General features: G+C 39.7%; 12 protein-coding genes across 12 annotated transcripts; 5 read left to right on the top strand and 7 right to left on the bottom strand.

The window, feature by feature from the left end:
* Nucleotides 1-15587: 15587 nt before the first annotated feature.
* K441DRAFT_550970 (HET-domain-containing protein) lies at nucleotides 15588-15836 on the bottom strand (the record flags this gene model as incomplete). Its single annotated transcript, XM_067643073.1, has 1 exon — nucleotides 15588-15836. A coding segment is annotated over one exon (249 nt), but the record flags the coding sequence as incomplete, so codon positions are not given.
* Nucleotides 15837-16638: 802 nt separating this feature from the next.
* Nucleotides 16639-17496, bottom strand: K441DRAFT_656732 (60S ribosomal protein eL36). Its single transcript, XM_067648048.1, has 4 exons — nucleotides 17407-17496; nucleotides 17187-17287; nucleotides 16929-17010; nucleotides 16639-16832 (listed from the first exon to the last, which is right to left on the bottom strand). Exons 1-4 carry the CDS (start codon nucleotides 17461-17463, stop codon nucleotides 16752-16754), a joined length of 321 nt encoding a protein of 106 aa, XP_067506236.1. The 5' UTR covers nucleotides 17464-17496; the 3' UTR covers nucleotides 16639-16751.
* A 163-nt stretch (nucleotides 17497-17659) lies between these two features.
* K441DRAFT_656733 (uncharacterized protein) lies at nucleotides 17660-19084 on the bottom strand (the record flags this gene model as incomplete). Its single annotated transcript, XM_067648049.1, has 5 exons — nucleotides 17660-18380; nucleotides 18437-18576; nucleotides 18627-18885; nucleotides 18936-18946; nucleotides 19002-19084. 5 exons carry the CDS (start codon nucleotides 19079-19081, stop codon nucleotides 18025-18027), a joined length of 846 nt encoding a protein of 281 aa, XP_067506237.1. The 3' UTR covers nucleotides 17660-18024.
* Nucleotides 19085-19520: 436 nt separating this feature from the next.
* On the top strand, nucleotides 19521-20120 carry K441DRAFT_656735 (uncharacterized protein). The gene has a single exon (XM_067648050.1). It carries the CDS (start codon nucleotides 19607-19609, stop codon nucleotides 19925-19927), a length of 321 nt encoding a protein of 106 aa, XP_067506238.1. The 5' UTR covers nucleotides 19521-19606; the 3' UTR covers nucleotides 19928-20120.
* Nucleotides 20121-20168: 48 nt separating this feature from the next.
* K441DRAFT_39435 (uncharacterized protein) lies at nucleotides 20169-20886 on the bottom strand. The gene is made up of 3 exons (XM_067641492.1): nucleotides 20583-20886; nucleotides 20357-20526; nucleotides 20169-20312 (listed from the first exon to the last, which is right to left on the bottom strand). The coding sequence occupies exons 1-2, from the start codon at nucleotides 20822-20824 to the stop codon at nucleotides 20454-20456; spliced, it is 315 nt and encodes a 104-aa protein (XP_067506239.1). The 5' UTR covers nucleotides 20825-20886; the 3' UTR covers nucleotides 20169-20312; nucleotides 20357-20453.
* Nucleotides 20887-21021: 135 nt separating this feature from the next.
* Nucleotides 21022-22852, top strand: K441DRAFT_39499 (uncharacterized protein). The gene has a single exon (XM_067641493.1). The coding sequence runs from the start codon at nucleotides 21088-21090 to the stop codon at nucleotides 22411-22413; it is 1326 nt and encodes a 441-aa protein (XP_067506240.1). The 5' UTR covers nucleotides 21022-21087; the 3' UTR covers nucleotides 22414-22852.
* A 742-nt stretch (nucleotides 22853-23594) lies between these two features.
* On the top strand, nucleotides 23595-25407 carry K441DRAFT_713474 (ankyrin; the record flags this gene model as incomplete). Its single annotated transcript, XM_067653942.1, has 5 exons — nucleotides 23595-24038; nucleotides 24102-24202; nucleotides 24251-24293; nucleotides 24348-24849; nucleotides 25238-25407. Exons 1-5 carry the CDS (start codon nucleotides 23844-23846, stop codon nucleotides 25405-25407), a joined length of 1011 nt encoding a protein of 336 aa, XP_067506241.1. The 5' UTR covers nucleotides 23595-23843.
* Nucleotides 25408-25655: 248 nt separating this feature from the next.
* K441DRAFT_550792 (cytochrome P450 monooxygenase-like protein) lies at nucleotides 25656-27595 on the bottom strand (the record flags this gene model as incomplete). The annotated part of the gene is made up of 8 exons (XM_067643063.1): nucleotides 25656-25743; nucleotides 25797-25871; nucleotides 25925-26079; nucleotides 26135-26572; nucleotides 26647-26946; nucleotides 27000-27209; nucleotides 27261-27289; nucleotides 27370-27595. 8 exons carry the CDS (start codon nucleotides 27593-27595, stop codon nucleotides 25656-25658), a joined length of 1521 nt encoding a protein of 506 aa, XP_067506242.1.
* Nucleotides 27596-29228: 1633 nt separating this feature from the next.
* K441DRAFT_656739 (uncharacterized protein) lies at nucleotides 29229-30962 on the bottom strand. Its single transcript, XM_067648051.1, has one exon. The coding sequence runs from the start codon at nucleotides 30521-30523 to the stop codon at nucleotides 29597-29599; it is 927 nt and encodes a 308-aa protein (XP_067506243.1). The 5' UTR covers nucleotides 30524-30962; the 3' UTR covers nucleotides 29229-29596.
* Nucleotides 30963-31213: 251 nt separating this feature from the next.
* K441DRAFT_685815 (4-coumarate-CoA ligase-like protein) lies at nucleotides 31214-32983 on the top strand (the record flags this gene model as incomplete). The annotated part of the gene is made up of 3 exons (XM_067651927.1): nucleotides 31214-31313; nucleotides 31369-32004; nucleotides 32058-32983. 3 exons carry the CDS (start codon nucleotides 31214-31216, stop codon nucleotides 32981-32983), a joined length of 1662 nt encoding a protein of 553 aa, XP_067506244.1.
* A 25844-nt stretch (nucleotides 32984-58827) lies between these two features.
* On the bottom strand, nucleotides 58828-59082 carry K441DRAFT_713492 (uncharacterized protein). Its single transcript, XM_067653943.1, has one exon. It carries the CDS (start codon nucleotides 59005-59007, stop codon nucleotides 58852-58854), a length of 156 nt encoding a protein of 51 aa, XP_067506245.1. The 5' UTR covers nucleotides 59008-59082; the 3' UTR covers nucleotides 58828-58851.
* Nucleotides 59083-63895: 4813 nt separating this feature from the next.
* Nucleotides 63896-65688, top strand: K441DRAFT_675683 (uncharacterized protein; the record flags this gene model as incomplete). The annotated part of the gene is made up of 7 exons (XM_067650875.1): nucleotides 63896-63908; nucleotides 64001-64165; nucleotides 64429-64751; nucleotides 64983-65145; nucleotides 65245-65449; nucleotides 65583-65628; nucleotides 65677-65688. The coding sequence occupies 7 exons, from the start codon at nucleotides 63896-63898 to the stop codon at nucleotides 65686-65688; spliced, it is 927 nt and encodes a 308-aa protein (XP_067506246.1).
* Nucleotides 65689-70274: the final 4586 nt, after the last annotated feature.

The following is a 70274-nucleotide window of genomic DNA, read 5'->3' on the forward strand; positions in this document are numbered from 1 at the left end:
GCCCTAGCATTTAAAGCATTACGTTACTAGAAATGTCGTCTCGTGCCTTATAACTAGGTAGTAGTCTCCTCCTAGAAAGAGGCCCCAATTAAATAGCGTATTTGCTATTTCTTCTAACTATACGCCTATAATAAGTAACAATTAAACTTTTCCTCCCGTTTAGACTCTTTCTAATCTTTTCCACGCCAGCCTTTTTACTATAAGTCCCGCTATAGTGCAGTTCTGCTTTATTATGTCCTCTATTGTCTACTTAGCCTCTAGGCCCTAGATGGCAAGGCTTATAGGCACCGCGTAAACCTCTACTAGTATTAGTGGTACGGTTAGTATAGCAAAGCGTCCTAGGACCTTTATTTACTCCGTTTCTTATAATAATCTATCTTTCGTGTCTTTATCTATAACGTACACCCTAATGTCGCTACTCTGTAGCTTCTTTACGGCTTATATTTTATAGGTATCTAGGGGTCCTACGGCCTAGAGCTTATGTACTAGGGCTTAGCTATTCTATTTTAAGGTTTCCTTACAGTCGGCAGCGTTACCTATGCGGATTATAATCTCGTTTACTTTTGTAGGTTTATAGGCAGCTTATCTTATAGCTTGGGGCATTATAGGTATAGTGGTAGCGGCGTATGCGTACGATAGCGGGCCTATAAACACCGGTCCGCTCTTTATAGCCATTGTTGCGGCCCTCTAAAGGGCACCAATATCTGTCCGGATTGCTTTTATATCTTAGGTATACTATTCCTAGATTCCTTAGGTCTAGATAAGCTCCGCTAATATAGCGAAGGCTACCCAAAGGGTTGTGATCGCGGTAGTAAGGAAGGAGAGCATAGTAGTACGCTCCTTATCTGCATTAAGAGATCATTCCTGTAGCGCCTGCTAGGTTTATTCTACGGCTTATATAGTCTATAGGACGCGTTCTTAAAGGGCGCGTTATTTAATTGGGGTCGTTAAGGTTAGGGGTAGGGGCTTATTTATTTATTATGATCCGGCTTCAGGGGCTATATACTAGAAAACACCACGTATACCTCCACTAACGCCGAATTGGGGTGTGTGATATTGATAGGAAGGGTTTTTATAGTCTTCTAAAGCTTGTGGAAGCTCTATTGGGCTTATTTTAAGGGTTTCTTTAGCAGGCAATTGCATCGTAACGTGACCTATTTATAACCTTAAATATTTTATAACCTTCTAGGTTAGAATACTCTTTTATAGCAATAGTAAGGAAATTTACCCTATACTAGTGTCTTATAAGCCCCTTCTAGTTCTTAGGCAGAGGTGGTAACTTATCGCGATAAATTTTCCTATAATATTTTAGGCCTATATAGAAGGCTACCTAAAGTGCTTTAAAGCTGTCTACCTCCTTAAGGTAAGTTAAATGAGCTATATATTGTTTAGGTAGCTTCCTTAATTATTTACCTTTTATAATATTGTCTTTCTTAATAGCTACGCCGTCTTTATCCTATAAGTTATCCTCTATAGGTATATATTCGTAATACGGTTATTAACGGGTTAAGGAAGCTAAGAAACTTAAGGATCCTTTAGTAGGAATTAATTAAGGTTCTAGCGTCTTATTTAGGGTAGGAAGGGTAGGTAGGAAATTGTCCTTTAAGGTTTATAAGCTTGCTACGTTATCGTCTTAATTGGTTGCTTAGTCTTAATTTCCACTAGAATCTACCTGTCGATTTCTACCGTTTTCCACTTAAATCTTATTTAAAGTCTCGTCGTCCTTATCTAACGTTTTATTAAGCTCTTCCTAAAGCGTCCTATTAATATATAATATATTAATTACCTCCAAAATTTAATTAGCGTGTTTTTGGAGCAGATTTGTAAGATTTAGCTAACTGTTATTATAGAGCAATTGCTTATTAAACGTTACGTCTCTTATTTAAATTACCTTTTTTTTACTAGGTATATAGACCCTAAAGATATTTATTAACTGGTACCTAACTAGGTATCTAATATAAGCTCTTAGCTTAAGCTTTTAAGTATATAGGAGGTTATATTTAAGCGGGTAAGCTCTATAGCCGTATATATATAGATAGGCTATATTTAGCTTTAATGGCGAGAGCCCTAGTGCTAACTAAAGCTTCTTAAAAGGTGTTATTTAGCTAAGCTGGGCGTTTAGTATCCGATTAATTAAATATACTATAGCTCTAACGATCTCTAGCTAGAGCTCTTCTGGTAATTAAGCTTCGATTTATATATAACAAGACTTAATAATAATTACCCCCCTAAAACGTTTAGTAGAATTGTTCTAAGACTTTATATATAGGGCCGATTACTCTACCATAATTCCTTCTTGGTTTATCTAACTATAGAAGTCGCTACTAAGGGAGGTCTCGCCATTAACTTAGATAACCGCAATCTTCTAATTATATTAACGCTTCACCCTATTTAAATATTATATAATTGCTTACGTTAACAACGACTTTTAGGCAAAGGTCTCCACCTTATTTATCTGTAAGAATTCGTTATAAAAATATATCGTCTAGTTGTAACTATTATACGCCACGATTATTACGGACGCTTTAAGTACGATATTACGACTACTTAGAGAGGAGTTGGAAGAAGCTAGTTGGTTAATAAGAGCACGGTCTAGGATAGAGCCGGTAGAACTATGTAATGAGAAATAGTAACTAAGGTTATATAATAAGCTCTGTAAGCTCTATAGGATCTATAAGGAACGTCTTACGTACCTTACGTACCTCACGTACCTTACGTACAAGAAGGATTTCATAGGAGTACAGTTGTGTATTTAAGGACCCTTAGTCCTACCTAGATAGTTCCTTTCTTATAGTAATTCTTAAAATATAATTAGAGTTAATCTATTAGGCAACCACTCTACCAGTTATTATTACGTTATTAACTTCCTATATTACCTACACACCTAGCCCATTAATAAGTCTACCGTAGTTCTTACTATAAGGCTCCGTTATACAATTACTACCTAGTTATAGTATTAGAAGTTAAATAACATGCTACTAAAAGCAGCTGTAACGACGCCATTAACGGCAGTAACGACCTTAGGGTTAGGTAACGATACCAGCATAATAGATACTAACTTACAACTAGTTATAGTCGGATAGTTATAGGTAATAATTAATTAATTAACAGATAATAATACAGCACTTAAAAATAGGGTTAACGGAATAGGAGTAGCTAAAGTTAAGTTACCTTTAATTAAACAATTCTTAGGAAAGAGATTAAAGCTTAAAGGATTTCTTACGTAAATACACTTTAAAGTTATATAGGAAGGAGTAAAATTAGCAATACCTATAGATTAAGTAGCGTACGCAGGATTATTCCTAACAGAAAGGGCGCTTAAATAGTTTAAACCCTATCTTACAGAAATATAGGACAATAGTATAATAACCACTAATTAGGAGGTATGGTATATATTTACAAGCTAGGCAGGATTTACGGAATAATTAATATAAATATTTAGGGACCTAGAAGTAACAACTATAGTAAAAAAAAAGCTTTAGGACCTAATATAGCGAACCTTAACAATTAAGTATATAGCGCAATTTTAAATATTAGCTACGTAGGTTAAATAGAATAATAAGGCGCTTATAGCATAGTACAAACAGGGACTTAAGGCAAAAGTCTAGGACGTAATTATTCTAATAAAAGATGCGGATATCCTTAGGAAATTAATAGATTAAGTAATTAAGATTAATAATAGGATCTTCTAAAGGGAACAGGCTAAGAGAAGCTAGGATAGAGTTTTATAGTTATATAAGACGTAGAGTACGTAATAACTAAAGCTAAATTAGAAACTATAGTATAGCGCAGAGCTAATAGACCTAAGCGGTACTAAAGAAACCTATAGAAAATAGAGAAAATAACTATAGAAACCTAAAAGTTAAGGATTAAGTAATTATAGGACTAGGGAGTATAGGCTAAACCAAGGATCTTATTAGCAGAAGACGTTTAAGCGGACTCTATAATAAAAGCAATAGTTTAAAAATAAAGCTTATATAAATTGTAAAAAACAAGGTTATTTTACTAGAGACTATAGAAGTAGTTAGAGTTACTATACAGTAAAGGGAACTAGACTAATAGTATATAATATATACGTATAGAGGGACAATAATATACTACAAGGGATAAAAGAATATTTAATTAGAAGTTTTATATTTTGTTATAATAACGCATGCCAAATTTATAAAGACGCTAAGTATAGTGCAAGCTATTAGCCATAAGAGCTAAAGTTAAGAGGACTTAAAGAAACTAAAGAGTTAAACAAAGAATAAAATTAACTCTATAAGCTAGATTAAGATATTATAATAATATACGGATAAAGATTAATAATAATAATAATAGAGTTGGAGTACTTATTAATTAATAGTAATAAGGTAAATAAAGGAACTAACTAGGGGTATCTAAGCCTTAATAACGTAATAGAAGTAAAGACCGAAACCACTATAAAGCAAGGTTTAGTAACAGGTATTATAACACCATTAAATATAATATCCATTGCTTTATAAGATGGAAGAAGTAATATCTAAAGGCGATTAAGTAAGCAGACGACTGCTAGTGCTAGCTTATTACTTAATAAAGGCAAAAGGCTAAAGGCTTAAGATTTTTAAGATAAGATAAGAGATAACTAAGATTCTTAAGACGAGATAAGGTATACTTAAGGACCTATAATAGACAATAACCAATAGAGTAGAGTAACGGCTTAGTTTAGCGACATATAAATAAGCTTAGGACGAAGTTTCCTAAAAGCATAAGACTCTTAAAACGAGATAAGAACACTAGTTAAGCCTAGTTAAACTAAGGCTAGGGTACAGCTTAAGAAAGAAGCAAGCTTAGGATTAAAGAATCTAAGGGATTAAGAATTCGGAGTATAAATAAGGACACCTATAAGTAAGAGGTAAGAGGCTTCGCTACAGATTAGGGAATCTATAGTATAAATAGTAGTTAGACTAGGAGACAGATATATAGACCTAGAAGACTTACTAGGGGAACGAAGTGTTCAGCCTAAAGATTAAAAAGTTAATACTACGATTAAAAAGTAAAAGAACTTTAAGAATCTAATTATAAGACGCAAATAATAAGAAACCATAGACAAATTTAGAGCAAAAATCCTTATATGGCAAGAACAGAAACTAGACTAGAGTTCTAGTATAATAGGTCGTATATAAGACAGGGCACTAGTATAAAGAATTACTAATAGGCTAAGAGTAGGTACGCTAAGAGCTAAGTAGCTTACTAAACTAGAAAATATAGAGGATTTAGGGATTCTAACTAGGTTTAAGGAACGGCATATAAAAGGCTATTACGACGTAGTAAGGAGAAGATACTTCCTTACGGATAAGCCGTATACACTCTAATAACTATACTAAAGGTGGTATAGGCAAAGACATAATAATAAGTAGGAAGATTTCTATATATAGTTAAATAAGAGAGTTATCTAGGACTACCTAATTACGGAAAAAGTAATAAATTATATTAAGGGAGCCTTAATTATAATATTAAAAGATTTAGAGGAACAATTAAAAGACTAAAGAAGTAAAAAATATATCTTAGTACCTGCGAATAAAGTCGCAACGTTTAGATTAATATAATAGAGGTTTAAACTTAAGGATAAAAACGAGTTAAGAGTTAACCTAAAGCACCTAGCGCATTATATATTGGCATAGATTGTATATATAAATAATATATACAATATATACAAAAATCCAAAAGAAAAAAACCGGAAATACCCTATAAGGATATATTGGGCGCTAAATAAGCGATAGTATAGAAATACTAAGTATATACACAGCTAGCATCTAGTAAAAGTTTAAGAGTTAAAAGACTTAATACTTTAACCAAGAAGATTCCTTATAGAAGAATGCTTAGACGGATAATAGTGGTAGGAATATCTAGAGAATACGTGTCTATAGTATATTAAGGATAAAAAACGAATAAAGTATTAGCTAAAGAGTAAGTTAAGTATATAAGGATCTAGCAGCTAACAGTTAGGAAAAGTAGAGGCCTATAGGACTAAAGGGAGCCAGTAATAGAGCCTTAGACCCTTAAAGGAATTTAAGAACAACACCTAAATTTATAAGTTAAATGGCAAGATTAATAGTTTAAAGCATTAATAGATAGTAAAGCAATAAGGAACTATATCTTACTAGCAGTAGTTAAAAGGATAGGGCTACTATATAGACAGAAAAAACACCCTTATCCGTTAGTTACGATTTCAGGAGATCTAATAGCCTATAGAGAAGGCATTATTAATCTTAAAATAGGACCTATTTAGATAACTATTAAAGAAAGACAAATCAAGATGTCTTTTAATATATTACTATTGGGAAAGGATAAGGTAGTACTAGAAATGCCTTAGTTATAGGAATACAATTTAAAGATTAATTGGGTTATAGGTTAGGTTAATATTAAAGATACCTAACGCCGTAAGATGTAATAATAAGCCAAGATAGTATAGTACTAAGTAGGGGCGACCTACAAAGAAATAGGTAAGGGACTAAGTTATGTACTAAAGAGATACTATAAGTACGGTAAGAAACTATAGTTACTAAAAAGTAAAAAGCTGTTAGAGTATATAGGTTAAGAAATAGTTAAACAATAATTGTCGGTATTACCTGGGGGTACTGCAATTGCAATATAAGGTAACTGGTTCTTGGTTTCATTCGTGTCTTTTTTGTCTACCAAAAGAGGAAGAAAGGGGTAGTAAAGGTCGGGCTATCTATCGGGCCGTAGGTGGTCAGGTGATCTATACTACGCCATACGGGCCCTGCCGCATACGCTCCACGCTATTCATCTGGTGACGATATTTACAACCCCTACTCGTACAGACAATAATATAATTAGTAGAGTAGGTTACCTAATAAATTAACTCTAATTATATTCTGAGATTTACTATAAAGAAGAGGACTATCTAAGGTAGGGACTGTAGTCCTTTAAGTACATAATCCAACTCCTAGAAAATGTACTAAGTATGTTAATACGTTAGTACGTTAGTATATTACGTTTCTACGTTTCTATATTCTTATATTCCAAACTTATAATATAACTAGCCACGTAACTCGGCTACCCCTTATCCTATAGCTCGATCGATTCCAGCGCCTCCTATACTGTCTTAACTAACCCGTGCATATCTCTTCTTAGTAGTTGTACTACTGCCGATATAAGGTCCGTAATAAAGCTATAGGATTTTTAACAGTAATATAGTTGTATAAATGGTAGAGCCTTTATAAGGCCTCTTAAAGTTTAAAGTTCTACTAGGCTTTTATTAATCCGCTACGCTAAACTTAATTAGGTATAGGCTTACCTAATTTAAATTAGATTTTTATAACTAGAACTTAATATAGGTATATAAGATCTTAGCTTAGATTTTACTAAAATTTAACTCTAAATTTAATATATAGCTACTTTTACCCTTATAACACCTCTCTTAAGCTTTTAAATACTCGCAAATATTAGGTATACCTATTAAATAAATATTTACTATCTAATTACCCCAAAAACAGCTTAATTAATTAGTTAGCAATACTGAGATAATATAGTAGCTGCCTATTAGTAATAGGCCTGCCTTTATTAATTTTTAAAAAGATTTAAAGCTTTAGTATTTAGTAACTAGCCTAAAGCTATATTTAACTGCTATATAAAGCGCTGCCATTTCTCTATTAAATACTTTCTATTTTAGATCTCTTATTATATAATTAACTAGCTTACCTTTAAAGGCGCCTATTATACCCCAGCCGTTAATATATATAGAGTTGCCATATAAGTAAAGTAGATCCTTAGTAGGTAACTCGCCTATAAGCTTAACTAACTTATTACTAAGGCTTAAGTCGGCTACTATCCTTATATTACTAGTAGAGCCAGAAAATAGCCCAGTTAGCAATTAAATTATTCTATTAGGTATGTTAGAAACATAGGGCAAATTACTAATACTACTCGAGTAGATACAGTGATGGAAAAGGTTATTATTCTGGATAGGGGAGGGTAAGAAATTTAAGGTTTCTTACTACGCTAGTGCCGCGACGGCACGTGACGGTAAGTTACCTCACGTAATAGTAATATGCCGCACGTAAGGGCAAATTGCCTTATTTCTGATACTAACAACTTTTCTTTTTATGGTTGCTATCTATATGTAAATAGACAGTATATAATAATATAACTATGGGCAGACTATAGCAGAATTTGGTAGGTAATACGCCTTATTCTGCTAACCCGGACTTTTACTAACTAATTATAATTTTTTATCCCCGGGATAGAAAATTGTTATTAGCTTACTTACTATTAGCGCCTTAGCGGCCCTCGCCGTATTTTCTACTCCCTCTTAACCTAACCTTTAACTTGTATATATAGAGTATTTATATTAACAAACGTCTCTAGTGCCTTATTTAGGTTTGCCTTTGTTATTATATTTGCTAGGTTATCTTGGCTATTAATCTATTAAATCTTAAAGAGTTCTTAATACTTATAAGATTGCTATAGTGCTATAATATTAATTATAAGGCGCTTCTCCTTTGTGGTACTAAGCTTAACTAAACACTTATAGAGGGAATATAAGTTGGTGTATATAATTGTAGGGATAACGGGGAGTTTAAGTTAATCTGTAATTATTTTTAAGGTAGTTCTAATTGCAATTGCTATATTAACTCCACTAACTATTCTATATATCTCTAACACTAGAACGCTTTAAGTAACGCGTTTACTCTTAGTTAAGCTCTAATAAATAAGATTACCGTAGATTATAAAGTTACTCTCTCCAGTAGATTTATTCGCGATAATAATCTTATATCCTAGCTAAGAGCTAAAATCTTTATTATTTATAAACAATCTATTAATAAATATAAAAAGCTTGGCGGTAGGAAAATTAATAGGCACGTAGAGTAGTCCTTAATTGAGATGGCTCCTTTGCTAGAAAAGACGCTTATTTAGGGCAAGAATATCCTCCTTAGTTAGTTTTTGGTGTTAAGCGGCAACAGAGAGATTAAAGGAAGCTTTAGGTTAATAGATAGAAGCTATATAAGCTCCGTAAGCGCGTTGCTCCATATATCTTTACTTTAGAGAATTAACGTTAATAATGTTAATCTTCTTACCTTAACCTTTCTGGCGTAGGGCAATAGAATCCTTGTTTAGGGAAATAATGCATCTATTAAAGAGTAATAGTATTATTAAATTAAGTCTTTCCTTTAGCTTTGCTATAAGATTTGCCTTTACTAGCTTATCTTCTTTAAGAGCTAAGAATTGGTTGTCTCCTAAGATAATTATATCGTCCGTTTATATGCTAACGATTCTAAATGGAGTTCTTATGGCTGTAATAAGGAAGCAGGGATTAAATGTAGAAGTAGTTATTAAAAGCTTCTCTTTATAGTGCTTGCTGTAAGTAGCCCACTAATAAGTTCCTGCCTCTGTAATTCCATATAGTAGCTTAAGCACAGCCATAATCGTATCTTTGGGATATTAGTGGCGAATTTACTCTAGAAGGTATGCTAGTATTAAGCGCTAAAGGCATATCTCTGATTGGGTATAGGCTTAGGTAATATCTCGCAAATAAACCGCCATTCTATTCTTTATTAAGGAGGGAGCTAGCGTAATAATAACTNGCTAACTAGCTNNTTAAATTATAGGGGATTNCNTAAGAATTANTTCCTTNCCGTNNTNGTTATAACCTTAAATAACTAGCCTTAACTTCTTAAATAGGGTATTAGTAGCTTTGCCTTTAATCTCGTTAACTATTTTTAACCTAAATATGCGAACCCCATTAAACTTAGCAGGGTTATACTTCTTAAACTTAAAGACTTCTTTTATAATAAAACCGTTAATCTCCTGCTTATTAGATGCTTGGAAAGGAGCTCCTAGAGTTATAATACGGCCTTCCTTTCGGAGCTATTTTGTGAGCTTAAAGTTAGCCTTCTCTTTAGCTGTTATAAAGGCCATTAACAGCTTAACTCTATTCTTAATGGTGGTAATAAGTTGCTCTTTAAAATTAATAAGGTATTGGCGGTTTTGTAATCCTTTTAGGCGACCTCTACCGCGTTATAGTTGCGGTGTATCTACTACAGTTATATTGGGGTTGTAGTCGCCTTCTAGGGCACGTTAATTGTGGTTCTCCTCTAGGGCATCTCCTGGGGTATCTTCTAGGGTATTTTATAAAGGCTTAAAACTGTTATTTTTATAATAAGGCTTAATAATAGTTAAATGGAATTAAGTAGGTCTATAGGGCATCTAAAGAGTATAAGTCTAACTATTAATTATAATAAGTTTATATAGGCCTAACTATCCTCCCTTTTTACGCCATATGCGTACCTTAGATTAGAGTGGCAGATTAAGTATAGTTAAGGTATTTGGGCCATTTCTTATTTCTAGTACATTGTTGACCTAGCGCGTAGCGTAGAGACGTTATACCTTCTTTATTGCCTTGTAAATTGCCTTAGCTCATTATATAATAGAGGGAGATAGTAGAGAATTGTTAGTTATTTAAGGGTAGGCGCTAAAGACTAGCAATGTAGGTACGAGCCTATCTAGGCTAGCGGTATTATTAACAGCCTTAACAGCCATCTATAGGATAAGCTCTTTGCTAGCACCCTCTAGTTCTAAAGAAATAATCTTATATACGCGGTATAATGGCGTATAGTATTGTTCTACCTTTTTAATACTATTATATACCTTAACGGGGACTTCCTTAACCTTAATTATTATTGCCTTTACCTATTATTAAAACTCTATAGATAAGAAGTTCTTTCCTGCGTTATAAACGATTTAATTAAGGGGTCCTAGGTAGATATTAATCTAGTATAATTAAAGAGTATCCTATGCGTTTCTAGCTAATATATCTTTTAAAAAGCGTGCGGCTTAGAAGGAGGTTAAGAAGTTAATAACTTGGAGTACTAGCTTACCGCTAAGATATATAACATCTATAATAATATAGAAGTTAAAGTCGTAGTTGTTTTTAAGGGTAAACTTAAATCGGCTAGGGGACTTCTGGTTTATTTGGTAGTAATAGTAGTACTTTATAAGATATTTAATTGCCTTAACCTTAACTTTATAACCTGCTTATTAAAGAACCCTAAGCAGTTAGTGAACGGATGGGTGGCTAAAACAACAATATAGTTAACGTAGCTTTAACTTGGTTAAGTAACTCTAAGCAACGCTTCTTTTTAGCTATTAAAGGAGCAACTAAGGGTAACCCTACTTGCGTACAACGGGCACCTAATTATCTCCCTAAACAAGTATATTCTTAAGGTTATTAAGCTTAATGCCTAATTTATCTATATCTTGGATGTAGAATAGAAACGGGGTATTTGCGGGAATAATATAGAAAGTAATATATCCTAATGGGGTTTAGACCTTAATTATGCTGAGAGAGATTATAGTACCCTTACTAAAGCGAATTATATATTAGCCTGCCGTTAATTAGTTAATCTAAATAGAACTATTAAGCTGCTAAAGAGCTTAGACTTAAGATTCTCCTACTATAGATACTCTTGCGGCTCTAGTATCTGGTATAATACCATAAAAGACGTTCACTGAGTATCTGTTATTAAAGGAGAACGCGGAACTTTTCTTTAGCTTATTAAAGATATCTAACCTTGTAACAGAATGGAGCGTAGATTGGTTATTAAGGACAGCAACGGTTTATATGCTATTTACCTTATTATACTTGGTAAAGTATTAGTTAGGAGAGTAGTCCTCAATTTCTATATCTATAAGGAGCTATTTAGCCTCGTTAATCTCACCCTTAAGATCTTCTTCGCCTTTATATTAAACCAGGAAGCTTTAAAAGTAGGCTATAGTAACTTCTTAGTTTCCGACATTTCGTGCGCTTTAGCGAAACTTATTATATACCTCCTTTTATCTATTAAGGGGGTGTCTAGTTAACTAGCAATTTGGCTTCTTATAAATGTAGCATTTCTTCTGCTAATTGTTATAAAATAAACCTCCACAAGGACCTCTACAATTACTTTATAGTCGACGTTAATTATACCCTCTACCGTATCCCCTACCACAACCACTATATGTTTAATTAGTCTAGTTATAATCATATTAGTCAGCCGGGTTAATTAAAGTAGGTTAGAGTTAGGCGTTAAATTACTATACTTCTTAAGAGCGTAGGGCGGTGCCAATAAAGGATCTTAATTAAGTATATACTTCTTTATAAGTACTTATAGGGTTAAAGAGAGTAAGGTTATATTATTTAACACCTTAGCATACGCTAATAACTTAATCGCGTAGGCTAAAGTCCTCTTAATATAATTCGGATAAACTACGCTAAATTGTCTGGAGTTAATTAAAGAGCTTTTAAAGATAATTAAGTTAAGAGGCACCTAGGTTTATAGCAATAATTTTTAGGAAGGTAGTCTCTCTCTACTTTAATATATACTACTGCTTATTCTCCTCTATTTTAAAGTAGTATCTTATTTTATATATTATTCGGTTAAAATCATATCCTTTTTCTACCAAATGATTATAATAGAAGGTACTAGCTTGGCCCTTAAGCATAACTAAATAAGTAATATAGTATTAATTAGGTTCTAGTCTAACCTTCTAGTAATAGTTATAGAAGATACGTAACTTTAAATTAAGGATATTATACAGTTCTCCGCTAAACTTCTTCTCTTATTCCAAATAAAGCTTTATAAGCTCTATAAGCATTTTTAAGGTACCTCTAATTAGTATTTAGCTGCATTACATTATAGGCTGCAATAGTGATATAGATCTAGTCGGTGGAGTTTAAAGGTTATTAGACCGCGAAGTAAGGGGATCTTGCGCTTATTGGGGGTTATTAATCGAGGCTGTAGGTTAAGCTGGTTAATATAGGGGAGTTAAAGACAGAGGTGGAGGCGATGGATATAGAATGTTAAAACTCGTGCCTGGAGTAATAGAGTTAGAACGCGTCTCTAATGGTGTATTACTTAGGTTCCATCGTAATTTAAGCTTCTTTATAGTGCGTAATTGGTGCTTAATCTCTTATAGAGTCCATTTATGCTCTTCCTTTGTATTAATAACGTGTTCCTAAATATTGTCCCTAATACTACCCCTATCTATAGGGACAAATACTCTATACTCCTAAAGGAAGTTACGGAAGTCCCGTATAATATCTTTATTTATAGGAACCTATGTTTCCTTTATCTATCTAATAAAGTCCTCCTTTATATAATACTATAGCGCGGTATTATCGTATTTGCTATCTTTATAGTGTTCTATACGGTATACTAAGAATCCATTTAGGTCCTGTTGCTTAGTGGTTACAAAGTTAGTTACGGCTCTGTCCCATATCTCTAGGTTAATATCTTTCTCATACTTCTTCAGATAGGTTAACGCTATGGTAGGTAGAATCGACGAGGTGTTATACGTTAAAGGTAGGCAGGATTTTCGGTTTTATAGTATCTCGTAGGTTTACTGTCTAAAGGTGGGCAATTTAAGATATTGTTCGACGCGTTTCGGACGTTAACTTGGGACCTTAAATTCAGTAACACTTCTAACCTAAAGTACTTAACCAAATCTTCGTAAACGTGATTATTCTACATAATAGACGTAACTTAGTATCTCCTAGTACTTAATAACACTTCTATTACTAGTTTTCCGCAAGTTTAAGGTAGCACAGTATCGCCGGGATCCATTCCATATAAGCGCATATAGCACCCCTATATAAGACTGTCTCTTCTATCAATAACCTAGCTGCTCTATAGTTAACTATATATTTAACCACTGATTAGTGTTGGAAACACAAGGCAAATCACTAATACTACTCGAGTAGATACAGTGATAGAAAAGGTTGTTGTTCTGAATAGGGGAGGGTAAGGAATTTAAGGTTCCTCACCACGCTAGTGCCGCGACGGCACGTGACGGCAAGTTGCCTCACGTGACGGCAATATGCCGCACGTAAGGGCAAATTGCCTCATTCCCGACAAGGTATAACTACCGCTTATAATTTAATATAGCAATACTTAGTATAGCCAGAGTAGAGGATATTTTATAGACGACTATTTACTAGCCAAGTAATTAGGTAATAAGTTCCGTTAATAAATTTCTATACTTTACTTATATTAAAATGCTCCTTAGTAGCATTAGCGTACTCTTAAAGCCTCTTTAAAGTTAACTACTTTAAGTTCTAAAAAGGCCGCTCCTTTTACTAAGCAGTTAGAAATAGAATAGTGATTTTAAAGATATTGCTAAGCCACCTAGGGCTTTAACCAAATACGTGTATTATATTACTAAGTTAATAGGGTATTACTAGCCGCTAAAGGACTATATAGAGGGTAGTAATTAGAGGCGCAAATTAGCAATTGCTAAAGGTAACATCCTTAAGCTTTAGCAACTCCGCGAGCTAAACAATCTTAGCCTTACTAAATTATATATAGGATTAATACCTAACTTTAGTAAGCTCCTTATAAAAGAATAGTAGGAAGTTGTATTAATTATAAGGTAGAGCTAGGTATAGGTGCGGTATAAAATAATAAGGTAAATTATTATCCTTAAAATCCTTATCTTTATTTTTTAAACTCGGCGTCGTTAAAATCGCTTAGTAGAAGTGCGGTTAAAGTAGTAATAGAGGAGGCAGCTATAGCGACAGTAGTAGCGCTAATTAATAGAGCTATAAGAGCTTTATAAGATAACTTAGTAGCTATAGCTAATTAGTATAAGGAATAGGTGGATAATAAGGTTAAGAAGCTAAGCAGCCCTTAAATCCGAGTTCAGCTTATAAGGAAGCTTTAATTTAATTAATAGGAGGCTTAGCTAAGATTACCAAATTGCGTAACATCACGATCGTCGTTTTATTACCACAAGAAGCTTAATATAAGATAGGCTTATTATACGATTTTAAAACTTCAAAAAATACAAGACTTAACGCCAGCTCGTGAGGAAACTAAGCATGGCTCCCTTGCAGAGTCTCTCGCCTAAATCAGCATCCTCTAAGCCGTATTCGAACTCCCTACAGGCCTCCTAAATTAGCTCCAACTAGTATAAGGAAATTCGCGAAATCCGTCTATTTTGGTGAGTATAACTCCCTTAGCACCCCTACGGTTATCGATAAGAGCTAGCCAATAGAGTCAATAGGATTAAGGGTCCGTGACCATACGCGTACTTTTGATTCCGATGTTCGCGCACAGACCACCTTCTCGTAGGGTCTTATCGTGCTAAGGGATATTAGCTCTCCAGCCCAAATGAGGAACAGTGCTTGTATAATGTCACGGTAGGGTAAATCACAGGACAGAGAAGGGTTGCCGAGCATAGGTTGGCTGCATTTAAGCTATATAAGCACGTAGAAACTAAAGGTTCCTAGGTGCGCGAGAACTATACTGTACATAAGTCAGTAGCCAAGGCGCGCTAGCCTAATTAAGCTAGACAGCTTGCTATCGTTTCTCCTTAACCCCAGCTACTGCAATTCTAGTGTCGCGACCCAGAGCCAGAGCCTCATGTTTGCACTATTTAACTGCTAGTCATCTACCCGCGTTTATATCCTCCTCACGTTACGCCCCGTACATAGAGCCATAGACCCATGTTCAAAGTTAGAAAATGGGGCTGTATTAGTTGTAAATAATTAAATACAGAAATACAAGAAGTTAAAAGTTTAATAGCACTTCGTTTAGGTCGTAGCCTAACACGGCGGGTAAACCACCCTAAAATGTATGCTCGGACGCGGTTGCCGATAAATTGATGGAAGAATTGGTACATACCCGCCCCATTAGACTAGCTTCTCGTAGCCAGTCTTCTTTAGAATCTTGAATAATGTCAATCCAGAGGTATCGGATGCCGAGTTTCCTGGCAGCAAGAATAGCCTCTTGAAAAGTTTTTGACATCATTTCCCACGGTACTTGTGACCTGAAGAGCTTGATGTTATTTTTCAACAGCTTTATTGGACAATTTTTCACCCCAGCAATTGTTGAGTTACGTAACAAGACCCTTGTGGAGGAAGTGAACTCCGACAGGAGTCGTACCTAAGTTTTGAGAAGGTACACCCACGTCTAATAGCCTGGTGGGAAGGCTTTCGGCGACTCTGTTCATGTCAAGCCACCGATTGCAGTTGTTGTTATTGGTGCATTCCAGAAGCCAGCTCCTTATCTTTTTAAGAGCGAGTAGTGTTAAGAACATTATCTAAACCACCACTGTTCCAACTCCAACGGGAAAGCGTGTTGGAGTGCCGGGTTATCATTGAGGAATTTCATTCCACGAGGCTAAGCAACCTCTGGATATTTCTTCTGGGGTACCACTAACTCGAGCTAGGCCTTAGCCTAAGAACAGCGATTTCACAGATTGCTTCAACCCACTGCAGTTCCTGAACAGTTTACTAGAAAGGGAAAAGCAATCGTATTAAAAATTTTATCTTTTAAAACAAAAGTATGATTGGGTGGTAGATCAGGATTTATATCTTTGTTGGTCTTGATAGCTATTCAGTGTGCATTTGCTCTAGCGCTGGGAACTTGCGGTAGGTATTAGAGGCAGCCTAAATAGGCAAGCAAACGGAAGGAAATTAATAGTGTAACGGCATTAGAGCAAGTAAATCTAGCATAGGCGTGGATTGGTGTGCGAGATATAAGTGTGTCGTGAATGTAGTAATCGAGAGTTTCAAAGAACATACTGTGGCTTGAGTTCCACCACAACACCATCAAAGCTAAGTGTTTAGTGAAATGCATTTTTTGATTCCGAATCTGCAGAGAGCAAGACTACAATTGACTCCATCCCGCATGAAACCGTCTTTCCATCGTTCCCTTCCTTGAAAGAGTAGAATCTGTAACAAATCATCCGAAGCCAAGAGAAACCGTCACCTTCATTCGTCCGCCCGCTTAGTGACCCGCCCGCCTTGATTCGGCAATGATCTTGGTCATCTCGTCGACCTTCCTCTTCGCACGGCCGAAAGTTCCGAGCTGGTGATTGTTAGTGTTCATGTTCGATTATGAGGATAGGCAGATGTGGGATGGGTGACAGTAGTGCTAACGAGCATGGGAAGTTAAATTACGCACCCTCTTCTTAGCCAGCTTGCGGGCACGCTTGTCCTTGCTGTTTCGGAGAAGTTCGATAACACGGCGCTCATATGGTGCGAGACTGTTCAAATGTCCAAAGTCAGTCATGGTCCCTCAATATTGCCTCTGCCTCTAATGTCCGCTAGTGTCGACGTGGTTTCCAGCCATAGCATGCTCGCACACGATTGTAATTATCATGGTGATTGTGGTAGACTTTTCCGCAAGAAGTGTGTCGCTCGGATTGAATTTTCGACGTACCCAGAAACCTCACGGACGACCTCTCTCACAAACGCGGTGCGGCGGCTCAAGTGTCCCTTTCTCCTCGAGATCTTCGTCTTGGGTTGGTAAGGCGTGACTTTCTGCAGTATCCCAATTGTATTAGCTGAAGTTCGTCTCAACTTGTTCCTCCCGCTGCTCGAGAGCAATTTCGAATTGCTGTTACGAGGGTTAGGAATGCGAGAGATGGATAATAACGTACGTGACCGGCATTCAAGCCGATAGCGAGGCCCGACTTTTGCTTGACTTCCTTCGGCATCGTGGATGGTGTTGTCGATTGTCGACCGTCGCTGGGAGAGATAGGTTTGAAAAGTCGGCGGAATGATGTTGTGCGGCTTGAAGAGGCGATTTGTCCTGATTGGTTAGTTAGCGAGAAGTATAAGTGCCAAGACAGACATATGCTAGGATCTTGCCGAACTGCGAGCTGATAACTACAACTTCTTTAATGCCCATCCCGGCAATCGCATATATTTAATGGTACTTGAATATCAATCTTGATTAATTGGATAAAATTCTATCTGAGTTCATATCTGCATCTAGCCAGTTCAACGTTAACATCATACTTCCGCCGGACTTTAGCTCATCACACAACGCTCAATCTCTAAATAGCTAAAATCACCAAATGCTCACGAAACGTGCTTGAGTGCGGCTCAAATATGCAGCCCAAACGCCATGTTAATGCTAAAACGGAATGAAAGTATGCTCCGCGCCCTGAACTCGCTAATGTTGATGATCTAGACGAAAGATCATTCCAATTCGAACATTAGAATACTAGAAAAAGATATATACAAATGTAATTACAAGGAGAAGATCCAAGGCCCTAGAAATTCTGTGATGTTGGGACTAGTTCACTCGGTTTTACGACGTCGTTCTGGGAATGGCCGTTTGTGTAGCCATTAGCATGTCCATTCGTGTATCCATTCGTGTAGCCATTTATATGCTCGTTTGTATATCCGTTGGCGGCCCCGTTATGAAGAAATCCACTGCTCGATGTAGCGTTTCCTTGTTCCATCGCCACGTCAATTTCTGTTGCACGGCTCTGGTGATGCTTCGTACGGACAGCAGGCATGAAGTCGATAAAGAAACTTAAGACGTAGAAGAAGAAAATAAGGGCAATGACCCATTCCAGTACAGCGGCCGCATTGTACTTGCCCTGGTTCTGACATACACCAAAAGCTGATAAGACATTAGCAATTACGCCGTGTCCTCTTTATTTTCGCAAAGTCACTTACCAATGGCCATTGCGATTTCGACTAGGATGAAGAAAAGCTTGATCCAGAAGGAGCATCGGAGGATAGAATGCTCGCGGAAATGAATGCCAAGTCGTTGATATTCAGCACAGATGAAGATGGCGGACACAATATACCCAGCGCTGCACGTAGATTAGTTTATCACCCTATCAATGTTAGGTGGAAAGCTTACATGAATAGGACTAAGAAACCGTCGTGTAGGTGGGGATGTCTGAACGTATCGAAAATTGATAGAAGAATTAACCCAGCTGCTCCGGCTATCGCGGCGATGATGGAGAGTAAGGACAAGATTTTCTGCGTTAGAGAAGTATTATGAGCTAGTCTGCCGGTGTGCCGTAGCCACCTCTCGAGAATGAAGGCAAGGTCGAATGAGACAACGGTGACAGCGGACATTGCGATAAACAGAGGTTTGAGTCCCTGAGCTCCAACATCTTTTAACAAGTCAGCCGTAGCCGTCAGGAGTGACAAACCAGTGTCCTACCAGAAATATATCTACGAAGCGTTAATATATCACCAGGAATATTGAAAATGGTATTGCTTCGCTTACGCTATGTTCTGGCTTGGGTTCATAGACGGGTAGTGTGGTGAACCCTCGGTGGTCCAGGTTATTAACATGGCTAGCAGCATGGCTAGCCATATCAAAGATGAGAATATAGGTATTATCCAGTATGATATACCCCACATGATTCGGGCTTGTGTTGTCGAAACGAGGTTCGCGAATAGAAAGGAGCGGTACGACCTCGGCGGATTGTTGCCGGCGTGTTTGGATGAATGTTAAAGAGCCGGCCGACTATCAGAGATAAATCTTAAAAAGGTAGGGTAGATGAGCTTCGTACTAGGAGGGTAATGGAGAGGTGATAAGGGAACAGGCACTACCCAGGGCGTCATAAGGATTGCGTACGCTGGTTTGTTGTGCTATGTTTAAATAACGAGACTTGCTATGATGTCACTACCGCGAGAATGCCGGGTTGGCTCCGGGAACTTCGGCTTCGAGCCTCGGCTCTTCTGATCGCTAATCATGACTCCGCGGCGCTACTAAATCGTAATCCATCAAGAAATTTGTCAATCCGTCTGGTTTGAAGGTGCTTTGGAGACGAAAACACGATATGACGTTTCATCGTAGCCTAGCTATCTTCGAATCTCCAGAAGCCAATGGGGCTGTGGCTGAAGCTCGTCAGCAGTAATACATACGACGCGCAGCCCCGAGCTCCAAGTTCAGCTTCCAACCCGTACCAACATCCACAGCCAAACCTCCATCCCACTGGAGTCGCCTTCGCGACATTCTTACATCCTACCATCATCTCCAGCGACTCATATACAAGCAAGACAGTGACGAAGAGAGGATGGCACCATCTATGCCGGGACAAATCCCTCATTCTGTATACGTTCAATAGCGATTGTCCGAAGATCATCGACCGAGAGGTCAAAGGTATCGTTTGGATTTCTACCAGCGGATATTGCGGACGCAAATAGCTGCCCTAGGGTAATAGTAATGAATTGGGCTGCGGCATTGTGCGGTCTTGGGAGAATGGTCTAGCCACTAATTTCTATGTTTACACCTATTGAACAATTACCTCATTTTGTAGCAGTCTCTCATTCCCGGCTGGATCTAGATCATAAGCTTTAATAAATGCCTTTACCCGGTTACGTGTTACCTTAGTCTACTTAATAAGTAAAATTACTTGAACAAAGCTTGCTCCACCATTAAGCCATAAACCTATATCCTAATGAAGTTTCGGAATAGACTCTAATCATCCAGCCTCAATTACAACGGTTGGAATAACTTAATTGTTTAGAATAATGGCCTGATCCGGTTGCTTGGATGAATTAATATACGGTGGTCTAAAGTTTGTAATAGCTATCCTAAGTCAGTAGGGGTAAAGCTTAATAGAAGATAATAACATTTACTAGTTCCAGAAAATATCCGTAGGAGTCGAGCTTCGGCGGCAGTGATAAACCCAGAAAGAATCATTCTCATTTTTTCGTTTAAAAGCCATAGCTAATGGCAATCATGGATGAAATTTGGTATAATGTTAATATGTAGAGTCTGGGTGTACGAATTATAGCTGACCCTAGTATCATCGGGAACATCAGTAGGAAGTCTTTGAGAACTACAGTGAAAGTTTACCTATGCCCTACCGCCTCCACTTGTCCGTCTCCATCTAGAGAACACGCAACTAAGAATCCGGTTTCTGGGTCAACGCCTTCATAAGTCAAGAGCTGATGCTTCGTGGCTACTGTGATGGCGCGACTAATTTGGTTGAAAAGTTTCTGGGCCGAGAGCTTTTGGTTGTTCTCGGTGTTCCTGCGACTCCTCGTTATGGGGGTCTGCTTCACCTCATTAGATACGGATAAGGAGGAGTCAGACATGCTGGTGAGGTGGTCAAGGCTTGGGGACCACCGACTGCCAGGTTTGTTGCACAGTGCACGAGATGTATTTGTTGAAAAGAAGATCGTCACAAAAGCTACTTACTAGGCATCTGCGGCACGTGATTTTAGCGAGAGGCTATCGTGCAGGCATTATCTCATAAACTAGACGCTCCGTAGTAGATTTTGGTTATGGGGCAGGGGAAGCGCGTATGTCATGACCTGACTAAGGCAACTTTCCCCAGCTTCAACGACTGATACTCCAAATGGCTGAACCAAAGCCAGCAATGAAGTTCTCTCTAGTCTTGGGGGCTAAGAAGAATGCCGGTTCAAAGAAAACGACCGCACCGACGAACCTCAAACGACCCATCTCTGCCTTAAACGACGAGGAAGAAGATAACGCTCCAAAAATTCAAGAGGTTTCTCATTTCGACGCAAACGCTGGAGGCGCAATCGATGTAAATGCGCAGCAAGACAAAGGACCGCTGGTTATTCCAAGGCGGCCCAACAGAGACTGGCGAGAGGAAAGCCGGCGCAAGAGACAGCGCAATACCCTACAAGCAGGGGCACAGCAAGCTCGGGTGAACGGCTCTTCTGCAAATGAGGAGAAGGATGCTGTCAATGGTGGTGGGATAGCCTACGGACTTACTGTGGTAGAGAAGGAGGAGCAACAGGATGAAGATCCTACGGATAAGGGAGAACACAACAGGGCATCATCAGAACCTGCTGCCGCGGAGACGACTCAACCAGCTCCCAAAACTGACGACCAGCTTGCGCTTGAGGCGCTACTAGGGGAGAAGCCCAAGTCGGCCCTCGTTCTACCTGCGGTTGTCACTGAGGAACAAGCATTCAAGCGTGACTATGACAGTGCACCAGACATGGCAACTTTGGAGGAATATGAGGCTGTTCCGGTGGAAGAGTTCGGTGCTGCATTCCTCCGCGGAATGGGTTGGAAAGATGGAGAACAGATTGGGCGGCGGAGGGCTGAACAGACGTCTAAGCCCCGGCTCTTAGAACGGCGTCCTGCTTTACTCGGTATTGGAGCGAAGGAAGAAGCCGCAGTAGGAGTAGAGCTTGGTGAATGGGGCAAGGGCATGAAAGGAAAAAGGAAAGTGGACCAGTCATACAATCCAGTTTTGCTACTTAATAAAGAGACTGGGGAGAAGTTAACAGAGGAAGAGTTGAAGGCTCGAATGGAGCAGCAGAAATTGGTGGAGCAAGAGCGGGCTTCTGAGCGGAAAAGACGGTCACCGGCTCGAGATTCTGACCATCGGTCTTCAGAGAAATCATCACGTCGACACAGATATGACGATGATGACGATGGCCATCGGGGAAGCGATAGACGGACGGACAGAAAAAGCGATAAGGACCGGAGTCGACATTATGACAGCAGGCACAGCTCGTCACGAAAGGATAGAAGCTCTTCTACGGACAGTCGCCGCAAGAGAAAGCGGCAAGATGACTACGACAGTAATAGAGATGACAACAAGAGGCGTCATAGGGATGACCGTTATGATCGTTCGAAGCGCGAAGACCGAGATGGCGAGAAATACGAGGATTCTAGGCGGCGCCGAAGGCAAGAAGTTTATTGATTCAATTCCTATGTTCCTTCATCGGTACATTTGACAGGCTGCAACATTTACTACTACGAAAACGCTCAGGGAGCACGATATTCCCTCAGAACTGCATCATGCCCAAGACAATTCTGCAATGCTACTCATGGCGTTCCACTGAAGTCATGTACCGGCACCCTATTCTTCATTTAATTGGTTAGACTAACCAAATGGCTGGTGCACAACCCCAGCAACTTTATCATTTCCAGCCAAGAGGAGAGCCGGAAGATTCCTTGATTGTTCATGCGGGATGTATATTAAAGATCAAGATTCAGCTGTGTTCGCATATTGTCTCTAAACCATGACAGACCCACTTTCAATCACAGTGCAATAACTATAGGAGGTGCTATCCAAGGAGTTGCAAAGTGTATAAGCAAGCTCCGAGCCTTACGAGAAGCATCAGAAGCTCTCAATGCTTTGAATAATGAGATCCTGAGCTAGCGAGCTCTCATAGATCAGACCAAGGATGCTCTTCGGCAGTAACAGGAATTCCCTCACTACTCTGAATGGTATGCATGAGCTGTAAACTTCAAATGAGCTATGTAAATCCATAGTTGCTTCTACTAATGGATTTATGGATTATTTATCGCTGCTCTGTGTTTTGGATATTTCTACTGACACCTACCATATGGCTTTTTGCAAAGTTCTTTTAATTCACTGAATGGCACCATCACGATTGTCGAAGAAAGACTATCTATATTAGAAGGCATTGTCCGTACTTTAATTCGCCGGACTGACTCTAGCGGTAACCTCGAGGTCAGGAAACTGGCATGGTTGAAGAAGAAAGGTAAGGCAGAAGCTTTGCTTCAGGAATTACAGATATGAAACTTGCTTTAGTTATGGCCATGATTAATATATGTAAGACCCTTTTTATTCTCCCACCTTGCTATTGCACTGGGACCAACCATTCTGAAGAGTCTGCATTTCATTTGCCATATTCCGATCTGACTCTTTTATTTCAGGCAATCCTCCGGTCGAACTCAATCACAATTCGAGGTGTGCATAGAACAGACACAAGCGGAGAATATAAGCCGACAGAAAGGCCACGAAGCAATAGTGGATCCTCCGCCAACTCAGAAAACCACTACGAACCGAATCGGGGATAGAATTTGCGGCAGTAATGTTTACGGACTACCGTTATACTCTACTGCCGTAGCCCGCATTACCGCTGGCATCCAAATACGTCAATCCAACCGTACCGTTTGCTCGCGAAGATGTCAGTGTTCCTGCCATCGACCTGGGCAGTTTCAGTCCCCTCGATCCCTCAGCGACCTAATTGGCAGCCTTTTCGTAGGCTATACTGGCATTCCTTGGCTCGGCTCTTCGTGCAACAATCGGTCTTGCGCTCATCTCTACCTAAATTTTCTATGCGGCTCTGGTGATTCTTACCATCCTGGATTGGGTCTCGAATGATTACAGCAATAATATCTTCCAGCACAAGAAATGAGCCTGCGTTTCACCTTCGAATTTCGGTAGTACGATCGAGATTTGACCCAATATTCTCTCTGGTGATGCGGGGGGACATTGAAGGTATTCAATCAGAATTTTGCAAAGGCTCAGCATCGCCATTTGATGTGGACGAAGCCAGATATAGCCTTGTGTGGGTAAGTGGTGACCACTCATAGCCCATTTATAGAGCGGGAGATTGACTGTTCCTACTATTAAAGTTTGCGCTATCCGCCTTCAATCCCAGGATGTTAGAGACTTGCCACTTCCTGCTCCGCGAGGGAGCCAATCCGCTTGATGAAGAGAGTAGAGATCCCAAGAGGTGAGTGCCGTGTCATAGCTGACTGACTTCGTGCTGATTATGCTATAGGTTATGGACTACCTTTGACTGGATGTTGATCCTTGGCAAGCAGGTTAGTCTATCAACAGCCCTGGGACTTCGCATCATTTTCGACAATTCGGACTAGCTCAAGGACTCGCGCTTTCCCTTACTCCATGAAGCCGTCCTCGAACTTGTAAATGTGGATCTACTAGTCTACCTGGATGCCTCCACTGGAGACATAGACCAGACAGACGCGTACGGGCGAACAGCCCTGGAATGGGCCGTGGCAAGAAACGATGTGGTAGCCGTAAGAGCGCTTCTAGACAAAGGCACAGGCTCCTACTATGGCAGTTGGGCATTTTCGTACTCGATTTCCGGCCTAGTCTCTAACTGGGCCATCAGCGAATCCCTTACCCGGTTCAAACGGGACATTAGAACGTTAAATCCTCGAGATGATACAATTCTAATTGAAGCACGTCAGCATAACAACCCGGAATCTATCCGCGCCTTGCTGAGTCTCGGAGCTGATATCGACGCGCAGAACAACTACGGCTTTACCGCTCTGCATTATGCGGCCTACTGGAATCGCTATGAATGCTTGGCTGTGCTGCTAGAATTTCCTGCAGATTGCTCACTGCAAGCGAACTGTGGGCATAATGTACTATACATTGCGATAACAAATAGCGATATACGCACAGTGGAGATACCGGGCGAAGCGTAAATGCTTTTTAGGTCAGAGATGATTGAACGCCCCAGGTTTACGTTTGAATATGTTGATAGGGGTACTTGAGTGGTCTCTTTCGGCTCGGCGAGGTGCACGTGATAGGTCACGTGACAACGCGCGGGCCACCTTGTAGATATCTTCTCGGGCCATCGAGCCTTAGATTCTTCCTCATAGAGCATCTTATATATTTTCCGCCAGCGTAGTCAGTGGTCTGACAAAACATATTCAGTGGCTCCGGGCCCAACTCCGCGAGAACTCAGTGGGAAGTAAATGGTGGGGAGCGTGGAAGAAACTGCTTAGCCGTTTCGCAGGTGCAGCTGTAAAGGATTTTGGGGCTCTGGAGCCTGAGAAGGGCTGGGATGAGCAGGATAACCAAACCGAGATATCCTACGACAAAGGTGAATATGAAGGGACTTTCGTCGATGCAGTAGAACATATGGAGGCAGTCGAGGTTGAAAGGCACCAGTTTGAAATACTGTAGACGTATGTTCCCGTCAATATCCGCAGTCTAATGGGACCATCCATTTAGTCAACAGAAGTCATAAAATCATCCATTGATGTCCCTCAATTCACCCAAAACACGCCGCCGTTACCTATACCAGAGCACTCATATCATCAGAGACCCTGGATCTAACTCACAACCGGTTAGGTATTATTAGGCCCACCGACTTCCGCCTATTACGCAGCACCTAATCCTAGAAGACTTCTAATGCCAGCGCTCTCGAGAACTTAAGTAGTAACCGGCCTCATGGTTGCTTTGACATGGTCACCGTAGTAGAATGGCAGGAAGCAATCGCGGTACGGCAAACCGTCAGGACTGCATTTGAGGTAACTCAGCAATGCTCAGCAAGATCTCTAGGAATTGCTTACATAGGCTCCGCGAGCTCCATATCAAATTTACGGATGACGTGTGCAAAGGCGAGACGCAGCTCTGCCCAGGCGAGACTAGATGGACTTTAGAACGTTACAGCATCATTACATTACAACGGGAAACTCACTTCATGCCCAAACACATCCTTGGGCCTCTAGAAAAGGCGACCAGCCAATTTTCAAGCCCGGGCTCCTTCAGCCAGCGCTCTGGATGCCACTCATATGGCTCGGAGAAGATTTCAGGATTAAAGTGTACGAAAGTGCTTCCGCACGAAACGATTGTCTAGCTCGGAATTAGCGCCATATTTAACCCTTTATGTTTCCTGAACACGACTTACGCCTCCAGGAACAACAGTTCCGCAGATATTCGCACCTTCCGCAGGTACTACACGGAGCAGACCAGACACCACGCCAGACATCGTCCTGAGCGACTCTCTGATGACCGCATTCAGGTACGGCAACTTCTCAAGATCTCGTAGCTGCGGCGGATTCCGGTCGAGGGCTGGCCAGGCCTCGTGCAGTTCTTTCTTCAGCTTCTTGTATGTCTCGGGTTGCTTCAGCAAATAGTACGTCCCAACCATGAGGGTACCTCCGGTGGTCTCGCCGCCGGCAAACATGAGAGTTTGGCTTTCTTCGTACAAACTTCCTGCACAAGGGACAGTGTGGTTGCGGTAAGCTTCTTCGTCCATAAGCCTGTGATAGATTGTCATTTGGTGGGGAAGGTCTTTGAGATGCTCCGGGTTCTCTGTGAGGTTTTTGATATTGCGGAGAATAAGCTGGGGTTCCCCTTAATTAGAATGATTTCATGCCTCAAGATATCACTGCGGTTAGTTCGCTCGGAAGTACTTACCTCCTGCAGATCCAATAGCCCAGAAGTCTCAGGGCTGATCTTCCTAGACAGATTCGATGGGCATTTCAAGATCATATTCTTGTAGATCTCTGAATGCTTGAAGCGAATAAAGATCGGATTAGACGCATCCATCGCCTCGATGATGGGAGCTTTGAAATCGGGCGCGTTAGTTGCGTCGACTGATTGGCCGAAGCTGAGGTAAGTGATGATATCCATGGTCATGCACCGGTAGGCCCAGAAGAGATCTGAGGACTTTCCTGCTGCGTTTTGTCTTTCGAATGCGGCGCATAGAGCTTTAACCTAGAATATTTAGCTTATAAGCATTCAGTGCATATGGTCTACAGAGCATCTACTTTATCCACAAGCAAATTTTGGGCTTGTTCCACACCCTTTGTAGAGAATAAGCGGTTCAGAACATCCCTTCTTTCCTTAGCTTCCTTGTACGTGATGAACCCGAAAGAGGAGCGGTCTTCGTTGAAGCTTTTGTATAGTCTCCATTCTTTATCCCACCGGTTCTTGTTGTTGTAGATATCGTGGTATGCTTGCGGTTGAGCAAAATGAAGCTATTTCACATAAACCATCTGCCTGTGCAATAGTTCTGTCTCAATACTTACCTCATTGGGCCCGACACGGACAACACTGCCTTGTCAGAAGTCAGCTCGGGGATTGCAGTGACGAACGTTACTTTTTGTCGCGCGAAAATAAATATTATGCAAGGCACACCGTATTTTACATGAAGGCCCTCGAGCACATGGCAGAAAGATTTATTCTGAATGCATTCCACATATGCTTTCCAGAGAATGGTTGCTGCTGCCGCCTTGGGGCCTGGAAATTTAGACAGTGGATGAAAGTAAAGATTGCGGACGACCTGGTAGATGGAAAGGGACACCCAGCCAATCAAAGCAATACCCGCTGCCGTGATGATCGATTGCTGAGTAGGCCAGTCCATGACCGAACTGAGGGTCTCCATGGAGGAACGATTGTCTGATCCCCAAGACAGTTGTACGAAGAAATCCGACCTCACCCTCAAGGTGCAAGTTATGTTGCACGAAGGTGATCTTGGACCGCTTATCAATCCCCGCATCTATTCATTGGATGTCGGGAGGCCAGGCCAGCGGCGAGAGTCGGCGATATTTCTATTCGCTCGGTAAAGTTGTTATGCAGACAGAGTCGTATCCGTATGCAGAGCTGTCGCTTTGCTCACTCGTGAGTCGTATTCTGCAGATAGCCTAATTGGGCGAACTGGTGGTTCCACTATTTGTTATAATTGCTTGTTACGCTGCGCTCGTCAATTTTCGTAGAAGCTTGTCTCAGCATGCTCAGACCACAATGGGAGGCCGGATAAATCCGGCCCGATAGCGCTAAACCAGTTTAGGCCATCTGTCCCGTTGTGGTCTGAGACACTTTGGCCAACGTTTGTAAAGCACGTCGCTATATCCGCATAGCTAATATTACGAATATTCACTTCTTATTCTTATAATAAGTTTAGGCAGCTTAAAAAATCCATCGATTATACACTAAGCTCTAGCAAATCGAATGGTCTATATAAGAAGTCTCCCCGTCTTCCCGTTCCTAACATTAATTTTAAAATAGCTGTAACGCGGCTTGCCAAAGTGTACAATTACGGTTGCAATATCCGCAATAATACGTTAACCTTAACCACCCACTCTCTATCTGCTATATCTATTAAAACCTATTAAGATCTATTTATTATAATATGTTTAAGCCCTTAGGTAGTTTATTATTAAAAGTTTAAGAAGACTGGCTCCTGCTAGACAAGTAGAGCCATTCATAGAGCCGTTGCAGAGCCGTTGCAGAGCCGTTCGTAGAGCCGTTCGTAGAGTCGTTCGTAGAGTCGTTCGTAGAGTCGTTCGTAGAGTCGTTCGTAGAGTCGTTCGTAGAGTCGTTCGTAGAGTCGTTCGTTCGTAGAGTCGTTCGTAGAGTCGTTCGTAGAGTCGTTCGTAGAGTCGTTCGTAGAGTCGTTCGTAGAGTCGTTCGTAGAGTCGTTCGTAAAGCCGTTCGTAAAGCCGTTTGTAAAGATAATGCAGAGCCGTTCGTAGAGACGATGTAGAGCCGTTCGTACGGACGATTGTATGGGCGACTATATATGGGCGATAGTAGAGCTGTGGTAGAGTCGTTGCAGAAGAATTTTCTGTTAAGGGTTTGGGAGCCTACGGTCGCAAAATTAACTCCACGTAATACTTGCGGATATTAACAAAGACCACTTATGCGCTAAATACGCGCGCCTAACATCTCGAATTCGAATTCTAGTTGTATTAGATGCACTAGCACACGGTGCAGATATCCTAGATATCTACCGTTCGATTAAAAGCTTAAGACTGGCTCCTGCTAGACAAAATAGAGGGGTTTCTTCGACGCCTTTTGGATGCACTTATGGCTGGCGGTTGGTTCTAGAAAATCCATCGATTAGAGAGCTGATTAAGGCGATTCTAACGCAGGTATTTACAGGATAATAGACGTGGCGGTTGCTTACATTAATTTCATTAAAGTTAATGGTTTGCCTCATATAAACAGAGCGGCTCAGCTTCTAAAAGCTTGCCAAAGTGGCTCAGACCAAGAAACAGATGGATCGATCGAATAGGTTAGCTTGCGGATATTCGATAATCCGCTTGCGGATATTCATCGGTTTCTTAGTCTGAGCATGCTGAGTCAACGTAGAAGCTTCTAACATGCTGTGCCACGTGCCTATGGGTACAGCCCTATTTGCTTCCCATAGCAATTCTTGAACCTCCAAATCTACTGCCATACGAGGACGTCATACTATACTCTCAGTCTAGCTCATACGGGTGCTCTTTTCCCTAGTAAGAATTGAATGACCAAACTGGTGAGAATTCTTCGCAACTTTCGCAATAGTGTGTATATGGACGAGCTATATGCCTTACGTATATAGCTGGTATCTATCTGTTTTCCAAGGGTATCGGAGTCAAATTTATAACTTACTACCATCTTCGTCGCCCGACTTTCTTCGCTTCGCCAAGTTCCTCGTAGAATCTAGTACAAGATTGATGTGGTTACTGAGTGCTATAATGTCTCCTTCAGCATCCATAACAATAACCTCCAGATCAAACCTTCCGTTCTTAATCTGCTTCGACCGTGCACGAACGAACAGAAACTCAACACCCTCTTCAGGCAGCGGCTTCTTGACATCCAAATTAAGCAATAAAGTGGGATACCAATTGCGGCCCATCTTCTTTTTATTCTTCGACGGCCGCATGTCAAACGGATCATCGCCATCCCGATAGCCTTCCACGACCTGCGGGAACATATCGGCAATATATCCTAAGCTCGTGTTGGTGAACTTTTCTCCGTTGACAAAGCAGAGCCATTCATCTGCTAAACTCCTCATCGCTTGGCCTTTCCGTGGCAGGAACAATTTGACTTTCTGCGACGCTTTTCGAAAATCCGCGAAAGGCATTTGTGGTTCTCGAGCCCAATGCTCATCCTTATCATCCTTTAGCTTGGAGAAATCCACAGGGAGAGTTGGTGGGTGCAACGAGTACCCGGTGCGGAAAGATACACCTTCCTCGGTTTGAAAGTTCGAGTTGGTTATGTAACCCACGACCTCTTCGCGGCCTTCTTGAGACATAGTAACATGCACCACTGAGGTCTGTCGGCCCAACTTTACATCTTTGACAACGAATGTTGCCGGGCCTTCTTGAGTGCGGCGGAGGAACTCAAGATGGAGGGTAATCGTATGCGGCTGGTTCTGCTTGGAGAGAGTGGTTTGGAAGTGGGTGGCTACAACACGAAGGAAGCAACCTGTAACGAAGCCGCCATGAGGAACTATGCATAATGTCAACCAGGAACTCAAAAGCAAGCATCCTAGGATACCGGCCTTTACCAATGCACCAATCATCCGGAAAGTTGGAGGAGTATGTATGAGAGTCAATGATCTGAATCGCAGTAGCCTCGTCCCAGGAAGACATTGATTTTGATTATAAATGAAGTATTAAAGGGACACACCCGGGGACATCAAAACCCACCAAGGCCGTGTATGGAAATACATGGAGGCTGCTTCGGGATTACTTCTGACTAACAATAAAGGCTTCTCCGGGAGCAACAGACCTTCGGGCCGGCGTTTTATCGGAGCAAAGTTTCTCCTCGCTCATCTCATTCTGGGCTGAGTAGTTAGCTAGGTTTTGTTATGCCTTTATGATGGCTTTAGAAACTCTGGTATAGTTCAAATGCTGTGGCTGTGTAAACCTTCAAGAAGCCCTCACTTAAGACAACTTTGTGAATCCCCTCGCACAGTATCCCGTCCTGGAATTTCTCGAATACCATCCAGAACGGTTGTGTTGGGCTCAAGCTTTATCCGCATGAGGAAAATGCCTCGGTATTCCCCGCAGCGCGCCCCGCTGGTTGGCTCCACCCTGCCGTCTTTGGTGTTGATCGCGTTGCCGCATATCCAGGCGGATGACCTATCTTCTGTTCGAAATAGCGGTCATGGTGCAGGTTTCTCACTTTGGCTTCTTTTCTTGCTTACTTTCCGCATTGTCCTTAACATTTTATGCGGATTTCAATACAAATCCAATTCCTACCCCCAATCATGCCTACCGAGTCGAAATATCCATTGATTGATATCCCAAAAACAGATCTGTGGGGCTTCCTGTTCGAAAGGAAGGATAAAGAATATCCCGATGACAAGGGCACGAGACTCCTACATCCTCACATGACAGAGCTCAATTACTGACTACTGAACAGTAATTTACCACGATCCCTACACGAAGCGCTCCTACACCTATGCCCAAGTTAAGAGTACCGCCATCGACTTTGGCAAGGGCCTCAAAGCTCTCTGGGACTGGCAGAAGGGCGACGTCCTAGCTCTTTTCACACCGAACTGCATCGACACTCCAGCGATAACATGGGGATGCCATTGGGCAGGTGGTATTCTGAGTCCTGCAAACCCAGGCTATACAGTCGACGAGCTGGCATTCCAACTCAAGGTTTGCGGCGCCAAAGCTGTGGTGACGCAGCTACCATTCTATGAGACAGCAAAGAAGGCCGCGACCAAGGTCGGGATACAAGAAAATAGAATAATTATTATGGGCGACCAGCGAGATCCGGAAGGCGTGGTCAAGCATTTCACAAGCATCAGGAATATTTCTGGCACGTCGCGATATCGAAGGACTAGGATAAACCCCGAGGAAGATCTGGCTTTCCTCGTCTATTCGTCAGGCACCACAGGACATCCAAAGGGAGTGATGCTAACACACCGGAATATTGTTGCCAATGTTCTTATGTTGAAGGCAGGGGAGAGTGGGAATTTAAGGTGGAATAATGGACCTAATAGAGAGGGAGACAAAATATTAGCTTTCCTACCCTTCTTCCATATTTATGGTAAGGATTGCCTACGAAGTATTCCCAGGAGAGCTAGTTAACTTCAGCTCCAGGTCTCACCTGTCTCGTTCATCAGAGCCTTTACAGCGGGCTCATGATTGTGGTAATGCCGAAATTCGACATCGACGGCTTCTGCAAGATTGTTCAGGACTACAAGATCACCTTTGTATACGTAGTACCACCTGTCGTCCTTCTACTCAGCAAACATCCCACAGTGGGGAAATACGACCTCAGCTCCATCCGAATGATGAATTCTGGGGCCGCTCCTCTGACAAAAGAGCTTGTGGAAGCACTGTGTAAGCGTCTAAAAATTCCCGTTAAGCAAGGGTATGGGCTTTCAGAAACCAGTCCAACAACGCATACTCAGCCTTGGGAAGATTGGAACAAAACCATTGGCGCTGTAGGCACTCTTCTCCCCAATCAAACGGCCAAGTACATGTCTCCAGACGAAAAAGAAGTGCCTGCTGGACAAACGGGTGAGCTCTGGATCAAAGGCCCGAACATTTTCAAAGGTTATTTGAACAATCCGGAAATGACTGCGTATGCTTTGACGCCAGACGGGTACTTCAAAACTGGCGATGTAGGCCACCAGGATGAGAATGGCAACTTCTACATTACAGACCGTGTGAAGGAATTGATCAAGTACAAGGGCTTCCAAGTACCACCAGCAGAACTGGAGGGCATTCTCATAGGGCATCCTAGTGTTAATGATGTCGCTGTCATTGGTATTTACAACAAAGACCAGGCGACAGAGGTTCCTCGTGCTTACATCGTTCCTGCGAATAGTTTTGGTAGAGGAGAAAAGGAAGCTCAAGAGATCATCGAATGGTTGAATCAGAAGGTGGCAAGCCATAAACGGTTAAGAGGAGGTGTGAGGTTCGTGGACGAGATCCCGAAATCCGTGAGTGGTAAGATCCTAAGGAGGATGTTGAAGGTGAAGGCACAGGAAGAGGAACAGGGTCCGAAGGCGAAGTTGTAGAGCACGTCCCAGCAGACGTTAAGATCTAATGTCGACTTAGAGACATGTTACATATATGTATATCAAAATCTCAAGAATTATTGGAACCTTAATATGGCTTTCTTTCATTGACACGCAGCCGTCGATTAGGATATCGCCAAAGGCGGCGGTTCTAGAGCACGAGTCAGGCACGTTACACCGCATTCTCTTCTCCCCGCCGATTTATATATCGCTTTCGACAATGCATCATCGTCCTTCGGGACAAGTACACCACATGGTGCATAAAACGGAAGGCGAAATCCCAATAATAAGACTAGCCAGCAGTTCCCCAGCAGTTTCCTCGGGGTAAAAGGCACTCTTGTTTGACCGAACCTTTTGCCATTTTAGCGGTCGAAAAACTAAAGGGTAAGTTGGTTAAGGCCCTTGCTAAGGTTTAATATTATTTTAATAAAGCATCTTAGGCTCTAAAGGCTTAACTAAATGCTTATACTTAATTATCCTATTTAATAAAAGTTTATAAAAAGGTACGCTCTAAGGAGTTACGTCTAGTTAAGTAAGGTTTCTCTAAGCTTAAGGTTAAGGAGGCTAGAAAGGATTCTAATTAAGAAAAGGCGGAAACAGCTTATATACTAGCAGTAGATCCCCTAAATAATCCGGCTCGTCTATTACCTTTAATTAATCCCTTTATTTTTAGCTCCTTCTTAATATTACCTAACCTACTCTCTTCTAATACTCCTATACCTTTTCTATAGAGTTCTTTAAGTTCTATAGTAGCTTCTAGGTAATCTTATTATAGCTTATCTACTTTAACCTATACTATATTTCGTTATTAATATTCTTATAATTAATAATCTTTAAAACCTGCTATTTATCCTCCTCTTGTCCTTTATATATATCTACTTTATAAACTAGTAGCTCTACGTCTCTAGTATCGCGATATACTATATAGGGTAGGTTTTTATCTTTACTAGTAAGTTAAGTCTATATATAACTTTTAAAATCTTAGCTACGATTTTAAATAGTCCTAGTTTAACATAGTCTAATTTCTTACTTAGTTATTAACTTGTAAATTTTTTATATAATAGCTATACTTTATCCCCCTCCTTTAGATCTAGTCCCTTAAATCTCCTAGCATTACAATATAGGAGGGTACAACTTCTCTTAGATGGGAAAGTAGTAGTGCTATTAGTCTATCTGTTTATTGGTTAGTCAGTATAACAGTTAGTTATAATTAGTTAGTAGAACAGTTAGTAAAAAAGGAAAAAAAGAGTATATTTCTGGTAACTAGTAAGTTTGTAATATATATATAATAAATAGAAGAGGAAAGGAAGCTAAAGGCTCTATAAATATAGGAAAATGCTAAGATAGTAAGCAATATCCAATCTACACCACTATATACCTCCCCTACTAAGAACATTGTCCCCTAATGTTCTATAATATAAAAGAATAGCAAAATAAAAATATAGTAAAAGTAGAATAGATAAAAGAAAGTATATTTTTAAACAAATATAAGTAACTATATCCTTAGCCCTCCTATAGAACTATTTTATAGTGTCCTTCTGTTACTTATAGCTAAGATCTAATCTTCCTACTAGTAGCAACTAGGATAGCAATAAACCAAAAATAATAACGGCAGCAGTAACAGCAGTAATAGTAATAGTGGTATAAATAGTAATAAAAGCAGATAGTTAACGTGGTAAAATAAAATAGAATAGTTAGCTGTCACGGAACCCCACCGCAGGGGCCTCCATAGGAGAGCCCCGTGCTCTCGCGTACACCTCGCGTACAGCTTATGTCAGCTACGCGTAGGTATATCACCTCCTTACGCCCTCGACCCTTACGATCGATCGCGCAACGTCTTGTAGACTCCTCGAATACATACGCTTGTAGCCACTGCCCTCGTCCCATGACATTACGTTGCGCCTTTTTACCACCGACGCTTAGCCTACGACCAATTCTACGTCTCTGCAATACTACAGGCGCTGCTAGAAGCAGCGTATCTACAAATTACCTCACTTTATACTTCTAAGGAACCCATAATAGTAAGACGATATTCCTTACTAGCTACTACAGTCGAAACTCTTTAGTACGATATTTGCTTACAACGATATACTCTATATTACAATCTGCACCCCTTAATCAAATTTTTTTTAGTGTAATATTACAATATACTGACTATTAATAATATCGTTAAGTTTTCTCTACCAAAATCGGTATAGCTAGTATTTTATAGAGCTAATCTAGTGATTCCTTACCGCCAGTTTAGCCATTAATACTCATTACACAATGATCAAATTCCATTAAAATAACCTTTAAATCTTACTCTCTATACTTAATTCTGTCTCTTTAATATGGCAAGAAGCCAAAATCCTAAAAGGCGTCGTTGCTACGGTATTTCTGACTACGAGCGCCAGAAGATTTGTAGCCACTAACGTAAGCACCCTTACCTTATGCAAAAACACCTTGCGATATAGGCCACCGACACCTTCCACTATAAGTTTAATTAATCTATAATATCTAAAATACTTAGCGACAAGTTTAGCCACCTAGATTTAATTAAAATTTGTTATAGGCAAGGTGTACGCGAGCGCAGAAGAGACGGTGAGCAGCCTCTCTTAGAGGAAGCTCTCTTTAAGTGGCACCAACGCCTACAGAACTCTCGCATTCCTATTACGGGTGACCTTATTTGTGCTGCTGCGACTTAATTATGGAATTGTATACCTATATTGGCAGAGTTACCAGAGCCTAAGTGGTCGATTGGCTGGTTAGAAGGCTTTAAATCTCGCAACGGAATTCGTAAGAGAAAGTAACACAGTAAGGCTGCGTCGGTCAATATGGAAGGCGCCGAAGATCGCATAATAGAGCTTTATGCAATTGTTGCGCCTTATCCTTTAAAGGACGTTTACAATATGGACGAGACTGGGCTATTTTAAAAGGCTATACTAGATACTACATTGGCTACTAAGTTATAATTAGGGACCAAGAAGCAGAAGGCAAGAATCTCTCTTGCTAATTACTCCAATGCGGATGGCTCTGATAAGATCCCTCTCTGGATTATTGGTGTATCAAACCGGCCACGTTGCTTTACTTAAGCTCGAATTAATATTAGCTTATTAAATGCACATTAGAGGTATAATAAGAAGGCCTAGATAACAACAGTGATTATACTTAAGTGGCTTACTTAGTTTAACAAAAGGATGTAGAATAGAAAGGTTCTTCTATTAATTAACGGCTTTAGCGCCCACCAAGCAGCTGTTCAAACAGCTCTTAAGAATAGATCTTTAAAGAATATAAGAGTTAAGTTCCTTCCTCCTAATTGCACCTCCGTTTACCAGCTACTTAATTAGGGTATAATCGCAAACTTTAAAGCTCTCTACCGACGATATTGGCTGCAGTTTATAGTAGAACACTTGCTAGAGAATCGAGATCCAATCAAGCAGATGCACGTCCTTTAGGCAATTCGATGGACAATTGCTGCTTAGAAGGAGGTAACACCACAGATAATTAAGAGCTGCTTTATTAAATCTACCTTATTTAGTGTAAGGGAGGGCCCACTAAATCGCCCTTATAATTATATAGATCCTCCCGTTCTAGATAAGATCTAGTAAATAGTAGAACAGTTACATACGGCAGGAAGATTTTATAACGTTATAAATATTCGCAATTTTATTAAGCTTCAAGGTAAGGAAGTAGAGGATTTAGCTAAGGATCTTATTAAGCACGTAGCAGAGCTCTACGCGGGGCCCAATTATGATGCAGAAATAGATAAGGACGACTTTATATAACCTCAAATTAAGGTTAATAAGGCCTTAGAAGCCTTACAAAAGCTTCGTCTCTATAAGGAACAACAGGAAGATGGTGATACAGACTTGGTTACGGCTCTTACAAGGCACGATCGCCGAATTCGAGGACGACGAATTCGCAACACCAAGCAAAATTCGATTACGGCTTATTTTGGTGTAGCCAATTGCTCGATTTTACCGTCGTCTATGTAGATATATAATATCATTATATAATTTTGACCTTTGGTGCATTTAACGTATAAATATTAAATATAACGATACCTTTAATATAACGATACGCCTGACCGTACGACCCGCATCGTTATAAAGAGTTTCGACTGTATATTAAACCCAAAGAATAACCTAATACCTACACTTAACCTACGACGCCAATTAATCCTAGGAGAATTCAATTTATTAGTACTAGCCTTAACCCCTAAGGAGACGGACACCGATAATATCTTATTTTTTATTAACTATATAACTACGGACAAGCAAACGAAAGGGCTACCACCTATTAAAATTAAAATACAAGACGCCGAGATGTTTACAAAAATGGTAGCATAAGACCCTAATAAATACTACCGCCTTTTACAGAACTACTACCTAAAGCTTACACAAGCCGAGATGCATACTACCTAAGATTATAATATTATCTAAGACCTACAAGCTTGTAAGGCGCTTGCCGATAATATATATTAAGAAACTAAAGACGACCTCCGCGTATCTAAACGCGACGTCTAACAGTTAAAGAAGGCTAAGATTACACTAATTACTACGGTCACTAAAAAAGAAGGTATAATTAAATACCTATAATCTTAGCTTAATAAATATATTCGTAATAATACTAGATACCTCTCTACTATATATAACGCCACCTAAGTCTCTACGCCCCTAGCAACTTCACCTACTTAACGCTTAACGAAAGGCTAGCGCTAAGCAGCTTTACCTAATAGGAACCCCTACCAAAGCAGCGATAATAAAAGCTATAATAATTAAACCTAAACTGCCACCATAGGGTCTAATATACGCTACCCTAATCCCCTAGTCTTCTAGGGAGACCACAAGGAATACAGCTACTAGAAGATGCAAATCCGTAAAAAACTAACTTAAAGCGCCTATCTTTTTCCTACGGAAGACACTAAGATCGGCTACATTATTAGGCGAATAAAAGGTACACTATTTAATAGACTCTTCGCCTAATGGGAGACTAGTGGCCCCTAAAAGTAGCAGTTCCACTAAAAAATCCTTAATAATTTCGACCTAATATACCGCGACTACAACCTACTGGCCACTAACTAAGCTAAACTACGTGCCCTAAAGATGAGCCCTACTAAATTATTCGACGAATTCTATATTAAATTCCAGGAATATACTAGAGCCCTCGCCTAAGATAATACTAAAGACTAAAAAAACCTCCTTAAAAAAGTTACTTATCGCCTTAGTCACGCAGCCACTAGCTATAACTATAACAACGTTTATAATATAGTAGCAGCTCTATAGAAAATTAAACGATAACTAAACTAGATTACTACTGCTAACCCTTACCTAAAGACCTCTCTATAGAAGCCCTCCGGGCCTACTAAACCCATATATACTAAGCTACCAACGCCTACTATCTTAAGTACTACGGGAGCCAATATTAACCTCTCTATACTAACCTTTCCGCAAAAACTCCTAGATAGAGAGCGCGAGCTACTTTAGAAGCTAAGACGCTGCTATAGATGCCGTTAAGAAGGCTGTTATCGCGATAACCTAAACTGCCTAATAGCTAGGTTTAGTAGCCGCCGTTTAATACCTAACCTAATACCCCAAATACTAAATACATTACTACGCGCCACTACCATATAAGATAAAGACGTAGTAATAGCAGTAGAATTAGATACGGAAGCGGAAAACGCCAAGTCCCTACCCTAAGTTATAGGTTAAGACGCCCTAATAATAAAGGGATCTATATATCGGCCTACTTAATAAATAACTTAGTAAAGATAAACAGACGGAAATAGATAGTTTTACCTATAATAGGAACTACTGCTAAAAAACAATATAAAAGCCGTTTTATAATTAACTGCGGAGCTACTAATAAATTTATAGATACCCAATTCGTGCGTACTTATAGCCTACCTACCTTACCCCTTACTAAAGCCCGCGCCCTATAACTCGCTAACGGTAGTTCTACCATATAGAAGATTACCCACGTAGTATAACTCTATTTAGATATAAACGGGCACCAAAAAGAGCTCTGGGCCTATATTATACCACTTACTAACTACCCTATTATCCTTAGAATAAGCTAGCTCGAATAATATAACCCCGCCATTAACTAGAAAAAGAGAGAAGCAATCTTTAACTCTAAATACTATAGAGAGACTTACCTAGGACATGGCCTAGCCGCCTCTATTTACTTACCAGGATATTAACCTAAGAAACCCCTTATTATACCACCTACGACCAATTGCTACTACGTAAGTGCCGCGGCCTTCTACCGCATAGCACGTAGAAAAGGCTGGACCGTTACTACAGCCTCCTAATTACAACTATATAAACTTAATAAAGAATAAGACTATATCCTCTATAGTAATAGGATAGATATAGTTAACCTTCTAAAAGATAACGCCCCTACAGAACTCCACGGACTTTCACCTTTAGACTTTAAGAAGTTTATAAAACTTAAAAAAGGACTTACCTATAAAGAACTCTGTAAGCTCCTCCCTAAGAAGTACTACGACTTTATTAATATATGCTTATAAAAGAGCGTAAATATACTTCCCCTACATTAACCTAATAACTATACTATTAATATTAAATAAGGAAAAACGCCACCTTATAAGAAATCCTACCTAATGTCTAAAAACAAACTTCTAGTTATAAAAAAGTACATTAACGAATACCTTAATAAAGGATTTATTCATCCTAGTATATCCCCAGCAGCCACCCCTATCCTTCTCGCCAAGAAGCTAGGAGGAGGTATTAGATTCTACATTAACTATAGAGGACTTAACGCTATTACAATTAAGAACCAATACCCTGTACCGCTTATATATAAGACTCTTAAGCGGCTTAGTTAAGCTAAAATCTACACTAAGCTTAATATTATCGCCGTCTTTAACCATCTCTAAATACGGGAAGGTAACGAATGGAAAACCGCATTCGCATTACGCTTTGGCCAATTTAAATATACTATTATACCCTTCGGTGTATACAACGGCCTAAGCACCTTTTAAAGCTATATTAATAACGCCTTATAGGACTACCTTAATAACTTCTGCTCTGCGTACCTAGACGATATACTTATCTACAGCAACAACCTTTCTAAGTATACTAAGCACGTTTAAAAAGTCCTAGAGCGCCTTAGGGACGTAGGACTTTATATTAATTTAAAGAAGTATAAATTCTTAGTCACAGAAGTAAAATACCTTAAACTAATTGTTACTACTAAGGGTGTCCATATAGACCCCAAGAAAGTACGCATAATTACCAAATAGTAAGCCCCTAACTGCATTAAGGACGTATAAGCCTTTCTTAGTTTCGCTAACTTCTATTAAAAATTTATATACAACTTCTTAGGCATAGTAGCACTACTTATAGCAATAATATAAATAAAGGGCCTTTCTATAAAAGGAAGAAAAACGTATCTATATTTTACCTAGACGCCTAAATACAAGAAGGCGTTCTAAGACCTTAAAAATGCTTTCACTAAAGCACCTATCTTAGCTTACTTTGCACTAGGACGACAACTCTACCTTAAAACCGACTCCTTAGACCACGTTAACGCAGGTATCCTTTCTTAGATAGGCGACAACGGCCTCCTCCACCTAGTTATATTCTACTCGTCTAAGCTTATACTATAAGAGTGTAACTACGAGATCTATAATAAGGAACTTCTCGCGATTATATAAGCGTTTAAGGAATTCTAACCAGAACTCTTCTTAGCAGAACCTAATTAGCCAACTAAAGTCCTTACGGACTATTATAACCTTAAATACTTTATAACTATAAAGTAGCTAAACTAATGCTAAGTACGCTAAAACGAGTTCCTCTCTAGTTTTAACTTTAAAATCGCATATAGACTAGGAGTATAAAGTACTAAGCTAGATAGCCTAACACGCCGCTTATAAGACCTCCCTTAGTTAAAAAAAGACCCCTAAAATTAGTTCCAGCAACAGACGATCCTAAAAGCACGGAATTTGGCCCTAGGTATGCTACCTATAACAGAGCTAACAGCACCTTAGCTTTATACTATAGAACTAGAGTTACCTCCTAAAATTAATAAGCTTATTACTACGGCATATAACACTTCTATTAACCCATTACTATATTAACTTATTACCGCAAAGACTGCTAGCGCCTATACGCTACCTACTAACCTCTAAAGCCTAGGCTAGATTAATATGGCAGCCTTAGAAGTAAAAGAAAACAGACTCTATTATAGAGGCCGCCTATTTATCCCTAACTTAGAGAACTTATAATAGCAACTAATCTAAATAGCCTACGACCTCCGGTTAAGCGGCCACCTAGGTAGAAGAGGAACCTATAAGCTCCTTAGCTAATACTACTTCTGGCCTAAGATAACAGACTCAGTTAAACGCTTTATAGGTGCCTACTATAGTTATAAGCGTGCTAAGGCCTTTAATATAAAGTACCAAGGACTACTATACCCCCTACTAGTACCCATATAATAATAGGCGGATATCGCCATAGATTTCATTATTAACCTACTACCCTATAAACAACACGGCCGTACTTATAAGAACATCCTTATAATAATATGCCGACTTATAAAAGAGCGCCACTACGTCCCAACTAAAGGCGTAGCCGTTAGCAACGTTACTAACGCCTTTCTTTGCGAAGTCTACTAACTATATAGGTTACCTAACTCGATTACGTCTAACTAAGGCATATAATTTAACTCTAATATATAGAGACGAATCTGCTAACGCCTTAGCATCTCTGTTAAGATATTTATATCCTTTAACTATAAAACTACCGGGCAACTAGAAAACGCTAATGCCAGCATAAAAGCATACCTACGATAGGTAGTTGCCTATAGTTAAAATAACTGGGTGGATTACCTCCTACTAGGTAAATTTGTAGTAAATAACTACGTCTTAACCACTATAGGACTTACCCCGTTCTTCGCGAATAAGGGTTATTACCCCTAATCTGGTATAGAGCCACTAGAACCTATTAATAAGAAACTGCCATATAGAAAACGCCTTAAGATGCTACTTGCCGACTAGTATATAGACCATATAAAAAATCTACTTAACTACTGCAAGGGAGAAATGGCCTAGGCTTAAGCAAAGTAGGCCTACTTCGCTAACTGTTATAAAACGCCACTACCGGAGATACGTGTTGGCGACTAGGTATAGCTAGATGCACGCAATATCTCTACGCAGAGGCCTATAAAGTCACTTAATTATAAGAACCTCGGCCCCTATTTAATTAAACGAGTTATTAATAAGGGAGCCGCATATAAGCTAGAACTCCCACCTACCCTAGCCACCCGCGGGATATAGCCTGTATTTCACCTATAGCTACTATACCTCTATCAGCCTAACCCTTTACCGGGGCAGACATAGCCTAAACCCCTACTAGTACTAATCTAAGACGAGAACGAAGACGAGAACCATAAGGAGTAGACTATTAAACGAATTATTAACTCTAAATACTTTAGCAAAGGTAGAGGACGACGGCTCTACTATAGAGCTATATATATAGGATTCGATATAAATTAGCCAGAATGGCAACTATAGGAAGACTTTAAAAATGCAAAGGATCTAATTAGCGACTTTTATTACGCGAACCTACAGAAACTAGGCCTAAGTAGAGATTTTATACCTAATCCTCTATAGGAGCCTTTATAGAGTTAAACCGTTGTACATTACCACATAAGGGCAAATTACCGTTAGATTGCGGCAAAGTGCGATTATATAACTAAAATATCATTAAGATGTCTAGGAACTTCAACCAGCGGTTAAAGTTGTCTAATTAGTCGGATTCTTAGATGCTAAGCCCTATTATATAACGTTATTTCAAGCCTTTAGCAATACCCCCTTTCTTCTTTTCTATACCTTAAGTGTCCCTTTTATATATATATAGTAACTACAGCGTCGCCGGAGCTCCACCTCTATAGGAGGGGGGGTAGTGTCACAGAACCCCACCGCAGGGGCCTCTATAGGAGAGCCCCGTGCTCTTGCGTACACCTCGCGTATAGCTTATATCAGCTACGCGTAGGTATATCACCTCCTTACGCCCTCGACCCTTACAATCAATCGCGCAACGTCTTATAGACTCCTCAAATACATACGCTTGTAGCCACTGCCCTCGTCCCGTAACATTAGCGGTAAAGCACTTAATAGAAGAACTCGGTAATAGTTAGTAAGTATTAGGACACTTAGCAGCAGAACTTTTAGTAATAGAAATCTCGTTAGCGGTAGATAGTCAATAATAGTTAATATAGTAGTAGTAGTAATAGCAGTAACAGAACGGTTAATGGTAGTAGTTAGTAGCAGTTAGTCAAAGGCGGCTAGTCGGAACAGCAGCGGTAGGGTAGTTAATTAAAATGGCAGAGGCTTTAGATTGATACAATTATTTAGCTAGTCGTTTAACTAATTAAGACTCTACATCTAGCTCTACATTAGTCTCTACATTAGTCTCTATCTTAAGGCTCTATCCGTAGCTTTATGTCTGTCGCTTTATATTATATAAGGCCGTATACTAATTTCCTATATAGGCCTAGTATCTACGTACGTATCTATATACCTGCCTTAACTGCCAAACAAAGACTATTTACTTAGTCAGCGACAACGCGCAACTAATCAGTTAGTCGTTTAATTAAGGTAGAAAGTCGGCCCAGTTAAAGGCTCTAATTATCCTAATTTAAATACAGTGACAGATTTTAACTAATTAATATTTAATAAGGCCCTAGCTTAACTTAAGGTATCTTTTACTGCTTATATAACTAAGGCTTTATATCTATAGACAATTAACCAAACTTCTATATAGATATACAATTAGTTAAGGCTTTGCATCTATTATTTAACTAAGGCTTCGTATATATTAACGTCTAGTTAAGCTACCGTACTATTATCTAATTAAGGCTCTACACCTATATGCTCTATATCTATAAACTCTATATATAACTCTATATAAGACTCTATATAAAGCTCCGTATCTATATTTATAGAAAAGATTATTCTAGTTAACTAATCCATAGGCGTTAAGATAGGCGGCAATTAATTAATAAGGGGGTATAAAGGGAGAGGCTCTCGCAGAGGCTTTAAAACGCTAATTGGCTGTGTTTCTAACGCTATTGGCTATATAAGTAATAATGTATAATTAACGGACATTTAAATAGGGTATTAGGTCGGCCTAACTAAAGGCTTTAATTTAACAACTACTTATATAGGCGGCGTTTAACTAATTAGGATTTAACTAAGGCTCTAGTTTAACTTAAGGTGTCCTTTACTACACGTATAATCTAGGCTCTATATCTATAGGGGTTCTTTACTAGCTTAGCTAGATATAGCTTAGTTCTATCTTTAGTCGTATAAAAATGGTTTAAGCTTAACGTAGTTAGCTATACCCTATATACAATCTCTTATTAAGCATCTTTATTAGTGCCTCTTTATATACTGCTTTACTATTCCGCAGTACTTGTTTTCTAATATTATACGGCTACCCTTATAGGTCCCTTCCTTACTACGGTACCTGTTCTTATTATATAGCTAGCGCGGTACTAAATTTGGATAGCAGTAATAGCCGTACTATAATTATTTGTCGTTTAAATAAGGAATAAGGTCGGCCTGGTTAAAGGCTCTAATTTAATAATATTTAACTAATTTAATTCAGTAACGGTAACGTACTAATATTAAGGCTCTACTTAATTTAATTCCTTAACTAATTATAGCCCCTATACAGTTAATCGTTTAATTAAAACTCTGCGTACAGCTCTATATTTAGCTCTATATCTATATAATTAATTAAGGCTCCTAGTGCCATTCTTATTGTATAGCTGGCGTATTATTAAATTTTAGAGGCGGTATAGAGTTCTGCCAGCTTTACTGCTAAATAAACCAATTAGGATTTTCTATCCCTAGGATAGAAAATCGCTATTGGCTTGGTAATAGGCAGTAAGCTAAACTAACATCTTTGCAGTCGGTTGTCGCGACTAACGCGTCTTAATACGTCGCGATTAAGAAAATAAACAAAAAAAGAAGCTTTAGGAAATACTATAACTAAGCAGATAAAATAGAAATCTTTTACGCGGCTGGTACCTATATCCCCTCCCCCACCTTAGAACTTAACTATCCCCTAGTTAAACATCTTATACCCGCTATAAAGCCTACTACAAAGCTTACTAGTTAAGTGTCCGTCTCTAAGACCGTCTCTAAAGGTTAAATAATTTATTCTTCTTTTAAGCTTTAGCTATCTTATCTATAGGCCATAACCTAATCTAGATATAATCTCCTAATTATATACTCTTCTTATACGGCGGAACCTATTGCGGAACCTACTACAGAGCCTACTACGGAGCCTACTGCGGAGCTTGCGGCTTAATAATTGTCCTGGTTATACAGCTGTCTCTAAGGATTAGGCGAGTCTATAGATATTACTAGCTAGGCGTTACTACTAAGTCTATAGGCCGTGCTTAATAGTAGTCCTCCCAGTTCGTACATGTTTTGTTACTATCCTTTAGTACTACTCTATTATAGAAAGCAGTAAAATCCGTATATACTATAGGGGGGGCCTATTACTACAGTTGTTCTTCCTTTTTATTTACTAGTTTATCTAGGTCTATTCCTTAGTACATATAGAGCTAGTTCTTAATACCCTTTAATTATCTTTTATTGCTAAGCTACGGAAGTTTAGGTCTAGGTCGTTTGCGCACTCTAGCTACTAGTTTTCCTTAATTAAATAGATATATAAATTCTTGCTAAATAAGATCCTTTAGGCCCTAGTATTTAAATTTAGTAAAACGATAACCTCCTCCGTATCTAAAATAGGTCTATTAGCCTTGTCCTCGCGTACCTTACTTACCCCATACGTCCCGCTACAGTTATTTAAAGGCAGTAAACCCTTGCGGATATTAAGAGTCTTATAAAGGTTGATAGTCTTATAGGATAAAAGGAGCTTAGGTACTGTTCCGCCAGTCTTTATATCCTAGTACTAGGCTATATCCCTATACTAGGCTTTAAACTACAGCCTAATCCGTAGTAGGTAACTGCTGCTATATTAGGGCTTCTCTATATATACCTAACCTAGCTAGGTTTAGAAGCCTTTCTTCCCTTTAGTAGTTACTATAGCTCTTATATAAGCTAGGCATTTAGGATATTTTCTAAAAGGACAGCTATTCGCTTAGCGTTCTCTGCAGCTATTATTCTTAACTCTATTACCTTCTTTAGTTTTTTATATATAAAGGTTCTAGGCTCGTCTGCTATAGCTCCTATCTTTTCTATTATATATCTATAGTATTTAATAGGAAGTCCTTATATAAACCACCACCCCTTCTCTTACTTAGTAAGGTTTTCTACAGCTACCGCCTTAGCTAAGATAGTAGTAAAGTCCTATACATAGTAACGCAAGTCGCCTAGTTATTCCGTAGATATTTAAACAAAAGCTTTTATAAAGTCTCTTATCCCTATACGCAAGGAGTAGTTATTTGCTTAGTATTCTACCCTAAGCTTTTTTATAAGCTCCGTCTAATTACTAGCCGTAAATTTAGATAGGCTTTAGATCTATATCCCTATCTAGTAATCGCAGTACTTTAGAAGGCCCTGGTGCTTCTCTATACTTATTACATAGTATTATATATATAGCTGCTTATACTACTTAATAAACTAAAACACGCTCTGTCCTATAAAGTAAGGAGTTTTAATAGTTCCTAGGGCTAATATAGGCTAGGCTATAACGTAGACCTTATCTTAAGCCGTTCACTACTAGCTATAAGGTGTATCTATAACTTCCTTAGGAGCTTATAGGTAGTTATTATAGCTCTTATCCCATATCTATTAAGTGTTATTAGTCCTAGGTGTTACAGGTAAACGCTATAGTAAGTCTACTTATATAGCCGTAGTCTTAATAGAGGGTATCCTATATAGCTGTCCTAGCGGGACGTTAATAGGTATATGCTGCGGCTAGTTTACTTATACAGCTATATCTCTAATAAAGGATACCTGCTTCTTAACGCCTAAGGGGAAATCTCCCTAAGAGAGTACGGAATTTTTATCTTCTACTACTACTAGGTCTTAATACGTCCGTCTATTTTAGCCTACTATTATTCTATACAATAGTTCTTTACGGAGTGCCTCTAGAGCTACTACTAATATAATTTAGATAATTTGAAAAAGGATAAAGCTAAGCTAAAATAGAAAGCTTTTAAGGACAGATCTAATCTCATGCACTTATAACCTTGCTTAGTATTATGTCCTTTATTTATAAAGGGCAGTACTAACTTTCTTCACCGCCAAATACCTTAGATTTCGTTTCCATCTAAATAATTAGCTTTTTGCTACCTATTGTCTCTGCGCCTTTAATAAAGTTCTAGCTATGCTTAGTAGCAGATCTTAGTAATTCTAACCACCAGTTAAAGTTATCTAATTAGCTCGCCAGTTTACTTAACGTCCTTATATATAACTTTCTAAAACTATTTAACCTATACTCTTTTACCTCTTATTACTACTCTTTAACTTATATATTAAGTCTAGCTGTTCTATCTTTTTCCGGGATTGCCTAGTTCTCTTTTACCTCGTCTATATAGTGGCAGCTCTTTTATAGCTAGTCGTTCTTCTACAGCTAGTTATTCTTCTACAGCTAGCGGTTCTTCTATAGTTGTAGAATATTCCTATATATCTCCTATATATATAGCACCAGACTTCTAATCTAAAGAGCTTGCCGTTATCCCTATATGGAATGCCATAAAATATATAGGAGGGTACGACCTCTCTTAAATGGGAAAGTAGCAGTACTATTAGTCTGTCTATTTGTCGGTTAGTTAGTTAGTTATAATTAGTTAGTATAACAGTTAGTTATAATCAGTTAATAGAACAGTTAGTAAGAAAGAAAGAAAAGAGTATATTTCTAGTAACTAGTAGGTTTATAATATATATATAATAGATAGAAGAAGGAAGAAAGCCGAAGGCTCTATAAATATAGGAAAATGCTAAGATAGTAGGCGATGTCCAATCTACACCACCACAATAGTACCTTTTTATTTTTTTATATTAATTTTGCTATAGAATAGAGGTCCTTATAAAGATTTATTAGAGTTTTTATTTCTACTTTACTATTTCGCTTATTTTCTTCCCTTATTATAGTAATAACGATATTTTAGGCTTATACCTATAATTTACCTAAAATAGTAACATCTCTATACCTTTTTATAGTGTTGCGTTATATATAAACTATATAACTAGTAATAATAATACCTAATTATTCTATGCGTAATTAATATAATATCTTAAATACTGCTTTAGCGCCTAATTTAATCCTTCTATTTATCCGTCTGTTTATAAATAATACGCCATTAATATAACTACGCGAATCCCTTATTTAGCTAAAAATACCTTTTAAAATACTGCTATAAATCTTAAATCTCTATCCGATATAATTTTACTTAGTACTTTATATCTTATAAATACTTTTTTAATATAGATTTTAGCTATATCTTTTGCTAATATTTCTTCTATACATGCTATAAAGTAGCCATATTTAGTTAACTTATCTACTATTACTAGAATTATGTTATACTCCTATCTAGTAATAGGATCCTTTAACTTTAGCAACTTTATAATAAAATCCTATAATATTGTCTCCTATAGATATTCTAGTACTTTAATAGGCTGTAGCTTTCTATATAGCTTATACCTTATCGGCTTATTCCTTTAGCAATTTAAATACTTTCTTATAACTTTTCTTACTAAGCCCTAGATTCCGTTAATAATATACTTCCCTTAAAGCCTTAATACTAAGTCTATAGCTCCATTATATCCTTACATTATTCCCTTATAGAATTCTTTAATAAATTCTTTTACAATTAACTTAGGTATATACGTTACTTCGTAGTTCTTATACTAATTTAAGTCTATATCCTTAGTTTATACCTATTAAATTCTCTTAGTCTAATTACTTTCTAGTAGCTTATTTTCTTAGGTCGCTATAATTTTAAGGTAATTATATCTAATTAATCTGTCTTTATCTTTACGTAGTATTACCCCTAATAGCTTTCCTACTTAGCGTATCTACTTTATATTTTTAGTTCCCTTAGTATATTAAATCTTAAAACAGTATTCTATAAGCATTTCCGCCTATTAACCTATCTCTAATTAAGTTCTTCTATTATTAAAAACCCTATTAAATTTTTATAATCCGTTTTAACTATAAATAGTTTTTCTATACCTTATAAGAATGCTCTTTATTTTTTAAGTACTATAACTATACCAAACAGCTCCTTGTTATAAATGTTATAGTTTAGTTCTAGTAGTATTATTTTCTAACTATAGTATGCTACTAAATGCTATATATTACTATACTTCTATAATAGGTATATTCCTAGTATAACGTCTAATATATTTATTTCTATAACCATTTTTAGTCCTAGTTAGTAGATTTTAAGGATTAGTTCCTAGGTAAATAATTCCTTAAGTTCTTTAAATAACTTTTTTTACTCTTCTTCTTATACCTATAGTTCCTCTTTCTTTATAAGTTTTATAAATAGTTTAATCCTTTTTAACTATTATCTTATAACCCTTCTATAGTAGTTATAAAACTTTAAAAATAATCTTAATTATATTACATTTTCTAGTTCTCACTAACTTACTATAGCTTTAATCTTCTTTAAGTTTATACTAATATAACTGTGACGGCGCTGGGGCACCACCCCTACGACGTCTACATGCAGCCTAGTTAGGGGCTCGCTTGGAGACTTGGCTCATGTATATAGACCTGTCCTTTCCTTAACCTCCTTCTGTTCCTCAGCTTAGTATCTTCGTAATACAGCATTCTATAAGCTTCAGTTTAGAGGCATTTGTACAAGCCGTAACATTATACTAAGCTCACCCACCTAGGGGGGACTTTATTCGTTTTAAAGCTCCCTCTTTACCTCGCCTAGGAAGGCCTGGATAATCTCCTACCCCCGTCCCGCATGTTCTAAGGACACGCGTTAAACACCCCTAGCTACGCGTCATCAACGCGTTAAGTCGCTATTATTAATACTAGGAGCCGGTATTCAAGCAGCTAAAAGGTCTCCTATAGATAAGGATAACTGCCTAGGAAGGCAATAATATCTTACCCCTAACCTTTTCGACTAATACGGAGTTATACGAGCTACAGAGACGACCTCGGTTAAGACTTAGCCTAATACTGCGGAGAACAATATAGTAATCCTATTACTAAGCCTGGAACTAATCCTGCAGTATCAGCCAAGATAAGCCGAGATATGACCCGAGCTGTGCCATTAGGCGGTAGGTGTATATTGTCCGCGAAGTCCTCTGGTATGCATTAGGTTCGGGCCGACAGCCAAAATAAGCTAACTTATAACCCAAGCCGTGCTATTAGGCGGTAGGTGCATGTTGTCCGCGGAGTCCTCTAGAACGAATCCTACCCATTATCTGGCTACTACGCTGCGATAACCACCCCAATTGATACTGAGCTATACGAGGAGAGACGAAATCAATTAGGAAGGACCTAACGCTTACACCGTACTGCTACCCCAACCCAAACCGACCGTACGATCGCGCTAATATGCCTACGATCGAACCAGATAACCGTCGCGCCTATACGCCTGCGATCCATCAACCAACCAATAGACGAGCTATACGTTCGACCTACTATCACTACCTGTCGCTAGCACCGTACTGCTACCTAACCGATAAGCGCCGTATTAATACACCTGCGCCCGAACCCATCGCTAGCACCATACTACTAGAACTAGATAATAATAGCGCCGATACACCTGCTATCACAATAGACCCTTACTACTCTACCTGCAGCGAACCAATACCTCTACTATTTTACTGTAGCCAACCAACCCTTGCTGCTCTACCTATAGCACTATAACCAACTTCTACTGCCCTGCTTACAGTAACAACTGTATACAAGGAGGACCTTTGCCCCTTATACGACCCTACCGCTTACACCATACTGCTACCCCCAAATAAACAACGGCTGTGCCGATACGCCTACAGTCTGATCAACCAAATGATCGTGCCAATACGCCTACGATCAATTGACCAACCGATCGCGCCGATACGCCCGCGATCTACGAACGAGACAACGATCGTGCTAATATGCCTACGATCTTAATTACCGTCGCGCCGATACGCCTGCGATACGCCTGCGATTCAAATGCGGCCCGAACGTGCTTCGAATGCAAACCAACCAACCGATCGTGCCGTTATACCTACAATCCACTAACCGAACGATCGTGCCGATATGCCTACGACCCATCAACCGACCAATAGACGAGCTCTGCGTTCGACCACTATCGTCACCCAACGCTTACACCGTACTACTACCCGAATTAATAAGCTCCGCGCCGATACGCCTGTGGAACTACAACCTCTTGACAAGACCTCGCGCCTATATGCCTGCGAGCCTAAACCTGTCACTAGCACCGTACTGCTATTATAATAGACTCTTACTACTCTACCTACAGCTAACCAACCCTCGCTGCTTTATCAGCAGTCGACCAACCCTTACTGCTTTGCCTGCGGCTAATCAACCACTTACTGCCCTACCTGCAGCCAACCGACTTCTACTGCTCCGCCTGCAGTAATAACTATATATAAGGTAGAGCTTTACTCCCTAAAATACGGCCCGTCGCTAGCACCGTACTGCTACAATCCTAATAAGTCACCGCGCCGATACACCTGCAAACCACCACCAATAAGATACCATGCCAATACGCCTGCGGCCCAAACACAACTAGGTAGAGCTTTACTCCCTAGAATACGACCCCATCACTAGCACCATACTGCTACCAAACGGACAAGAGCTCATACCAATATACATACAAGCTACAACTCCCTAACCCTCCCACCCTTATTAAAACTTTTTCACCTACCTTTTTATAAGAGGGGGATTAGAGGGGGATTAGGGGGGCTTTTTTTATGGCTTAGGGCGCGCCATAACAAAAGGGGGGATAGTAGAGCTAGGAGGTACCAGAGTTCTAGAGGAGGAACAACAACCAACGGAGGGCTCCTAGCGATATACCTCTCGCAGCAGCAGGAGCTACAGGACGGCTGCCTGCCCTATATCAACTGGGTATAGCAATATACCCCTCGCAGGAGCTATAGGACGGCTGCCTGCCCCACGTCAACTAGGTATAGTAATATACCCCCACAGCAGCAGGAGCTACAGGACTGCTGCAAGTCCTACGTTAACCAGCATCGCGATCGAGCGCCAGATACTAGATTTTTTTTTCTTTTCTCTTTCTTTTCTACAGGGGGATAAAGCCTAAGGGCAGGCTTTTTTAGAAGGGGGGGGTAATGTAACGGCGCTGGGGCACCGCCCCTGCGACGTCTACATGCAGCCTAGTCAGGGGCTCGCTTAGAGACTTAGCTCGTGTATATAGACCTGTCCTTTCCTCGACCTCCTTCTACTCCTCAGCTTAGTATCTTCGTAATACAGCATTCTACAAGCTTCGGTTTAGAGGCATTTATACAAGCCGTAACAATAACCTAATTTAATAATAAATTTAATAAAATTAGTTTTCTTAGTAAAGAACTTATATTTTTTAATTGCTACTATTATCTACTTTTTCTATAGTCTCTTTAAAACCTATTTAACGTATTCTCCGTATTCTTTCTTACTTATTAAGTAGATAATAATATTATTAAGGTGTTCTTCTAATATACTATTAATTCGCCTTTAAAACGTTACTAGTATATTTATAAGTCCGAATTATATAACTAATGGTTTATATAGTCCTTCCTTTAACCTAAAGGCTGTCTTTTATTTATTACCTTCCTTAATTCTAATCTAATAGTACGCCTATCTTAGATCTATCTCTATAAAAATTTATACATTACCTATCCTATCCTAAATTTCGCTAATTAAGGGTAAAGAATGCCTATCCTTCTTAGTAATACTGTTTAACTGCCAATAGTTAATATATAGCCTAAGTTTTCTATTTTTCTTTAGTATAAATAGTACTAGATATTCCGTTAATAATTACAATAATCTAATATATCCCTTTTATAGGGTTTCTTAGATAAACTCTTTAAGTACTCTTAATTCTTCTTTAGTTAGTTTATAGATTGGAAAGAACTTTAGACTTATTTCTAGTTTTAACTCTATTTTATAGTCCTATACTATATACTCTAATAGCTTTTTACTTTTTAGACTTTATAGTTTCTTGCCGTACTTATAGTATCTTTTAGGTACGTAGCTTAATCCTTTTTCAGTTTCTTTATATATTATTCTAACTTAGTACTATACTATTTTAGTTACTATACGCCTTTTATATTATTAAGTATCTTTAATATTAACCTAACCTATAACCTAATTAATCTTTAAATTATATTTCTATAACTAAGGCATCCCTAGTACTGCCTTATTCCGTCCTAATAGTAAAATGTTAAAAAATATCTTAATTTATCTCCCTTTAATAGTTATTTAAATAGGTCCTATTTTAAGATTAATAATACCTCTTTTATAAGCTATTAAATCTCCTAAAATTGCAACTAATAAATATAGGTACTCCTTCTATCTATAAGGTAGTCCCATCTATTTTATTATTATTAGTAAAAATATAGTTTCTAGTTACTTTACTATCTATTAGTACTTTAAACTGTTAATTTTACTAGTTAACTCTTAGATTTAGGTATTATTTTTAAATTCCTTTAAGGGTCTAAGGCTCTACTATTAGCTTCCTCTAGTTTTATAGGCCTCTACTTTTCCTAATTATTAGCTACTTAATCCTATTATATTTAGCCCGTCTTTTAGCTAATACCTTATTTACTTTTTATTTTTAATATACTATAGATATATACTCTCTAGGCACTTTCATTACTATTATTTATCTAGGCATTCTTCTATAAGGAATCCTTTTAGTTAAAGTATTAAGTCTTCTAACTTCTAGACTTCTACTAAATGCCATCTATATATATATTTAATATTTTTATATTTTTGCCTATCTAGCGCCTAATATATTCTTGTAGGGTACTTCTAATTCTTTTTTTTATTATAGATTTTTATGTATATTATATATATCGTCTATATATACAATCTATACTAATATACAATATACTAGGTGCTTTAAGTTAACTCTTAGCTTATCTTTATCCTTAAGTTTAAACCTTTACCGCACTAATCTAAACGTTACTGTTTTATTTATAGGTACTAAAACACGTTATTTGCCTCTCTAGTCCTCTAATTGTTTTTCTAGATCCTTTAATATTATAATTAAGGCTCCCTTAATATGGTTTATACCTTTTTCCGTAATTAGTTAATCTTAAATAACTTATTTATTTAACTATATATAAAAGTCTTTTTACTTATTATTATATCGCTACCTATACCACTTTTAGTATAGCTCCTTAAGTATATACGGTCTGTCCGTAAGAAAGTATCTTCTTATTACTGCATTATAACAGCCTTTTATATATTATTCCTTAAATCTAGTTAGGATCCTTAGATCCTCTTCTTCTTTTAGTTTAGTTAGCTATTTTACTCTTAGTATGCCTACCTTAGACCTATTAGTAACCCTTTATATAGGTAATCTTTTTCTTAAATAGTCCGTTACTTTTAGCATCTACTTTTACTATATAAAGATCCTTTTTTTAAACTCCTTATTACTTTTGTCTAGCTTCTTTCTTACTAATAGGTTAAAGCCTTTATGCTTTCTAACTAAGGTATTAACTTTTCGATCCTACTGCTAAGTCTTACTCGCAATTTCTTTAATAGTTCTTATCCTAGTATTAGGGTCTTAGTCCTATAAAATTCTTAGTTTTAAGCTTACTTATTTCCTAAGCTACGCTTCTACCTAAGTTTAACTAGGCTTTAGTAATATTCTTATCTCGTTTTAAAAGTCTTAAATCTCGCTTATCTTACTTTAAGAGTTCTATACTATGTTTCCTACTTTAATCTATCCTTATAGATAGCTAGATTATATTCTTATCCGTTTATTAAATTTATATATCTTAATTATCTCTACTTAAAAATCTTATGCCTTTAGCCTTTTACCTTTATTAAGTGCTAAAGTGGCTTATTATCCTACTTCTCCTACGTCTTATAAAGCGATAGACATTATATCTAGTGGGGTCTTAACCCCTACTAACGTTCCCTATTCTATAGTAGAATTACCCTCTACCTTTATTATATATCTAAGCTTTATATACTTCTAGTTAGTTGCTTATTTCTTTTTATAATTACTACTAATAGTCTAATTCTTCCAATCCTTGGATTTTATTACCTAATAAAACTAGTGCGTAAGAACTTTCTCTGCTAACTGCTAGCCATATATACTATCTTCGTCTTAATCTAGTTTATAGAGTTAATCCTATTCTTTATCTAACTCTCTTATACCCTAGAGTTCTTTTAACTTAAGCTCTTATAGCTAATAGCTTACGCTATACTTAGCGTCCTTATAAACTTAGTATGCGTTATTATAATAAAACGCAAAACTATTAATTAAACATTCTTTTATTCCATGTAGTATATTATTGCCCCTTTATATATATATATTATCTACTAGTCTTATTTCCTTTACTATATGGTTTCCTTAACTACTTTTATAGTCTCTAGCAAAATAACTTTATTTTCTATAGTTTATATAAGCTCCTTCTTTAAGCTATTTTTCTTATTATAGAGTTCGCCTAAACATCTTCTACTACTAAGATCCCTAGTTTAGCCTCTGCTCCTTAGTCCTATAATTACTTAATCCTTAACCTCTAGGTTTCTATAGTCTTCTATTTTATTTCCTAGATTCTCTAGTACTACTTGGGTTTATTAGCTCTGCGCTATACCATAGTTTCTAATTCTACCTTTATCGTTACGCATTCTGCGCCTTATATAACTATAAAACTTTATCCTAACCTCTTTTAGCCTGTTCCCTCTGGTAGATCCTATTATTAATCTTAATTACTTAATTAATTAATTCTCTAAGGGTATCCGTATCTACTATTAGGATAATTATATCCTAAACTTTTGCATTAAGTCCTTGTTTATACTATGCTATAAGCGCCCTATTATTCTATTTAACCTATATAGCTAGCGTTTAAAACTATATTATATAGTTAATTACTAAGGTTTATTAGGTTAAGTCCTAAAGCTTTCTTTCCGCCGTAGTTATTACTTTAAAATCTCTAAATATCTAGGTTAGGCGTTTTACAAACCTATTTTAATTAGTAAATATATATTATACTTCCTAATTAGTAGTTGCTATACTATTCTCTTATACCTCCATAAGGTAAGGTTTAAACTACTTAAATACTCTCCCCGTTAGGAACAATCCTATATAGGCTACTTAATCTATAAGTATTGCTAATTTTACCCCTTCTTGTGTAACCTTAAAGTGCATTTATATAAGGAATCCCTTAAGCTTTAACTTTTTTCCTAAGAATTGTTTAATAGATAGTAGCTTAATCTTTACTACCCTAATTCTATTAATCCTTTCTTTAAATATCTGGTTGTTATCTATTAATTAATTAACTATTTCCTATAACTATCCTACTATAACTAATTATAAGTTAGTATTTACTATACTAGTATCGTTACCTAATCTTAATATAGTTGCTGCCGTTAATAGCGCCACAACTAGTACTTTTAGTAGTATATTGTTTAACTTCTTTTACTATAACTATGGTAGTAAATATATAACAAAGCCTTATATAGAATACTATAGTAAACTTGTTAACGGGCTAGGTATATAGGTATAGAGTAGTTAATAATATAAATATAACTAGTAGAGTAGGCTACCTAATAGATTAACTCTAATTATATTCTAAGATTTACTATAAAGAAAAGAACTATCTATAGTAGAGACTATACTCCTTTAAGTATTTAACACTGCGCTTAAGAAATATACTAAATACGTTAGTATATTAGTACATTAGTACGTTAAAATATCTCGCGTTTCTACGTTTCTACGTTTCTACGTTCTAAACTTATAATATAACTAGCTATATAACTTAGCTACCCCTTATCCTATAGCTTAATCAGTTCTAGCGCCTTCTAAACTATCTTAACTAACCTATTTATATATCTTGTTAGCAGTCGCACTACTACTAATATACGGTCCGTAACAGCTATTATAGTACTACTTTTGTTTATAAAAGGCCTAAAGCTAAATAACGCGTTAGCTATAGGGCGCGACACTTTTAGGGGAAGAGAAGGGAGAAGGAAAAGGAGGGATATTATACCCTTCTTACCTTAAACTCCTTCTACTTTAGATTATACGCTAAAGATATATTTTTAGGCCTTATAGTATATATAAGGGCAAGGACATACTACGCATTAGCGCGTAATTCGGTATTATTAGCGATATTAATCTCTACGCGGTTAGTCAGCGCCATCTTATATAATAGGTATAATAGTAGACGTGCTGCCGCGATTAAGGATTAGGCAGGGAGGACTTTTATATATATAATTAGGGCCCTAATGGCCCTAATTACCCTACGGTCGGCGTCAATCAGCGGCTTAATCAGCGGGCGGCCCTTAGTTAATACGCGTATATCCACAGCTTGGCGCTAGTGGCGCTGTGGGTATACGCGAATCTGCCCCAGGTGGCTGGCTAAACACGTGATTTTTCGCTAACCAACGATCAGCCGGGCCTCGAATACCAAATGCTAAGAAAATGTTTTGCGTCAGATATCCGGGAGGGTTAGGGTTTTAAACGTTCTGTCCAACTGTCAAGGATGGAAGGAAACGGTAGAGGCTGTCTGCGACACGATTAGGCTGCTCCAATGGCGCTCGTACCTAGACAAAGTCTAACGTAGCTGACTGGGAAGCGAGCCACCCCACGAAGCGAGCCACATACAGGTGATATTTGATTAATTTATAATAAAATCAACAACGAGTTTAAATACTTTCCCCCTTTATTTACCTTCCTTCTCTATTATATTCTAAATAGGTCAAATTGAAGCTTATATACTACTATTTCGATTATAATATTGCTTGAAATAATTTATCTACGTTTTGGTAGTGATATAGACCCACGCGCCGACTAATTGCACGGGCGACTACTATATTCCTGCGACATCCCCTTCTAGATTAACGACCCGTTAATCCACTCATTTGCAGGCTGTGGATCGCACCTAAATACGTAAGAAAGGTAAGCCTAATCCTAATTATACTTACCAGGGCTTGGAACGGCTCTACTTAATATAGCAACGTTAAGCTCTGGTAGAGTTATTTCTTCCTTATACTCCCTTTAAGTTAACTTTTATATAGAGGCCTCCTGCTTCTGTAGATCTTTAGATTTTAATTAATTAACGTCTTCCTAACTAAGGGCTCTACCTTTACTAAGGAGTCGCCTACTTAACTTCTTATTAATGCAAAAGCTTTGGTATTTCTTATTTTCTTCTCTTTAGATATAGGAGTCGGTCGCGAAGCCTATTAAAGCTTTAAAAAGCTTTTTTAGATGTCATTAAGTTGGGGTCTTAAGCAGGCCATTAGGTCGCGCGGTTGTTAATTCATTAATATAGTTGTATAGAGATTTAATTTCCCTTACAGTCCTTAATGTCTTTGTTACGGCTCCGTAACGGATCTAGTCAGGGGCTCGCTTAAGCCTTGGCATATGTATATAGACGTGTCCTTTTCCACCTTCTGCTCCTCATCTTGATATCCGGGTCCATAGACTACCAATTATACGGGCTTGCATACGTTCTACGGCGCTCGTGCCTTGATTGACTGAGTCGCTGTAACAGTCTTTAGAGTGCGCAAAGTAGTAGGTATAGTTGATTCCTCTATATCTTAGCTTTTAGGAGGCTCTGTATAGGTAAGAGTCTTTAAGACGGCAGTAGGGTTATAAGGTAGAAGGCCTATAGCTTTCTAGGCGTTGCAGATTGTATTAGGGGTGAACGCCTATATACGCGCCTTTAGGCAGAGCTTTAAAAAATACTCCTTATTAACGCCTAAGTGGCCATATTAACAGAAGTCATCTACTTACTTCCCGTAGTAGTGAGAGAGTGGCCCAAAACAACCTATATCTAGTGGTTGAAGCTTATAAGTTAAATAAGGTAGTAGAGCTACTAGGACGATCTTGCGCGCAAGCATATACTTAACGAATTGCCAGGTAAGGTAGCTTAAATAATTATCCATTAAAAGCAGGCGATATTGCTATATTTTACCGTTGGAATCTTCTATAAGGTGTCTTGTATACTTATTGTAATGTTTAATATAATATAGGCCTAAGGAGTTCTCTGTCTACCTACTAGGGGAGGTAGCGTACGTGTATCCGTAAAGGCCCTTATTTTACTTACTAATTTAATACCATCCTTCCTAGTAGTATTGCGCCTTCTAAATTAAGAAGGTAGGTAGTAGAGAGCTATTGGCGCTAACCGTCTTAATTATAGATACTAACTTGGCTGTATAACTATTTGATTTTTTAACCTCTCCCTTACTCCCTTCTTATTAAAGTTATGGATGAATTTTAAATGCTTAACTTAATATCGCTTACGAATAGTATAAAAGAACTTAAACTAGTTACGTATAATTACTGGATTATTATTTTAAGCTCTCTGGCAGTTAAGCTGACGACTTAGTAGAGTACTAAGACCGTGGCGTTAAACGAATCTTTACCCCTAATACTTGCCTACGGTTTAGCCTTCTCCTAAAAGGGAATAAGCTATTTCTATAAGCATATAAACCTTTAATAGAAGGCCCTAGGATTAACATTCGTAGATCTATTTAATAATTTGCTGTTCTTGTAAGGGATACAATAAACCAGGGTAAGCTTTGTATCGTGGAAGACGGCCAGCAAGATGGTGTCCAACGGTAGATCTAGGTGCTCCATTGGCGCTGGAAGCCTTGCGAATCGATGGCTTAACACCAGAAGAGAGATCCTGTATAATATTTTGTATGGTGGTCTCGGCTTCACAAGAGGGTAAAGATTGAATTGGCATCGTGTAATATGCTGAGGCTTTTTGATTTTGGTGTAATTTGCTATGAAATAAAAAATGGTAGGTATTTCCTTGTGTGGCTCGCTTCGTGGGGTGGCTCGCTTCCCGGTCAGCTACGTTACTCGGGGAAAGCCGTGTTCTTTAAAATTCGAAGCGTTAGAGTGCGAGGGCGGGACGGCACGGGCGCAGCAATAGAAGGAAGTGCGCCAATGCATCCTGGTTGGATATAAGCCCCTCGGCGCCATGCAGCTCACCCGTCGGGCGGCTACAGACGGATCTGCCAGCTTGGTGAGTTGCTGGGCTAGATTGAAGGATTGAGGGAGCTCCGGCTCAACCAAGCTGCCACGCGCCTACACTCTGGATTAACACTCTTGGACAACTAAAAGATCCCAGAATGCGCACACCGGAGGTTGCGCCTTCGTGAGATAATTTTTGCTTCATTTAGATGATTTTTAATGTAGGTATCCTTCCAGCGGTGACCATACGCGTCGTTTGATTCGCTGTTCGCGCACGGTCCAACTCTTGTAGGCGAGTAAGCTGTCAGCAACACCTCACAACGCCGCTTTGTTACCTCAGCAGGCTCAGACGCGATTTTTTAGCTAGCATCGGAATAACCTACGCCGTCTTCCGAATTGCAAAATCACGTCTGAGAGGGTTTGGCGAGTTTTGTTAAAAGCATAAGCAAAATCCGCAAAACGGATATTGCGGATATCTAATTCATTTATTCATATAACGCGTTATTATTACCAAAAGTTAATATAATATTTTTAAGACCTAGGGCTTCTAAATGGTGCGAATTTTATAATACGGCTATCGCTCAGTCCTAACATTAATTTCGTTAAAGTTAAAAAACGCGTTATTAAAAGTATAAGCACATATTATATCTTATTAAATAGTCTGCTAATATAGATAAAACTATACAGATATATAGATATCTACTACTTAAAGCTATTGCAACACTTAGTAGGTGCTATAGTTGGGTCCTTTTTTAAAAATATCCTCGTTTAGCCCGGAGTGCCTCTACTACTACTAGGGGTAAGCTTTGAGTAGAGCCTTGTGTAGAGCCTTAGTAGAGCTTCGTGCAGAGCTTCGTGCAGAGCTTCGTGCAGAGCCTCGTGCAGAGCTTCGTGCAGAGCCTCGTGCAGAGCCACGTACAGGCGTGCAGACGTGTAAATGTGCAGACGTGCAGACGTGTAGATGTGCAGACGTGCAGACNTTCGTACGGGCGATCGATTGCAGAGACGTTTGTAGAGACGGGCGTTCGTACGGGCAATTGTAGAACCTTCCTAGTATATTAGTGCTGCGTGTTAGTAGAGCTTTTACAGAGCTTCGTGCAGAGCTTTTGCAGAGCTTCGTGCAGAGCCTTGTGTAGAGCTTTGGTAGAGCTTCGTGCAGAACTTAATGCAGAGCTTCGTGCAGAGCTCCTTGCAGAGCTTCGTGTAGAGCTTCGTGCAGAGCTTCGAGCAGAGCTTCATGCAGAGATTCGAGCAGAGATTCGAGCAGAGCTTCGTGCAGAGCTTCGAGCAGAGCTTCGTGCAGAGCTTCGTGCAGGGCTTCGAGCAGAGCGTCGTGCAGAGCTTCGAGCGGAGCTTCGAGCGGAGCTTCGAGCGGAGCTTCGTGCGGAGCCTCGTGCAGGGCTTTTGCAGAGCTTTTGCAGAGCTTTGGTAGAGCTCCGTGCAGAGCTCCGTGCAGGTCTCCCCCTGAGCTTCGTTCCGCAGAGCTCTCGCAAAGCTCCACAGCTCTACGCAGAGGGCTGGCGGCGTGGGCGTGGACGTAAGCGTTCAGCGTTGGTGTTTACTGAGCGGCTCGGCGGTGCAGAGGTAGAATTGGGGCGTCTACGGCGACGAATTCCTCTTAACGTCGCGCGCGTATAAGGAGCTAAAGATCTTATAACTTATAGAGTAGGCTTTTCTCTATAATTTGGTGTAATTTTTATGTCGACAGGTGTTGTAGAAGGGTAGATTAATTTTGTTAAAGTTAATAAGGTCTTCTTATATAAACCGTGTTTAGGTTTTCCTACAAATCTCGCCAAAGTCTCTCAGACCAAGAAAACGATTGCCGTCCTAAATCAGCCTAGCGGACGGTGCGGATATTCCTATATCCGCACAATCGATTTCTTGGTCTGAGCTTCTGAGGTAAGCCGCTTTGCCCGCGTACCAGCGCCACTGCAGCTCATTGTCCACGATCACACCGTCGACCGCGTCGTCCCATGCGACTGGCGTCTGGCGTCCTGTCTCACGATCGAAGCTGACCAGGACTTGGGCCTCGAAGATGGAATGCTGAGGGACATATGCACTAACCCGGCTCCAAGCTACAATTTGACCAAGTCACTGACCATTAGTAGATGGTGTTCATGCAGCGCAGAACCATATCAGCTTCGGTCTTAACCCGTTTATAACACCAGAGGAGCTGTCCCAGGCCGAGCATGATGGTTGGTTAGATCTGTCAATAGTCAGGCGGCACGACTCCCACAAAATAGATGGAAATGGGGAACACATGAATGGAATTATATGGGAAACATAGTATAATATGCGTTCTGGTTGCCTTGAACAAATCTAGATATGAACGTGCAATAAAGTCTCTTCCAGGCATGGCCTCCTCGACCACTAGGTGCTGTCCGCACGTCCCATACTCGACGAGGCTTGGAGGAGGCCCTATTCCTTCAGCGGACCCGCCTCGCCTATTTCACACTCTTTTCGCACGCAAAAAGCAGTTATTATCCAACAAAGCCACTCTCACCTGGTAAGGTTTATTATGAGCATGAGCTAAAAAGCGGCCGTGAACTGGCTCGCACGCCCATCCTCAGTCTGTTTGACAGGGATTGAATCCTTCAGGCACAGACCACTTACCACCCGCACTCCCTCAGAAGGATGCTGTTGAGCTCGCTAGTACTGTGCTCAGATACTATATGTAAATGTTCTTAAAATCTCCGGGCATGACACGGGTCGTATCCCCCACAATGCGGTGATGTATGGTCGCCATATATAAAGTCCGAGCCTATTGCTTCCTTGTTCGTTTCAAAGGATCGGGCTTTTAATCCGGCAAAGCAGGAGCGAATTCGCGTATATTCTGGCATCTTAATTATACCACTCGGAAGCAACGGAAGAATTAAAGTAACGTAAACATCGATTAAGTTATTGGCTGTTGCAAACTAAAAGAGGTAATATCTGCCTTTATAACGGCAAAAAAAAGTACATAAATATGAGAGCTAATTCGACTTATATAATTTATTTTTGTAGGATTAAGTAACAAAATTCTTTTAGGCATTTAGGTTAAAAAAACTTGTCAGCTCTGTAGGTCTGGAGATACAATAATCATTTTCAGTAATCCGGTAGTGGAATTGTTCGAGCGCCCCTCGCCAAGACTAAAAAGCGGCAGAGCGTCAGACCCCGCGGTACCGTGGTGATAACCATAGAGTTAATGCAAGAATTTCCCCAACAGCCATTGCGTGTTATAATATTCTAAGGTTTGAACTTCTGTTGTTTCGTGCTTGTATACAGGTCACTGTTGACTCCCTAGCTAACGTCATTTGACAGCCTTTAATACGGCGATGGTCGCCACGACAACAGTGGCAGGCGAACTCAGATAAAGGTGTGAATAGCGCATCGTATAGTATCGTGAAAGGCAATAGCGCTGGGGAGTCGGGTATAACACGAAGGTAAATAAGTGTGGCCTTGCTGTCGAAAGCATCTCGAGTCCACGAAGGTGGAGAGGTAGCCTATTCGAGAGTTTGGATCGACACTTGGTTGTAGAATAATCGTGGGTATCGTTGAGAGATTGTAGGGTTACGGGAGCGCCCATTTATCGAGTGAGTTCTATCTCCTTTAGTAACACATCTAGCCCAGACTAGCAAGAACGTTGAAATAGCCTAACTACGAAGATCGCCAAGACGGATTCGAGACGGCAGGGTGAGCAGCATCTCAGTAGGCAATAACCCTCCGTCCTCCTACAAGTGTCGTCTCCATCCAATAGATATAGTTTTCGAAGGCCCACGTTAAGCGCCGCGGTGGTAGATATTCCGGTGAGGCTGAGATAGGCTCCAGAGGGCGGGCGGCTCGGGTACAGGCCCTGCTCTGCTTGTATAAGTCATGTCAGGGAATGGTAGGCCTAAACTAGCATTGTCGTCTACGGCGTACATTGATGCTAACGGCGGTGAAATGACATAGGAAAATACCCTGCTGATCCGGCCGAAGTGGCCTCGCCCAACTCAGCAGGAGGCTGGTCTAAAGAGGCCGTAATCGGCGCTACGGCTTTAGTTATTATGATCCTGCTACCATGTTCGGGTGTTTTGTGGAAAAATATTAAAGTAAGGGCGTTCCGTAGGAGGTGGTGGAATCGAGTGTGTGGACGAGCATCTCGTAAGTATTAGCTTCGCTAGTCCTTGCTCGGATCAGTCTTCCCATCTACGCCTTCGCTGGCAAAGGTCGTACGGCTATTATTGGTGCCGGACGGTGTGGCAACCAAATTGATTAAAGAGCCACTTTTCCTGATAGGCCTAGCGTCATGTGCTCATGTATAAAGGGATTTTACGTACCGTTCAAAGTTCTAGTAGTCTGCGGCTCTAAATAAGCCGGCCGAAGGGTTCCTTTAAAGTTCCAGGGAGGCCCGCTGACCGATGCAGGTACCGATTCAGATATTGAGACGGGTATACTACCCAAAAATCACGGGGATGATGGGGTTCTTATCGTTCTTAATACGCTTATGTCAGAGACCCTAAGGGAGCAGGAAGCCCAGGCTTCGACAAGGAGACAGCGCTTGGTATCTGACCAGGAAGTAAAGCTGGAGAACGAATCGAGTGCCGGGCCACAAGCACAGTCAAACGTTGTGCCGAAGCTTCCTCTAGCGGGCGCTGAGAGCAATAGCGGTCGTTCAAGTGTTGTTGGAGCATGGAATGTCGAACTACCTGCCGCAAGGATAAGACAGCAAGAGGACTATCGTGACACGGTCAGTCGGATGCGAGGGTTCCGGCTGGAACGACATCGTTAGTTCGATTTAGTAGGAGACGAGAGTCGACTTAAGGGGAAATGTTGCGGTCGGTACAGAGTGAAAACGTGCAACTGGGCAGGACGGGAGGGACGGTTGCAGTTTGCAACAAGCTGGTTTAAGGGAGAGGTAGCTTGGGCTGTAATGTAATAGAATCTCTGTGACTTGTGAATGATGAGTTTGGAGACGTAGTGTGATGACTTCAGAGGTAGAGGGCTATCAGACGAGAAGAACGAAGGTGCGAAGCGGCTGGCGAAAAGCCCAGCGTTGGGCACGAAAGCTTGGCACTGTAGAAGAGGGAATGCCCGCTTTTCGAATTCACCACCGGGACGTCCTTCGCTGCGAGGCCTGGTACGTAAGTCGCGGCCGCTTTTAAAGGGACACTGCTACTTTGTAGCTACAGAGCTCGTCAGCCACGCTGCGCACAGATATATTTATATACTAAAGATATAAGTGCTCGAAATGTTGCCTCCGCAAAACAGCCGCCTTCCAGTTGAGCCGCCTCAAATGCCACATACCGCAGAGTCCTCCAAGCAGACTCGGTATTTCCTCACCAGCGCGGACTATGCCGGAAGGGCGACACTCCTAGCACAAGCCCAATTTTGCGGATGCAAAAGCAATTGGCAGCTGATGAAAGAGTCCTCTAGGATCGTGGAAATGTACTAACAAGAAAGTATCTGGGCGCGGTCTCACCGACACGAAATGGAAAGTCCTTTTCGCTTGTTGAGACGCGGGCACCTTTCTGGGTGCCCCTTCGCACAACAGCTTGGCATATACTTGGATTAGCAACAGCGTTAGTTTAGCGGTGTCGGTTGAACAAAGAGGTAGACGATATTGCGTAAGTTCCCTGATTCTGGCCCACTAAGAGCTTGCTACCTCATAATAGTGCCGACGCTAATGTCCTCAGGCTAAAATACACCAGGGAAAATACGCACCACCGGGTACGAGAGTTGTATTTACCAAGCTTCGTGCTAGTCTAGTCGTCCTGAAATAACAGGCAACTATGGCATGAGTAGTGAATACTGCCCCACTTCCCGAAGCTCCTTAGTCGCTAGACGAGGGCACTACCGTGACCATACGCCCTCCGCCCTTCTATTAGGCAAACGCTCAACCCTGCTCGCGGTAGATTCCCGAGAGATGGTTCCCCTTATCTGTCGGGTTACGGGCGCATTAACGTGGCAAGGCAAAAGCGTGGGTCTCCATAGGTTAAAGTTTATGCAGTCCATTAGGAGGACAAATGTAACTGGGTAGTATAGCTGTTCTCATTATCCTCCAAGCTATTTACGCTAATAAAGGCCCTTCGGTCCTGTAACTAGATTGCTTACTCCAAAAGCTAAAATATATTAGTAAGGCCTTTACAAAGATAAAAATCTTAATAGAACGGTTATAGCAGGGCTAGATATTCCAGTTTATATTTTCCTCTCTACCACTCCTACACCCCGGTTAGCATTGTGCTTATACAATTCTAGATTTAACTCCTTTTGTTGCGAAAGAAGCTCTAGCCGTTGTTATTAAGGTATATAACACCCTTTACTATACAAAAGCTCTACCGGCAGCCTGGACTACCGGCCTAATTCTAAGCATCGTCCTTTATTATCAAAGCGCAGCAGTTCTTTTCGGCGACTTAACATCTGTCAGCAGGCCCTGGGTGTAAAGAGTAAAAGGGAACCGATGACCCTAGTAAAACCAGCAGAAATCTAAAGCTTATAAATAATCCTAGATAAAGCTATAACGTAATCTACTAGCAAGTGGTGGTTACCTTACCTCAGCGAGCTCAGACCAAGAAATCGATTGTGCGGATATAGGAATATCCGCACTGTCCGCTAAGCTGATTTAGGACGGCAATCGTTTTCGTAGTCTAAGAGACTTTGGTGAGATTTATAGGAAAACCTAAACACGGTTTATATAAGAAGACCTTATTAACTTTAATAAAATTAATCTACCCTCCTATAACACCTCTTAATATAAAAATTACACTAAATTATAGAGAAAAGCCTACTCTATAAGTTATAAGATCTTTAGCTCCTTATATACGCGCGATATTAAGAGGAGTTCGTTACCGCAGAGACTCTAATTCTACTGCCCTATTAAGGCGCGTAATAAACACGCTTACGCCTACGCCACCAGCCCTCTTCGCAACTAGTGGGTATTCTATCTATTTAATTTATTTACTTTATAGCCCTTTATAGGTTATAGTGTAGGCCTTAATAGAGTTATAAGCTCCGCGTCTGTGTAAAGCTGTAGAGCTTTATAAGAGCTTTGCAGAACGAAGCTTATAGGGAGACCTATACGGAGCTCTGCATAGAGCTCTACTAAGGCTCTATAGAGGCTCTGCTCGAGGCTCTGCTTAAAGCTCTACTTAAAGCTCTACTTAAGGCTCTGCTTAAAGCCCTATCCCTTTGTATAGCAAAACGGACTTTTTATATTAGGCGCTTTAGGCGCTCCTACCTGGGTTAGCATGCTGTAGGCACCCTAGCTAGCGTGATTTTATTAGCAAGCCTCACCAAAACACGTCAATATTGCGATGCCGATGAGATACTATAGTAGGCCACCACTAAAAACAGCTCTATATTTTTTTAATAAAGTTAGGCAAAAAGTCGCGATATATAACGTCATGGCTATAGGTTTCCGCCTTTCCTCTATTAACCAGCTACTAACTATATAGGAAAATCCTCTATTAGAGTCCTCTCCTAAATTGCTACCACCTACCCACTTTATACGCGTTCTTAACGTTAATAAAGATAAGCTAGTAAAGGACCAGCTTAAGGTTATAAGGGAGGATATGCTGTATACATTAAATAAGATATATTAAGTGCTATAAGTGGTTAAACGGTTTAACTAGCGGTTATTTAATATAGAGGATCGATTAAAGGCAGTAGAGGAGGGCTTAAAGGATGCTAAGAAGGACGCTGTAGTAAAGGCTTAATTAGCTTTAGAGTCTTAATATTAGAGGTATAAGGAAGTAGAGGACCTAAAATAGTTACCTAGTCGTCGCCTACTAAATAAAAGTTGTTAAAGCACCGAAGGCATAAAGGAAGCCTATAGGCCTTGCATTTATATACTATTTACCTAACCTTTATTATAAGCTTCTTTACCTCCTTCCATCTATATATCTCGTCAGGAAAACGGGAAGTGGCGCAGGAAATTTGGTTTCGCTAAAAGTGTTTTTAGGGCCCGGGGCTAGCTTTCCGCCATATTAGCTAACCCCCCCTAGCCCGGGGCCAGCTTTTAGCNATATTAGCTGACCCCCCCTAGCCTAGGGCTAGCTTTTAGCTATATTAGCTAACCCCCCCTAGCCTAGGGCTAGCTTTTAGCCATATTAGCTAAGCCCTAGAGCTATACGCTAGCACTATGCTAGCTTATAGCTATAAAATAAATATTATTACTATTATTATATTTATTGCTATTAGGGTATTAAATCCTAAAGGCCTCCGGGCAGGCTCCTAGCAGGCTTCCTAGTAGGCTCCTAGCAAGGACTTTGATTTTCCTTATTATCTAAATCGTCCGAAGTACCATCGGGTCCCCGCTATATTCCCGACAGCCTCTACACGTGCCTTTGCATACCCCTTGTACACCTAAATGCCACCTTTACCTTCCTTCCTCCTTACATCCCTCCTACTTAGGGAGGCACCAGAACGGTAGCCAGAGGACTGTGACCAGAACCAGACGACCGTCGCCAGAACCAGACGACCGTCGCCAGAACCAGACGACCGTCGCCAGAACCAGACGACCGTCGCCAGAACCAGACGACCGTCGCCAGAACCAGACGACCGTCGCCAGAACCAGACGACCCGTCGCCAGAACCAGACGACCGTCGCCAGAACCAGACGACGTCGCCAGAACCAGACGACCGTCGCCAGAGCCAGACGATAATCGTTTAAACGACCAGCCAGCAAACACCCACGATCAATTCAATCGATCGATCGAATCGAACTAGAGCCTCGATATCATCCCATTACCAATCAAATCGAATCAAGGCCTCTTAGGGAGGCACCCCAGACGACACTGTTCAAACGTACAGCCAGCGAACGCCCAGAGAGAACGATTCGAATCAATATAATCAATCGCAATCAAATCAAGCAGAGCCTTCGATCGGGCCGACCTCTCCCCCGAATTACAGATACAGACAGGTAGGCATAGACAAGTAGGCACGACCGGCAGGCACAGACAGGTAGGCACGAACAAGTAGGACGGTCAGACGGTAGGACAGGTAGGACAGGTAGGACAGGTAGGACAGGTAGGACAGGTAGGACAGGTAGGAAAGGTAGGACAGGTAGGACAGGCAGGACAGGCAGGACAGGCACTAGGCCTAGTTAGGAAATCAGTACATGGCCGGCGGATCATCGGGAACGCCGCCAATTGACGATTTGGAGACTCTGCGAGAGATATCCCTTATAGCTACTATTAATTTTAAATTTTTGAATTTTGAATTTTGAATTTTGAATTTTGAATTTTGAATTTTATTATAATTATACATATTGCAGCTATAGGAAATATTATATAAAATGTATAAAACGTATAAAATGTATAAAACGTATAAAACGTATAAAATGTGTTAATGTTGCTAATATGGCCCCGGGCTAGCCCCGGGCTAGCGTAAATAAGTGTACATGAGCAGATCAGCGGATCCAGCTAAAATGACCCCGGGCCAGCCCCGGGCTAGCCCCTGGCTAGCCCCTACCACCCTCCCGTTTTCCTGACGCTAGTACTTTAGTAGGCTCTTATAGCCTTACTTCCTTATAAAGCTTTTAATAGAATGGTAAGTTCGCGTCTTACACCATCAAATTATAGGTAGTGGGGTTTTAGTAGTAACGTAGGTAGTTCTTTAATTTGTTTTATTTTTATAACTAGGCCTAATACTAGATTAATATTGCCTATGTTTTAGTAAGCTTCGATAAAGAAGACGCTCAGTATCGTGCTTATTTAGGCCTATTTTTTAACTGCCTATAATAACGAGGTTCTATGCCAATTGTATACGGAAACGGCGGTGGGTTTAAAAGGGCCTCCTTACCGTCTAAAAGATCGTCTTACTAATAATATAGGCGTTGATTACAGCCGCATTAAGTGCCTAAAAGAATAAGGGCAGCTAGGTGCGTATAGTAGTAATCTAGGTGGTGTAGTAGCTTTAAAGCTAATCGTAAATATTAATGCCGCCTATTTAGTTATTGTAGTCGATAGAGAGCCTAGGAAGCGTTAACTTCTTAATTAAATTATTACCCCAAATATTAGCTACCAGCTTCTTAAGGAAGGAATTATATACCTGTGGATAACGCCGATTAACTTTATTAACGTCCTTATCGCTATATAAGTGAGCTATCGTTAAAAACCGTACTAAATTCTTATCCTGCTATACAATAGAAAGCACCAAATTAACTATACTAACGACTACTCCTGTAATAAAGTTAAACGGTAGCCTTTCCTTTCTTTTATTAGCCCTTTTATACACCTCTAAATAGTCCTTTAAGTTTAATTAAGCTATGCCAG

Source organism: Cenococcum geophilum (assembly GCF_001692895.1).
Source record: "Cenococcum geophilum 1.58 unplaced genomic scaffold K441scaffold_12, whole genome shotgun sequence".
Classification (NCBI taxonomy): Eukaryota; Fungi; Ascomycota; class Dothideomycetes; order Gloniales; family Gloniaceae; genus Cenococcum; species Cenococcum geophilum.

Coding starts and splice junctions, on each gene's coding strand:
- K441DRAFT_656732 (XM_067648048.1), bottom strand. CDS start 17,463: ATGCCGAAGGAAGTCAAGCAAAAGTCGGGCCTCGCTATCGGCTTGAAT. Junction 17,011..17,186: donor GTCGTCCGTGAGGTTTCTGG/GTACGTCGAAAA, acceptor ACATTTGAACAG/TCTCGCACCATATGAGCGCC. Junction 16,833..16,928: donor GCAAGCTGGCTAAGAAGAGG/GTGCGTAATTTA, acceptor AACAATCACCAG/CTCGGAACTTTCGGCCGTGC.
- K441DRAFT_656735 (XM_067648050.1), top strand. CDS start 19,607: ATGGGGCTGTGGCTGAAGCTCGTCAGCAGTAATACATACGACGCGCAG.
- K441DRAFT_39435 (XM_067641492.1), bottom strand. CDS start 20,824: ATGTCTGACTCCTCCTTATCCGTATCTAATGAGGTGAAGCAGACCCCC. Junction 20,527..20,582: donor GTGGAGGCGGTAGGGCATAG/GTAAACTTTCAC, acceptor CGATGATACTAG/GGTCAGCTATAATTCGTACA.
- K441DRAFT_39499 (XM_067641493.1), top strand. CDS start 21,088: ATGGCTGAACCAAAGCCAGCAATGAAGTTCTCTCTAGTCTTGGGGGCT.
- K441DRAFT_656739 (XM_067648051.1), bottom strand. CDS start 30,523: ATGATTGGTGCATTGGTAAAGGCCGGTATCCTAGGATGCTTGCTTTTG.
- K441DRAFT_713492 (XM_067653943.1), bottom strand. CDS start 59,007: ATGGATAATTATTTAAGCTACCTTACCTGGCAATTCGTTAAGTATATG.